The 60948-nt window shown below is 42.7% G+C and overlaps 2 protein-coding genes across 2 annotated transcripts; one reads left to right on the forward strand and one right to left on the reverse strand.

The window, feature by feature from the left end:
• Positions 1-6981: 6981 nt before the first annotated feature.
• LOC116516840 (ATPase family AAA domain-containing protein 1-A-like) lies at positions 6982-23221 on the forward strand. The gene is made up of 10 exons (XM_032229469.1): positions 6982-6985; positions 9913-10118; positions 12288-12386; positions 14008-14128; positions 16703-16903; positions 17289-17395; positions 18796-18885; positions 19381-19431; positions 22600-22775; positions 23101-23221. The coding sequence occupies exons 1-10, from the start codon at positions 6982-6984 to the stop codon at positions 23219-23221; spliced, it is 1176 nt and encodes a 391-aa protein (XP_032085360.1).
• Positions 23222-37565: 14344 nt separating this feature from the next.
• POLR3D (RNA polymerase III subunit D) lies at positions 37566-54064 on the reverse strand. Its single transcript, XM_032230092.1, has 9 exons — positions 53911-54064; positions 53150-53315; positions 49427-49470; positions 48009-48160; positions 45991-46115; positions 44356-44527; positions 43186-43448; positions 41041-41193; positions 37566-38396 (listed from the first exon to the last, which is right to left on the reverse strand). The coding sequence occupies exons 2-9, from the start codon at positions 53303-53305 to the stop codon at positions 38274-38276; spliced, it is 1188 nt and encodes a 395-aa protein (XP_032085983.1). The 5' UTR covers positions 53306-53315; positions 53911-54064; the 3' UTR covers positions 37566-38273.
• Positions 54065-60948: the final 6884 nt, after the last annotated feature.

The following is a 60948-nucleotide window of genomic DNA, read 5'->3' on the forward strand; positions in this document are numbered from 1 at the left end:
ATTGTTCTGTCAGGAAATTTCTCCTTAGTTCTAAGTTGCTTCTCTCATTGATTAGTTTCCAATACAATATAGACCAGGGATGTCAAACTCACGCCGTCACAATGTGATGCATCACAACTTTCCCCCCCTTTGTTAACCGGGCATAGGCATCTGTCCTGCAGTTTGACACACCTGACATAGACTAATAAGATTGGAAGGGATCTTGAGGGTCATCTAGACCAGCACCATGCTCAACCTTATACCAGGGATATCCAACCTTGACAACTTTTAGGACCTGTAAACTTCAACTCCCAGAATTCCCCAGCCAAGAGTTGGAAGTCCACGAGTGTTAAAAGTTGCCAAGGTTGGACACACCTGCCCTTTATCATTCCGGTTAAATAGCTGTCCAATCTCTTTAACCTTTAACTTTTGTCCTTTTTTTTTTTTTACTGTGAGCACATCAGCCCATGTTAAAAATGAAATACTGTTGCCTGCTCTCAAGAGAAAATGTATTATCTATCCAATCACATACTGTATATACATATGCTATACACACAAACATATACATACATATATACACATACATATACACATACACAAATACATACACATACGGTATATAAACATACATACACACATTGCTAGGACTCGCTGCCTTAGAAAAGTGAGGAAAATCCTCAGGGACTACTCACACCCTGGTCAGCACTTCTTTACCCTCCTACCATCAGGAGGAGAAACAGAAGCATAGTGAGCGGTACAAACAGGTTCAAGAACAACATTTATATGTGGGCTGTCAGACTCCTGAATGCAACATAACATCGTAAGTATGTAATATAATAATACATGCCCGCGCAACATGTTCATATTGGTGCAATATATTTTAATGTAATGTTACGCACATATATGTATAGAGGATTGTGTGTTGTTTCTCCTCAGTTCTAAGTTGCTTCTCTCCTTGATTAGTTTCCACCCATTGCTTCTTGTTCTACCCTCACACACATAGACATATACACACACATAATCAATCCATCCGTCCATCCATCCCTGGCCATTTTGAATAACTCGGCGGAAAGAGGAAACTTGAGGGTTCACAAGGTTGATGCCTTATGGAGCAAAACTGTGATTGAATCTGGATGTCGCGAGATCCCGAATGAAGCCTCCAGCCAGGCGCCCACCGCTTACCCGGGCGTTGCCTCCTTCAGAGGGGCTTCCTTCCGAGTAGAGCCAAGGCCTTCTCTTCTCCCTCGGACGAAGCCAGCCAAGCTCCCCACCGGCGCCCCTGCCTGGAGCCCTCAGAGGCCGCTGCTTCGGCCCGGCACGAGACCCAACTCACCCTCAGGCAGGGAAGAAGAAGAAGAAGAAGCCCCTTCCCGACCAGCTCACGCCACGCTGCCTCGAGCGCGAGCCGCACCTTCACGCCTCTCCTCCGGCAGCTCATTAGGTGCGGCACATGCCACTCCACTGTCCTTGCCCTGCTATTGGGGGAGACCTCGCGTTCGGTGCCTGCCTCCCTTTTTGGAGCCGTCCAAGTCTAATCACAGCGTGGGGGGCAGCCGAAATAATCCTACTCAAAGCGGCTGAGCCGGCCCCCCATGGGAGAAAGACGTATTTCTTTTTTTTTATTTCCTTGAATTTATTTTAGTAAGGATGCTCGACTAATCCTAACCCACTAAGTCTGTCTTCTCCCGAACCTCTCTTTAATGGTACGGTCCATTCCTGAGAGGAAGGGAAAGCGCAGAAGCGTGCCCGGGGAGTGCGGCCGTTTTTTTTCAAACAGGCGCTTTTTTTCGTGGTGGCTGTTCTGAGCAAGCGCAGAGTTTCGGTTTGAAGGGGCGTGGGGAATTGAAGTCTATTGCTTGACTTCGTCTTGTTGAGGGGTAGTTGGGTTGTTTGATGTGACCAAGACTGTGACACTGTTATTCTTCTAAAGAAGCAATAACTTAAACCACTTTTTTATTCTGCAAACAAAGACTTTGTTGCAAATACAAAATAATATTTGTAGCTCGAGATTGAACTATGGCAGGGGTCCCTAAACTTGGCAACTTTAAGACTTGTGGACTTCAACTCCCAGAATTCTCCAGCCAGCTGGCTGGAGTATTCTGGGAGTTGAAGTCCACAAGTCTTAAAGTTGCCAAGTTTGAAGACCTCTGAACTATGGAGTCCTTGGTGCTCTCTGGGCCTGGTTGTTTGCTTGCAGACGGTGCATTACTGACTAGATAGTACCTGTTGCTCATCAAGCTATGATGGGTTTTATTAGATGATCATTTGCAGCCTTGTTGCTGTTTCTGTGATCTGCTTTGCTATGCATGTCTTTGGCTTCTGCAAATAATTAGATTGTAACATTGTAAGAGGTACACTGATGAGGTTACATAGTTGGGTAATGAAACGTCTGCAAGAAACAGCCATGCTCAAGAGAGCACCAAGACCCCACAGATTTGTTCATATTCATTTTGCTCTTTTAATTATCCACTTTCAGCATTTAGGGTAAGCATCACTCAAATTCTGCTTCAATCAGGAGCAGAAACTGAAGCAACCTCACCACATGGTACAACGTGAACAGAACATTTTATCTTTTATATGCAAATATTTAGGGATTTTTTTTAAAAAAAAGTAAGTATGGCAGGTGGACATTCAGATTTGCAAATTTACTATGCCATACCTAGAATTTGTATCTGCTTCTGTTCATTTAGGGTTTCAATGCCAATTTATACAGGGATCCCTAACTCTTGCATGCAATCATGGCTTGTTTGCTTTTGGCTCAGCGCGGAACGCTCAGGAATAAAATGTGGATAAATAAGCCATGACTTACTGCTATCAATGAACCCAGGTTTAATATTTCTAGATAATCTTACAAGTATCTCTGTGGGTGAGTGCATTATGGGCTAAATGAACAATTGTGTGGAATTTGTTAAAATATTTAATGATTTCTCAAAGTTACAGGAAACCAAGGCAGACCTCTCTCTTTTTCTGTCAAAAAAGTGAATATGGTGGCCATGACCATGCAATGGAGGCCTCATCCTTCTTTAACCTTCTTTGTGTATACTTAAAGGGACAGTGCTTCCATTTCATTTCACATTCCTATAAATGTGTGTTAAACCTAATTGTCAATTATTTATTATCTTTCCTGACATCTACATTTCATTTTTTTTTTAAATTATTTACAATCCAATAGAATGTTTGAAATCTATTGTATGTATGTATGTATGTATGTATGTGTGCCAAATACCACTCACTCATCACGAAATCTCCAGAACTGTAAAGCCTACAAACGTGAAATTTCACACATATGTTGCTCTTGGTTTCCAGGTGCTCATTAAGAAAAGGATATTTTGAAACAACTCAGATCATTAGTATTTCTAAAACAGTATTAACATGCTCTGATGCTAAGGAGTTACACATTCTACATTAATTTTCAAGTTTTAAGTGTCAATTTATCAAGCCTGATCACATAGTTTCATAGCGAAGCATGGGTATCCACATAGTAAATTATATATATAGTGAGACAATTCTCTAAAAATAGAGCAGATGCAGAAAAGGGCTGGTTTCTTTTGTCCCTGCCAGCCAACACTCTTTGCTGATGGGGTCTGCAGCATGCGGGATCTGCTATATCGAATTGGATAGGTAGAGACTCTTGAAAAAAATCACAGTTCCTCAGGTAATCCAATCCTAAGCCATATAAGGCTTTAAAGGTAATAACCAGCACCATTTGCTTTTGAAAATTAAGAGCCTTGGTAGAATTAAGGATATAGTAGTAGTAGTAACTAGTAGTAACTGTGAGAGGGATCTTGGAGTCCTAATGGACAACCATTTAAATAGGAGCCAGCCGTGTGTAGCAGCTGCCAAAAAAGCCAACACAGTTCTAGGCTACATAAACAGAGGGATAGAATCAAGATCACGTGAAGTGTTAATACCACTTTATAAGGCCTTGGTAAGGCCACACTTGGAATACTGCATTCAGTTTTCGTTGCCACAATGTAGAAAAGATGTGGAGACTCTAGAAAGAGTGCAGAGAAGAGCAACAAGGATGATTATGGGACTGGAGGCTAAAACATATGAAGAATGGTTGCGGGAATTGGGTATGTCTAGTTTAATGAAAAGAAGGACTAGGGGAGACATGATAGCAGTGTTCCAATATCTCAGGGGCTGCCACAAAGAAGAGGGAGTCAAACTATTCTCCAAGGGACCTGAGGGTAGAACAAGAAGCAATGGGTGGAAACTAATCAAGGAGAGAAGCAACTTAGAACTGAGGAGAAATTTCCTGACAGTTAGAACAATTAATCAGTGGAACAACTTGCCTCCAGAAGTTGTGAATGCCCCAACACTGGAAGTCTTTAAGAAGATGTTGGGTAGCCATTTGTCTGAAACGGTATAGGGTTTCCTGCCTAGGCAGGGGGTTGGAGTAGAAGTCCTCCAAGGTCCCTTCCAACTCTGCTATTGTAGTATTATATTATGTGGCTCAATTATCACAGGCAGTTGTAATACCAGCATGGTGGCTTATATGTATATGAATGAATGCCTGAATGCATGTGGGGTGGGGAGTTTGTTTGCAAGACTGTGTTTTACTTTTTAAAAATGCAGACAGCAACTCCGACTTCACTCCAACACATTTTAAAACCAGTGACAAAGCAGTCACATCCAGAAACTGAAGACCGGCCTCCAGTAGAGGAGTGGTGGTGGCAACAGATATCTGATGCAAAGTAAAAATGTAGGGGCAAATATATGATGCCATTCCATATGTGACACCAGGAAGGCATCATTTTCACTTGCTATGGATGCCATTGCAAGGAAATAACTTATCTCACTGAAAGTCCTTTGAAGCCCTTTTTGTATGAAAGTTCATACAAAACCTTTGCCAGACCAATTCTCAAATACAGCTCATCTTCCTGGAATCCACACTGTATATCGGACATTAATACAATTCAGTGGGTCCAGAGGTATTTCATGAGAAGAGTCACCCACTCCTCTGCTCAACAATAGAATCCCTTATGCCACCAAGCTTGAAATTTTGAGTTGGGACAACCTGGAACTAGACTGCTGATGGTCTGACCTAAGCATAGTACACATAATTGTCTGCTACAATGTCCTACCTGTCAATAACTACTTCAGCTTCAACGTCAATAATACATGGGCAATCGATACAAACTCAAGATAAACCGCTCCAAACTCAATTGTAGAAAATACAACTTCAGCAACAGAGTGATCAATGTCCAGAATGCTCTACCTGACTCCATTGTTACATTCTCAAACCCCTGTAACTTTAACCCTAAACTGTCTAGCATGGACCTCACCCCTTTCCTAAGAGGTCTGTAAGGGGGCATGCATAAACGCACCATTGTGCCTTCCATCCCTGTCCTACTGTTCCCATTTATTTGTATTCATTTCCTTTGTTCATTTCCATGTACTTATATTTATATAAGTACATATAAGAATACTTATATAATTATATAACCAATTTTGTTGTATTTAAGTACAATGACAATAAATATTAAACTTATATCCTGCTATCCTGTACATGTTTGACAAACAAAATAAATAAAATAAAAATAAAAAGTCACCCAAGTTCAAGAATCAATTTTCCTAGAGTAATTCAATTTGAATTACTCGACTGCCATGTATATGACTCCGTAAGCAGAAATTCTGACAGCAAACTAAAAAACAAGACAAAAACTGGCAACCAATGTGCAAAGCCAGATTGCAAAAACCCAGGCAATCATTAAGTGGCAACAAAGACATTAAAAAAAAATACTCTCACATATTTGCCATTTAGTCATCTGGATTCTTGCAACTCATGTATGGTAGCCCTAAAAAAGGAAGGTAAGGAACGGTTGTGTCTGAAGAAATATAGGTAAAGGTTCCCCTCGCACATATGTGCTAGTCCTTCCCAACTGTAGGGGACAGTGCTTATCTCCGTTTCAAAGCCAAAGAGCCAGTGCTGTCCGAGGAAGTCTCCGTGGTCATGTGGCTGGCAGGACTAAATGCTGCAGGTGCAAAGAATGCTATTACCTTCCCACCAAAGGTGGCTCCTATTTTTCTACTTGCATTTTTTACGTCCTTTCAAACAGCTAGGTTGGCAGAAACTGGGACAAGTAACAGGAGCTCACTCTGTTAAGCGGCACTGGGGATTTGAACCACCTAACTGCCAACCTTTCTGATCGACAAGCTCAGCGTCTTAGCCACTGAGCTACTGTGTCCCTTTCTGATGAAATATAATTTATTTCAAAGCATTCTCCATGCATATAAGTTTCTTCCCTACGGGATCACAAATTAATCTGCAAAATACTGAAATAATGTGTTCACTTAAATTCTATTTGGTTCAGTGATACATATTCTCAGGTAAATAAGATCTCAACCTTCACAGCTTATCCCTACAACACAGATAGGATATCTCTTGTGATACTTGACTACAAAAGTCCCACTGAACTTGATAAAGTTACTTCAGAGTGTGAAATGTTCCTCAATTAAGATATCTTTAGCCAAAAACTTGTGAGTAAATCCTGCTGAATTCTGTTGTTCTTCTTTCAGAATTAACATGAAATAAGCAGCCATGGGCAAACAGGGGGCAATATAAATTTAATCATCAATAAAATAAATAAATAAATAAATAAATAAATAAATAAATAAATAAATAACAGAGATGCCTTATTAAGGGCTTCCCATACACCCATACAAACCAGCACCTGCTTTTTCTAAACAAGGGCAGTCAAATAAGCAGTTCAGAGAGGGAGGCTTAAATCTCTGGGCTGAATTTCGATTTTAAGAGATGACGTTTTGTTTTTTAAAATCGGGGTTGCTTCTTATAAAAAAAACAACACTAAAGCAAAACTCAGCTCTAGCCTCAACTATGTTGTTCCGTTCATAGGCAGCAGCCAGCGGCCGTTTGATTTCAAGCACCATCATCATACGCAGAAGTCGGGAACAGTGAAGTAGGAAGCATCCCGCCCCCCTCCCCCCACCCGGCTCTTGTTTCCGCGCGAGGAGTGTAGCCGACTGGAAAGGCGACGGATGGGTGAGTCTCGTTCTTCCTTTTTGGGCCGCTGCGCGCTGCGGCCTCGTCCCGGCGTTTTTCAGCACCATGGTCACCAACGCTACTGTTGCGAACGGGGAGACGTGGGGGGCACAAATTAAAGCCAATAATCCTGGGGACCAAAACACCAAGTCCCCGTGGATATCGGCCTTAAAGCTGCCCCTCCCGATACGCCGCAAGATTGCGCACACACACACACACACACACACACACACACGAGATCTCACTTAAAACAGGGCGCCTCGTCTTCCAATCCTACCCTCCTCCTGGGATGTCCTGAAGGGAAGCATCAAGTAATATGGCTTACGTGATTTCTCCCTCTATGCTAGACCTCCCCCCCCTCTCTCTCCCTCCCTCCCTCTCTTTCTCTCCTCTGTGTGTGTGTGTCTGTGTCTGTGTCTGTGTCTGTGTTTTAAATTATTTTTTAACATAAACCCACAAGCAACTTCTCTATTTATTGAAAAATAAAAGAGTAAGCCCTGATTTTGCAAGCTTCTGTATTTCATTCCAGCAAAAACATATAAACCAACGCCGAACAAGCCAAAACATGGCTTACTTAGGGAATAGCCCAATTTGTGGTGCAGACATGGGAACTTATTTATTTATTGACTTATTTATTCTTATTTATTTATTGACTTTATTTATTGATTTATTTATTGACTTACTGTATTCTATTTATTGACTTACTGTATTTTATTGACATTTATTGACTTGTTTATTTATTTATTGACTTTATTGACTGACTTACTTACTGTATTTTATTTATTTATTAACTTATTGACATTGACTTATTTATTGACTTATTTTATTTATTTATTTATTTACTATATATATTTTTATTTATTTATATTCCGCCTTTATTATTTTTTACAAATAACTTAAGCTGGCGAACATATCCAACACACCTACTTCCTCTGCCTCCCCCCCCTCTTAAAACTACAACCCTGTGAAGCGGGTTGGGCTGAGAGAGTCACCCAGCTGGTCTTTTGATAAAATAAATTCCAAGATGAAAAGCACAGTTGGGAGCATTCAGTTATTATTCTGAATGTTACAAAATCAGTAACATCCTTATCCCAACCTAAGACAGGGCTTTGTCAAGTGTCCAGCCTTGGCTGACTCAGGTTTGAAGTGCAATTATAAAAATTATATATAATTATATAATGTATTATATCTACATCTACATCCATCCATCCATCCATCCATCCATCCATCCATCCTTACAATTTTATACAGTATTTATATTAATTTATAATTTATACAATATTTATATTATTGTAGTGTAATATAAACCAACATCTCCACATAGCATCGTGCTGGGAAAGCAGGGTGTATGGGGACCCATAGACTGGATATGCCACAACTAACAATTATAATTTGGTTTGGATATGCTAACATTGTGTTTCCATTGTTGGGGGCAATATATTGATTCTGTAAACTACTTACATACGGCTATAAAGCACTGTCAAGCAGTATACAAGTGCTATTGCTATGCTATGCTATTCTTGCCATGGGGGTGCAAGGGTTAAAGTGCAGTATTGCAGGCTGACTCTGCCCACAGCCCAGAGTTTGATCCTGGCCAGCTCCAGATTGACTCAGCCGTCAATCTTTCTAAGGTGGGTAAAATGAAGACCCAGATTGTTGGGGAAAATATGCTGACTCTTAGAGTGGGCTGTAAAACACTGTGAAGCAGTATATAAGTCTAAGTACTATTGCTATTTGTATTTGTTCACTCATATTATTTCATCTGTAGACTGCAGAGAGTCTTTAAGGATTCAGGAGTCTGGATGATGATGATATGGCATAATTTTTACATAACCACAATTAGAGATGTAAGGTGATTCAATATATTAGGCTGAAATATGGTTGGCTATTTTGTGGCTTAGTGTATCTTACATATCAAAGCAACATTGTTACTTTGGAGTATTGTGAGAACCCAAGCAGTCGGGACTGCCTTACATGGAGCAATCTATATCTAGATCAATTTTAGTGACTGAGTACAACCCTAAAAGCTTTTAGACAGGAAATTCAAATTGTATTTGGAAGTTCTAAGAGGTGTAATCTGGGATAACACACAAACACTCTACGGGTGAGCGATTATTCATTTCCATGATGTTATAGCATGGGACTAAATGAATAATTGGCAAAAATATAATTGAAAAATTGATATTGCATGATCCAAAATATTCTAGATCAGGCAGGGGTGGGATTGAAAAATGTTAGCAACTGGTTCTCTGCCTGGTTGCTGGGTGGGAGTGGCTATGGTGTATGTGGTCGACTTGGTCTCCTACACCATGGCGGTGGCGGTGGGGGCATTTTCACCCTCCCTAGGCTCCAGAGGCTTTCTTCAAGCCTCTGGGAGGGCAAAAGCAGCCTCCCCCAGAGGCCAGAAACAGGCCCCTATCCAGACTTCTGGAACTTCTGGAAGGCCCGTTTTTTGCTCTCCCAGAGCATCTGCGTGGGCCTTGCACTTACCTTGCATGATGAATGGGCTGCGTGGAGACTCCTGGGAGGGAAGGACATGGTGGGCGGGGCCAGCCAGTCCTTCCAACTACTGGTCTGGCAAATCAGATGCAAAATTAGCATCCGGATCAACCAAACTGATCCGAACCAGCTGAATCCCACCCCTGAGATCAGGGCTGTCAAACTCCCGGCCTGCAGGCCAGATGCGCCTCATGCTGACCACACCTGGTTTAGTGGAGGGAAAAAAACCTCCCAATATGTCACATGATTCTGCCATGACGATGCAGGTTTGACACCCCTTCTCTTGATAGAGACCTGTGCTCATTTTACAATGGGCAGATTTTTATTGTCTAATTTTAATCATTTAACAGCAGTACTAAATGCTGATGAAGTTTATCTTTCTATGCTAACCTCTCCTATCTCCGTACCATTTTAAAATAATAATTTAGGTTCCAGTTTGGGAGCTAGAAACACTTTGGAGATATTGCTGGGGGATGTGTCGAAGGACTTCCTGACTCGTCCCCTAACCCGGAATGAAGCCTGTCTTGTTCTTCTCCGTGTGGCCGTCTTTGGAGCCACCACCTACTTCAGTATAAAGTGGGTCTCAGATGCCCTAGACCCAGCCCAGAAGCAAAGAATCCAGTTGAAGAAAAGAGTATGTATGACAAGTATGTTTTGTAGCTGGGTTCCCATGGTTAAATTAGAGCCACTACTGAATCTTGATTTGTCTAATATTTTTGACAAGTTCTAACAAAATCACTACATAGGGATGCAGTGGCTCAGTGGCTAAGACACTGAGCTTGTCGATCAGAGAGGGCGGCAGTTCGACGATTCAAATCCCTAGTGCTGCGTAACAGAGTGAGCTGCCATTACTTGTCCCAGCTTCTGCCAACCTACCAGTTCGAAAGCACATAGAAAGTAGAAAAATAGGAAGCACCTTTGGTGGGAAGGTAACAGTGTTCTGGGCACCTTTGGCATTTAGTCATGATGGCCACGTGACCACAGAGATGTCTTCAGACAGTGCTGGCTCCTCGGCTTTGAAACGAAGATGAGCACCACTGCCTAGATTCAGGAATGAGTAGCACACATGTATGGGGAAACCTTTACCTTTACCTTTTTAACAGAATCACTGGTCCTTCTTAAACTCTTTTTTGTTTGCTGTGTACTAAGTGGCGTTTAAAAAAAGCAGAAACAAAAACACTGTGATGGGTATTAGAATCATAAAACAATCTACTTATGAGCCACAATGGCGCAGTGGTTAGAGTGCAGTACTTCAGGCACTTTCTGCTGCCTGCCGGCTGCCTGCAATTTGGCAGTTCAAATCTCACCAGGCTCAAGTTTGACTCAGCCTTTCATCCTTCTGTGGTGGGTAAAATGAGGACCCAAACTGTTGGGGACAAGAAGCTGACTCTGCAAACCGTTTAGAGAGGGCTGTAAAACCATTCTCGCTAGATTGAGGGCAAAGGAAGTAGGGGACGACAGAGAATGAGGTGGCTGAATAGAATCACCAAAGCAAGAGGCATGAGCTTAAATGGACTACCGAGAATGGTAGAGGGCAGGAAGGCCTGGAGGAACTTTGTCCATGGGGTCACGATGGGTCGGACATGACTTTGCAACTAACAGCAACTAAATATATATATTTGAAATCCTAAAAAGTTGGCTTCTATGTATCCGAATGTACAGCCTAAATGTTGGAGGTGTGGTTCTCTCGATGCTACATATTATCATATATGGTGGACCTGCCAAAAGGTTAAGGCATTCTGGATAAAAATATGGTGGGTCATGCAAAATATTTTTAAAAGAAGGATAAAGTTTATTCCTCAGTTATTTTTACTAGGTATATGTACTGACTTTACAGTGGTAGAGACTAATTTGATTCTGCACCTAATAACGGCAGCAAGACTGTTGGTGGTGCAATACTGGAAGAAGGAAGACTTGCCTACAACCCAAGAATGGACATTGAAAGTCACAAACTTAGCCGAGATGGCTAAAATATCGGCATATCTTAAAGATCACTCAAATGAGAGATATAAACGAGACTGGAAAAAATGGATTGACTATATACAAAATAAATACGGGACCAAGAAATTCCAGTTAGCCTATGCTTAAGATCAGAAATGATTTAAACTGTTAAAAGTTAGCTCAGCAAGAAGAAGCTAAGATCAATGTAGAGATGTCATTAATTTCTTTATTTCTTTTTTCTCAATAGATTTTAGACTGTGTTAGTTAAAAATCCATACCGTGTACGGGTTCTGGGAAGTCGGGGGGGGGGGAAGGAGGAGGGGGGTTGGGGGGGTGGAGGGAGGGAGGGGCACACAAAAAAAATTGTACTTCAATGTCTTAATGATTGACGAATGATGAAATATTTGTGTTTTTTAAAAGAAATAAAATAAATATTTGTGATAAATATATATATTTGAAGACATGGCAGGTTAAATTCCAGATTCTGTAACAGTGAATAAATAAGAAATAAAATAGGAAAAGGAAAAATTATAAAGAGGCTTCTGATCTTTTTAACAGCTGTTACAAGCATTATAAGTGGGGGCTTTCTCAAAATAATTATGCTCCATTCTCATTGCCTGTTTGATGCTGCTGAAAAAAAGCCGCTTGCTTCTCAGTGACCGTGTAGAATTATTATTATTATTATGAAAGACCGACAATCATTTTCCGAGGCCATGCTGGGCACATGTGCTGAATATAATAAGGACCAGTCAGCAATTAAAGCTCATTAAAACGAAAGTGCCTCATTAAGCCAAACAGCAGGTTTCAACCTTGCAATTATGCCTGCATTTAGTTCCCCCTTTTTTTTTATCTCCTCGGACAGGCGGAAGACCTGATGAAGCAGATTGGAATAGAAAAGCTGAAGCTGACGGAGCACGAGATGAACATCGTTGCTCATTTGGTGGTTCCCAGGGACATCAAGGTAAGAAGAGGGAGAACTGCTGCTTCCCTGGTCCCAGCATCAACTGTGATGTGCGATTCTATCTGCGGTTGGCTGGACAACTAGAAAGAGCAGTTGGGCCCTTGATTGGCTGCTGAGCAAACTCAAAAGAGACGGTGGTGGCAACAGCATGGAAAGTCTGCTTAAACGAGATTAAAAGATTAACAGAGTTGGAAGTGACCTTGTAGGTTCATGATGGCAAACCTATGGCATGACTGCCAGAGGTGGCATGCAGAGCCCACTCTGTGGTCACGCGTGCCATTGCCAGCTGGTCTTATGATTTTCGGCCGCATGGTCTTCATGGTTGCTGGAGCACCAGAAAACAGCTTGAAAATATCCAAAAACCAGGTTGTTGGGGGTGGGTGGGTTCTGGGCCTTTTTTGGGTCGTTTTCAAGTTGAAAACGCCCCCCAAATCAGCTTGAAAACAGCCCAGAAAACAGTTTGAAAACGGCCCGGAAAACGGCCTGAAAATGGCCCTGAAAATGGCCCTAAAAATGGGCCGCAAACTGGGGGGAAAAGCAGACATATGCACGCCGGCCAACTGGTCTTCAGGTTTCTGGTGCTCCAGCGCATTCATATGCACACACATTCCGGTTTGAGCACTTGATCCCGAAAAGGTTTGCCATCACTGTTGTAGGTCATCTAGTCCAGGGGTATCTAACTCAAAGCCTGCAGGTTGCTTATATCTGGCCCACAGGGCTGACCTGGAAATAGCAAAGGACTGGTCTACAGTGCCTCAGGTAGCTAATACGGGGTGTGGGAGGGGGACTCACACAGCCTCTCTGCACGTTGTTTTCAGTCTTCAACTGTAGCACTCTGCTGGACAAAAACAGAGTCACACACAGTCCCCCACACTGTGTTTTGGCTGGTAGGGTGCAGCAGGAGGCATCCATCCTGTCTCTCCCCTCTCTGGCCAGCCTGCGGAAGAGAATGCTGATCCAGCCTTGGAAGAAATCCAGTTTGATACCCTTGATCTAGTCCACCACACCCCGCCTATGCAGGAGATCCTACACCCGTGATAGCAAACTTATGGCACGTGTGCCACAGGTGGCAGGCAAAACCATTTCTGAGGGCACACAAGGCATTGCCCTGTCAGCTGTAGCGTGCAGGCATGCACTGGCCAGCTGATTTTGGCCTTGATTTTCGACCATTTTTCTCCCTCTGGAGGCTTCAGGGAAGCCTCCTGAAGTCTCCGAAGAGCGAAAAATGGCCCCAAAATGGCAACCCGGAAGTCAAAAAACGGGCCGTTTCCTGCCTCCGGAGGGCTTCTGGGGGGCGTTTTTGCCCTCCCCAGGCTCCTAGAAAGCCTCTGGAGCCTGGGGAAGGTGAAAAACAGGTTCACCGTGCCATCACATGCCAAGGGCGTAGGGAGACAGGTGGGGTCGCACGTGCATGAATGGGGGGAGGATGCATAGAATTATGGATGTGTGCACACGATCCCCCCACGCTCCCCCAGCGATCCCCCCACTTTTGGCATGCAATGGCAAAAAGGCTAGCCATCACTGCCCTGCACTGCACCATTTCAGGGATGAAGCTGTTCTTACTAAATGGATCAGAACCTCTTTCTCGTTTCAGTCCTCCATAAACTTGTCCTATTTTCAGGTCAGTTGGAATGATGTTGCAGGCTTAGATGAACTGGTCAGTGAACTTCGGGACACCGTAATCTTACCTTTGCAACAGACACGCTTGTTCGAGCACTCCAAACTCTGCCAGCCCCCAAAAGGTACCCTTGGCATGTCTTCATTATAGAGTCCCTTAGGGATCCAAATAAGTCATTTCAGGCCTTGCCCTCCAGCTTGTCTCAGTTTATCCCATGTCAATGTAATTTTTATTTTGTTGTGTACTCTATTGATGTCGACAGCCAAATATACAGAAGCTTTTAGGAAGGCCCCAAAAATTCAAAAATAGTTGGAGGAAGTAACGGAACGAAAAATTGACATGAAGCCTGAGCTGTTTCTTTGGGGAATAATAAAAGGAAGCAAAGAAATTCAATATGTTATGCTTCATATAGTTACTGCAGCCAGAATCTCATTTGCCCAAAACTGGAAACAAAACAAAAAAAATCCTCTCAAATGCAGAGATCATAACAAAAAAGGTTGCTAGAATGCACGGAAATGGATAAATTAACAATGAAACTAAGGGACAGACAGGAAAGAGTATTACAAGATATGGAATATGGAATAGGTGGTATAATTGGCTCAAAAAGAGATGTAAAATTAATGCATAATGAGTGTATAGAAAATGTAACAAAAGGAGATGATATATATTCAGAAATCAATAAAGATGTAAATGGCTATAGGTTGTATATATTTTAAAAATAATAATCACAAAACAAGGAGGTATATGTATGAAACAATAGGCCGTAGAATGGAAAAGTAGGAATTAGAAAAAAGAATACCGATAGTGGGAAGCTGTAAAAGTGTAATTGTGATTGCACAATTGTGATTCTAATGTTTAAAATGCTGAATAAAAATGATATTAAAAAAGGAAGGTCCCACATACACATAGTCCTTGATGTAGAACCAAATTCAGCCCAACATTTCAGTTGCTAAGCAAGGAAGTTCTTAATTTAGCCCCATTTTATGACCTTTTGCCATAGTTGTGAATCGTGTGGTCGTTGAGCAAATCTGGCTTCCCCCATTGGTTTTGTTCATCAGAAGCTCCTAGAAAGGTTGCAAATCACAATCTGATCCAACCTCAGGAGGCTGTAACCATCATAAATACACGCTGATTGACAGCACCTGATGTTTGATCATGGGACTATGGTGCATGTGGTCATAAGTAGGAGAATTGGTCATAAGTCACTGTTTCCGGTGCTGTTGTAATTTTGAACTTTGATTAAATGAATGGCTGTAAATTGACAACTAGCAGTAGGGAAGTACTTCCATATTTCATTTTGTATATGGACCGATTGGTCCTGAGACATTAAATGTAAAGTGTTAATCCATCTGATTATTTCAAATACTGAGTGACAGAACAGAATAATAGTTGGAAGGGACCTTGGAGATCTTCTAGTGCAGTGATGGCTAACCTTTTTCTTCTCGCATGACGAAATTGCGCATGTATGCACAATAGTGCGCATGCATGGCCACTCCCATAATGCTATGCACTCCACTCCCCTGCACATGTGTGCATGACCCCCCCCATGCTCCCTCCATCTACCCATGCATACATGCGACCCAGCGGTGGGTTCTGGGAGGCACTACTGCTGGTTTGCTTGTGTGTATGCGTGCTACGCATGCATGTGCATCGCAATTAAAATTATTCTGCACATGCGCAGAACTTAAAAACAAGATGGCATTGCCTACGGTCAAACCACGACTGCTTCAGCTGGAAGTGTAGCAGACAATTTTGTGTACTACACTTAGGTCATACCTTAATCAGCGTAGTGCTAGGTTGTCCAAGGCCAACATTTCGAAACCTGGAGCCATAAGGGATTCTGTTGTGAGCAGAGGAGTGGAGGATTCTTCTCGTGAAATATCTCTGGACTTGCTCAATTGTATTAATGTCCGATGTACAGTGTGGATTTCATGCAGACGAGCTGTATTCGAGAATTGGTCTAGCAAAGGTTTTGTATGCCCTAATTTGCAGTACAATGTTACCGGAGATGAACCTTTGCTAAATTAGTTACCGTATTTTTGGAGTATAAGACACACCCGAGTATAAGGGGCAGCAAGGTTTTGAAGAGGAAAATTTAAAAAAAGTTTTTGCACTCTGCAAACCTCCTAAAAATGGCCCTTTTTTGCAAAAACGGGTCTGCTTCTCCCCCCAAAAGGAATGAATAGCCCTTAGGGAGCTTGCACAGTGCTCCTGGGGGTGGGGGTGGGGTAGGGGTGTGAAAAAAAAAAACTGGCCCATTTTTAGTTTAACAAAAAAGGGCATGGATAGCCTTTACGAAGCTTATAGAGTGCTCCTGGGGGCTGGGGAGGGGGTAAAATTGAGCAAAAACCGGGCCATTTTTTTGCTCATTTCTGCCCTCCCCAGCCCCCAGGAGCTCTCTAAAAGCTTCCTAAAGGCTATGCACAACCATTTTGGTGAAGGGGGCAGAGTTTTTGGAAGCAAAAAATACTGTATTCAGTGTATATGACGCACCCAGATTTTCAGCCTCTTTTTTGTGGGAAAAAGGTGCGTCTTATACTCCAAAAAATATGGTAACAATTGTTCATCTGACCAGGAAAATCTAAAGGCAGAGTCACATTCTTTTCCTGAATCAATATAAAGGCTCTTACCTTGAATTCATTAGGAGGTGGATGGTACGAAAACTATGGGCTCATCTATGACTTTCCCTTTTATGTAGGTGTCTTACTGTATGGACCTCCAGGATGTGGCAAGACTCTCCTTGCCAAAGCAATGGCCCAGGCCTCCAACTGCAGGTTCATCAATCTTCAAGCGCCCACCTTGATGGATAAATGGTACGGAGAGTCACAGAAACTCACAGCTGCCGTTTTTTCTCTGGCAATCAAAATCCAACCCTGCATAATTTTCATTGATGAGATCGGTAAGATCCCACTCTATGGTTCTTATGTATCACATGGTTGTTGTTAGTTGCGAAGTCATGTCTGATCCATTGTGACCTCATGGACAACATTCCTCCAGGCCTTCCTGTCCTCTACCATCCTCTGGGGTCCATTGAAGCTCATGCCAATTGCTTCAGTGACTCCATCCAGCCACCTCATTCTCTGTCGTCCCCTTCTTCTTTTGCCCTCAATCGTTCCCAGCATTAGGTTCTTCTCTCCTCTAGGACTGACCGGTTGGATCGCCTTGCAGTCCACAGGACTCGCAGGATGAGACACACTGCTAAACAAAACAGAGCAATATCTGGAGAAAAGCAGTAATTTAATTTTGTCAATCCATTATTTTAATGTTCTACCCATTTCCGGCAGATGCTTTCCTGAGGAACCGGTCCAGAACTGATCACGAAGCCACAGCTATGATGAAAGCAGAATTCATGAGTCTCTGGGATGGGCTGCAGACAGCATCTGACTGCCAGGTGAGGCTTGGCCCTTAAATCCATTAATGCAAATTGAATCCAACCCAGCTTTAAAAATATGGATCATTCGTTCTTCCACCAGAGCCATAGTTCTGTGCATTTCCCTGGTTTGCACATTTTGCTCAACCAACATACTGAAAAAAAAGAAAACATTCAAAAATCACAAATAAATTAAAACTATGTGGTCCCTTAAAGGTTAACACATGGTGATGTGGTGACCAGTTTCAGCCATCATACTATAAAAAAGGTGTTGTGACTCTAGAAAGAGTGCAGAGAAGAGCAACCAAGATGATTAGGGGAATGGAGGCTAAAACATGATGAACGGTTGCAGGAACTGTGCATGACTAGTCTAGAGAAGAGAAGGATCACGGGAGACATGATAGCAGTCTTCTAATATTTGAGGGGCTGCCACAGAGAGGCAAAGCACCTGAAGGCTATTATAAATTTAATAAATAGAATAGAATAGAAATAGACAAGGAATAATGGATGGAAACTGAACAAGGAGAGATTCAACCAGGCAATAAGGAGAAATTTTCTAACAGTGGGAACAATCAACCCATGGAACAGAAGTTGCCTTCGGATGTTGTGGGAGCTTCATCCCTGGAAGCTTTCAAGAAGAGATTGGACTGTCATCTGTCAGAAATGGTGTTGGGTCTTCTGCTTGGATGGGGGATTGGACTGGATGACCTAGATTGTAGTGCAATATATATATATATATATATATATATATATATATATATATATATATATATATATATATATATTCATATATATATATATATATATATATATATATATATATATTCATATATATATATATATATATATATATATATATATATATATATAATATATATTATATATATATATATATATATATATAATATATATATGTACATATATATATATATATATATATATATATATATATATATATATATATATATATCTATATATATATATATTCATTCCACACCCCATCTGCCGCAAAATGAATGGCAGGTCCAGTGACTCGCAACACAACAGCAGCCATGAGGTGACCATGATCACCACTTTCTGCACCTCAAAAATCATAAGATCTCCCCAAAAATAAGGCCAAGCACTTATTTTGGGGGTCAAAAGAAAATAAGACCCTGTCTTTTGGGGGAAACATGGTATCTATCTATCTCTCTCTCTATCTCTCTCTCTCTCTCTCTCTCTCTCTCATCCTATATCTATCTGTCTGTCTGTCTATCTATCTATTATCTATCTATCTATCTATCTATCTATCTATCATCTATCTATCTATCTCTATATATGTCTGTCTGTCTGTCTGTCTGTCTGTCTGTCTGTCTGTCTGTCTATCTATCTATCTATCTATCTATCTATCTATCTATCTATCTATCATCTATCTATTTCAGGTAATGGTGCTGGGAGCCACCAATAGGCCACAAGATGTGGACCCAGCCATCCTGAGGAGAATGCCAATGACTTTTCACATTGCACTACCTGTGAGTAGATATGACTTCTCTTCCCACAAACCCTCTTCCCCAACCACCCACATTGCTGGATAGTAAGACTTCACCTCCAATATGGACTTTGCAAGATCCAGTCAGGTTCTTCGGAGAGAATGTACCTGAAATCAGAAGGTTTGTGGCAGGGAGGCCAAGATGGCCTCAGAAATTATTTCAGAAACACAGAAAGCAACATATATAGAATATTTCATATTTAAATGCCTCCAACACAGATAGGAAGATTGCAGGAGGTCAGCCAGGTTAGTATAGTGGAGGTTAAGCAACAAAGCCTCACCTTGAGCCAGTCACTCTGTCTCAGCTCTAGGAAGGAGGTAATGGCAAACCACTTCTGAAATATTGCTAAGACACCTGCGGGGACCTATCCAGACAGTTAGCAAGAGTCAAGACTGATTCAAAGGCACCAAATTTCTCTCTCTATCTCTCCTCTCACTTTTGGTGTCGTGTTTACAATCCCATTCTCTGCTCCGACAGACCCAAAGGCAAAGACAAGATATCCTGAATCTGATTCTTGCTGGAGAAAATGTAAGTTTCCTGCTTCCTTCCCATTTTTTTCAACTTAGATCTTATTAAAGGAAAGAGCTGTGATTGTATCTGTTGGTGATACATATCTTGCTAAAAACCTTTTATGCCGTGGAATATGAGCTTCTGTTATAGACATATTGTTATCTTTCCTGGGGAAAGTTACTTAAAATTCCACCCTATTTAAATATATATACCATTTGTTCTATTAATGAGAGAGAAGAAAGAAAGAAGGAAAGAAAGAATTACTATTAGAAAGTGGGAGGGGGGAGTAAGGAAGTTTAAACACAGCAAGTACCGTATTTTTTGCAATATAAGACACACCAAAGTATAAGATGCACCAAGATTTTGAAGAGGCAAATTTAAAAAAAGGGTTTTGCACTCTGCAGACCTCCCAAAAATGGCCCATTTTTTTGTGAAAATGGGCCCTTCCCCCCCATAGCCCTTAGGAGGCTTATAGAGTGCTCCTGGGGGGGGGGCACAATTGAGCAAAAAACGGCCTGTTTTTCGCTCATTTGTGCCCTCCCCAACCCCCAGGAGCACTCTGAAAGCCTCCTAAAGGCTATGCATGGCCATTTTGGTGAAGGGGGTGGGGTTTTTGGAGGCAAAAAAATTGCTGTACTCAGCATATAAGACGCACCCAGATTTTCAGCCTCCTTTTTGAGGGAAAAAGGTGCATCTTATACTCCGAAAAATATGGTACATTCCACAAAAGGTTGGTCAGCATTCCACTTGACAACTTTACTGTGGGAAGATTAAAGATATTACCTTGAAAAATTGTAACAAAAAAGGAAAGAGCTGTGAAAAAACTCCTTCTACAAGTCCCTGATGTTACTGATAGGTTTCAATCTAGAGCAGCATGTTAAGTTTATTCATATTTTCGGCACTAAAACCCGAAACCTTCGAAACACAATGGATGCTTGCAAGTAGTCCCCAGGCTGTATGTGGCTGCCCTGGGTTTAATTCTAAAAACTCATTCAAAGTTCTCGATTAGGATCTATGGCGAGACCCATTCAATCAGTGGTTCCCAACCATTTTTGGACCATTCCCCACCTAAGCACCTCTAAAACCCTGGTGCTCCCCCGCCCCCAGTGAGATATCATTCTTACTATTCAAAAAGTGAACTCCTACTCCCATGGAGGAAGCTTAAAAGGCCAGTAACTTGGTTTAAACAAGGTTCCAAAGAACATCAATGAAAGAGAAAAATAAAAGAACAAAAGAGAGTAGATTCTATGACACTCCCCCCACCCCCCTCACTACTCGTCAACTCGGTTCGAACCTTAGTGGGGAAATGCTTTGGTAGTTCAGTAGGTGGAGGTGAATCACACAGGCCTGGCAAGGCCTATGCATGTGTGGTCCAGCCCCAGATTGCTCTGAGAGGAAAAGTCTGGCAAAACACAGCCTGGGAAAACACAGACTAAAAATAACTGTAAATCTAACTATTTCTTAGTTAAACTTGGGCCCTGGTTCTGTATCCTCACTGCTGGGCTTCCCCCAGGAGCCATCCACTCTGTCTCCCCACAGAGCAGCTCTCCCTACAACCACCCAGCAGCAAAGCCCACAGGAAAAAAAGAGAGGGGGAAGAGAGAGGGAGAGGGAGGGAGAGAGGGGGGAGAGAGAGAGAGAGAGAGAGAAAGAGAGAGAGAGAGAGACTCTGCCAGTCCCACAATCCTTAGTGGCAGCACATCTGGTTGACTGGCAGTTGCTCTTTCACACACACCCCCAGGAAATGCACTTTAACAAAGACAACAATAGGTAAATGAAACACAGCTGTTTCATCACAAATATATAAGAGCAATTAGTGGGCTTTCAAAAATTCAGTTAATAGCTCATTTTTGAATTGCCCCCCTGTGGGGCCTGGTCCCCAAGTTGGGAACTACTGCATTAGATGTTCTTTTATATGTCCTACTGTTTGGACGATAAGGTGGTAATGGGAAGAAGTAGGTTCCCTATATAATTCTGGCTCTGGACCTAGCCACAGCTTGCTTCAGTCCTGACATAATACAGCTTCTACAGAACATATTAACATCATCATCATAATCTTTTAATGACCCCATAATCCCTTGTGGAGTGGAGTCTTGGCAACTGAATGAAGCGGAATGATTACTGGCCAGATCTCCTTCCTGTCGCCAATGCAGAGTTATATTCAGCATATACATTCTCATCGTATCCAGAGAGAGAAATATCTGCCTCTACCTGGGATCGAATTCACAGCATCCTGATTGTGAGGCGACAGCTCCATCTCTAGGCCACTGCAACCTATATTAACATTAGGTGCTGTTAATTCCCTAATGTTGTCATTTTAAAGACCCAATGCGGAGAGATGGCCTAGTTCTGTAGTCATTTCCTTCTCCTATGTTTATTATTGCCAATACATTACAAAGAGAAGACTAGACTGCCTGATGGGGTGGGGGCACAGGATAGATCAGTCCTTGCCCTGGACAGGCAGAACATCCCACCAGAAGTGGCTTCTCTTCAAGAAGAGCCATCTCTCTGGAGTTGCCTGAGGTGACAATAGGGGCAAAATAGTTGAACATACCTGTTGTGCCCTGCCAGTAGCCAGCAGAGTTGGTGGCAGACTCGGACAGTGAGGAGGAACATGGGCCCTTCCTGGAGTCTGGGGAAGGCTCTGATGAGTGCTCTGCATCAGAGGCAGAGAGGGGGCCAGGGCCGTCCGACAGTTATCAGCTACCTTCAGAGTTGGACATCAGTGGGGCAGAAGAACAGTTGGAGCCTTTTCCCGATGTGTGTATGCACAGAGCTGTCAGGAGAAGGGAACAATTAAGGAACAGGGGTTGACTCTGGAGTAAAGGCACAGGTGGACGCTGAATGGTCCCTCCCATAGGGAATAAAGAGGAGCAAAAGGAGAGTGGAATTTGCAGGAGACAATTAGTTCACTTAGTGTGAAGATTTGTTTGTGACTCTCAGAGAGTCCTTGCCAAGTATTTTCTTGTTCAGCATTTGGAAGATATCGGTCTGGTAGGTCTCCAAGCCTGATGAGATCGGTGGTTGTAAATTTCGCCCTTGAAAGACTGTTTGCTGGGACTTCGCTGGATGTGAATGCTTGGAATTCACATTAGCCAAATAAAAAGGGTTTTTTTCGGGACGAGTCTGGTGAAGATTTGATCAGAACAAAACCCAGGTTTTCATTAACTGGGGATTTTTCCTCAGATGAGCAATGCCGTGAGCCTGAAGGAGCTGGCAGAGAAGACATGTGGTTACTCGGGCAGCGACCTCTGGGAATTGTGTCGGGACGCAGCCACGTATCGCGTGCGTGATTATGTCCGAAAACAACAAATGAGGCAGATCGCCCACCTGCTGCACTGCAGAGGGAGTGTGGAGGAGACGTAAGCCATCTCTCTTTTCTTGTCTAAGTGCTAATGTTAGTGCTATTGGGTGAATGGGGTAGTATTGCTGGATGGAAGAAGTCTTTGCATCTATCCACCTAACAACTTACTCTTGTCATTCTTGGGGGGAAGAATAAATAAACTTAATTTCATGCAACTGCCTGGTGTTTTTATCATCCCAACTCAGGACAAACTTGGTAAGCAGTAAAAACATTTCAGCAGTTATGAGTTAAAGTTCAGGCATTGCAGTGGATGCTAAGAGCAAGGCGTTCTAGAGGGGAAGAACTAACAAGAAAACCTTTCCTTTCCTTTTTTTCATGCCCAGGGACTTGGAAGAAAATCCCTTGAGGCCACTTACTCAGCTTGACTTGCTGCTCGCCCTGGAAAAGATGAAGGAGTCCAGAGGAGCCTCTTCGGCAAGGCTGACGGAGCCACCTTTGGACTGAGTGGACGGGATTCCTCACTTGGAGAACAAAGATTAACCTCATTGAAATTGCTCTACTGCAGGGATGTCCAGCTTTGGCCACTTTTAAGACTTGTGGACTTCAACTCCCAGAATTCCCAAGCCAGCCAGCCATGAATTCTGGGAGTTGAAGTCCACAGGCCTTAAGAGTTGCCAAAGTTAGACACTCCTGCTCTACTGTAACTAAAGCTAAACAGAATGGGTAGCAATGAAGACATTCTTAAGAAAGCAAGTAGTGGGATGGTTCAACAAGGAAAAAAATGAACACTATGCATGCAGGGTAGATTTTCACCATCTGAAGGGCGCTCCAAAAGTGCATGGGAGAGAAACTTCTAACATCTGGTGATGCTGCCTGAGAATTATGGGAATTATTGGGGTGCTGCAAAATTGACCAACATCCCTGTCAAGAAAGTCATACAAATCAGGAGAGCCAAGAGTATCACTCGTTGTTCGTTGCGAAGTCGTGTCCGACCCATCGCGACCCCATGGACAACGTTCCTCCAGGCCTTCCTGTACTCTAACATCCCCTGGAGTCCATTTCAGCTCACGCCCACTGCTTCAGACTCCATCCAGCCACCTCATTCTCTATCGCCCCCTTCTTCTTTTGCCCTCAATCGTTCCCAGCATGAGGCTCTTCTCCAGGGAGTCCTTCTTCCTTCTCATTAGGTAGCCAAAATATTTGAGTTTCCTCTTCAGGATCTGGCTTTCTAAAGAGCAGTCAGGGTTGATCTCCTCTAGGACTGACCGGTTGGATCGCCTTGCAGTCCAAGGGACTCGCAGGTGTCTTCTCCAGCACCAGCACCTAACCCTAACCCTAACGGTCCAACCTTCACAGCCATCCATTGCAACTGGGAAAATCATAGCATGTATCACTCATACAAAGTATCAACCCATCATAGTGAGATATTGTCTTAAGTAGCAAAGCATTCTTTATGAAGCAGTGCAGCTACTAACTAAAGGTAGTGTTAAAGTGGGAATAAACTAGCTGTGTTTTTTAATCTAATCTAATCCCTTCCTCATTTTCTCTGCCTTTCCTCCATCAAAAGACCATGCAACAAAGCGATAGCAAATAATGTTTCACAGCTGTCCCACCCATCCATTCAAGGTTTTGCACCAACATATAAGTAAAACATTTAAGAATTGAAAATATATCCCATTTTTTTAATTTGTTATTTTATGTTTTCTTAATCTGTTATGTGAAGGGCTTTTAAATCATTCCTGAAAAAAATATTCTTGTCCTAGATCCCACAACTGAGAACCCATATACCCGTGATGGCAAACCTATGGAACGTGTGCCATCACACCAGCTCAGCTCCAACGTGCATGCGTATGCACCTCCCACCAGCCAGCTGGTCTTGCAGTCTCTGCCACGCATGTGTGGGGGGCAAGGTGCATGTGGGTTACACATACGTGTGTGGGGCAAATGTGCAGAGAGCACTTGCATTCTATTTGGGGGGCTCACGCAGCACTCCCGCCCCCAGTCTTGGCTTCCAGGTTGGTGCAGGAAGCCTTCCAGGCCCAAAAAAGGGATCCGGGAGCACCATGCAACCCCCCCACGCCCCATTTGGGTCTAGAAAGCCTCCTGCATCAACCTGGAAGCAAATAATGGGCGAGGGGGAGTTATGGTTAGGGGTTGCACATGCATGTATGGGGGGGTCGCATGCACATGCGCAGGGGGTGAGGCACACGGGGAGGTAGTGTGTGCATGCACGGGGCAGAGTGTGCATGGTGTCACGCACACATTGCATTATGGGTGAAGGCACAGGTGCGCGCTGTTGCACATTGAACATTATGTCTTGGTACTCATTGTTTATTTAGTACTAGACGCACAAGCTAGAACTTGTTGGTGTCGGTTGCCTTGTGATTCACTGCATTATTTCTTAAGGGAAAAAATTGTTTGGTATTCATTGTTTATAGTAATCAGCATGTTTCCCACAACCAATTAACAATGGGTATTAAGGTACTACTTATCCAAATTTTATTTGGCAGCTTCTATACTCAGTTCTGTATTTCCTGAAGCTGCACTTTAAAAATAAATAAATATACTTCAAGTGGGTGGCCCCAACCTCAGGCAGTTCTGGGCCATGCATTCAAAGCACATTTATTTATCGTTTTCAGACATAAAATAGATTTTATTTATTAAATTACTATATCGTCTGTCCCCTACAAGGTGACTCTGAATTAACTGGGCAATGGACTGGCAAACAGCCACACTGAAAGGCTAAGATATAACAGACACATAAGGGCAGATAAATCCTACTTCCCTGAGGTGATTTCCGATTTAGCCTCCTTCATATATAAGCACTCGGAAAGTTCATAATTTTTTCTCCTCTTTTATGCTGGTATAAATCTTAGCACATTGTATTGTTTCCATACACTGATATTTGAATAACATGTGTAAAATTATTAAATAGATTAGAATGTTGAGGGCAAAAAGACATATATATTCCCTCAATGTTCATTACAATTTAGGATAGAAATATTACTAACCTATTTTTTTAAACTTAATCGGTAGTTGGGTGCAACATTGAAAAAGGACTGCTACAACTCACATCAAAATAGAGGTTTTACATTTAAACTGATTACTTATTAAAGTTTCGTTTGTCCTGTGACTTTGTGTGTACTCGTGTATGTGTACAAGGTTAATAATTTCAATTGGTCTTAGTTTTTATTTCTTCTTTTCTATTTTCTTTAAAGAATAATTTCATTTCTTTTTCCATCATTTGTCTTTTGTAACTTTTTGGCTCATTGTCCATCTCCATTTCTTCTTTTGTCCCCTCTATATAACTTTTATGGGGTTGGGATCTTCCCCAGTGTTTGTTGTTATGTCTACTTCTTGGATGTCTACTCTCATTCCAGATGTCATCCACACCATGTCTATTCTTGACCACAATTGATGTGTATTTGAATAGAATGTATATTGCTATTGCTATTTTAATTCTCTCCATACATCCTGTAGGTCTAATTCCTGTGCCATCTCAAAGAATGTGTTTGGTAGTGTTCTTCATTTTTTTAAATTTCTTTTACTGCTTCGGTAATCTTTTTTAACATCCATAATTGCGTTGTAAGTCTCCTAATAAGCATATATTTTCATAGTCCATGTCTATTATTTTTCCATGTAATCTTTTGTAAAATTCTTTCTGCTTATTATTTGTAGCATATATTGCGGTCAAAAGTATTTGTTTCTGGTTCATTGATATCTCCACCATTAATATTCTTCTTCATCCACATATATTTGTTTCGGTTTTAACGATTATCTGATGAAGAGTTTTTATTTCTTATAGAATACCTCTTAAGTTTTACAGTCCACTAATCCTCAGTTAAAAGTTCCAATCACTGTTTCTGCTTTTTTTGCAACCAGAATTTAACACAGCCAATGTTGTTGTTTTTTTAAAGAATTTGGAGAGTACATCTTACAATAAGGAATTTAAAGGTTTTTCCACTTCAAAATGCAAGAAATCACATGAAGCACTTTCTTAAAGAATGGTCAGAGATGGCTTTGGAGAGCCCAGAAAATAGGTTAAGTTGAGGAAAACATACTACTTGTTTTCAAGTAGGAGAAAATGAGAAGTTGTGGATACAAGGATAATGATACTTGACTTCTTCATAAGCCTGTTTTTTTCTCTTCCCAAGTACTGGGTTTCGGCTTCGTTGGTTGTTGTTGTTTGCTGCCATCTCATGGTCAGAGGGCTTCTGATATTGCAAGTGGAGTCTGGCCTCAGTGTGGGAGGTGGGAGCTCAGTGGCTAAGATGCTAAGCTTGTCAATCAGATAGGTTGGCAGTTCGGCGGTTCAAATCTCTAGCGCCGTGTAACGGAGTGAGCTCCCGTTACTTGTCCCAGCTTCTATCAACCTAGCAGTTTGAAAGCATGTAAAAATGCAAGTAGAAAAATAGGAACCACCTTTGGTAGGAAGGTAACAGTGTTCCTTCCGTGCGCCTTTGGCGTTTAGTTATGCCGGCACATGACCACGGAGACGTCTTTGCAGAGAACTTTTTATTTTTTTTTTCTTTAAAAAAAAACAAACACAAATATGTCATCATTTGTCAATCATTAAGACATTGAAATACATTTTTTTTTTTGTTGTGTGTACCCCTCCCTCCCTCCACCCCCCCATCCCCCCTCCTCCTTCCCCCCCCCCCGACTTCCCAGAACCCGTACACGGTATGGATTTTTAACTAACACAGTCTAAAATCTATTGAGAAAAAAAGAAATAAAGAAATTAATGACATTCTAGATTGAACTTAGCTTCTTCTTACTGAACTAACTTTTAACAGTTTAAATCATTTCTGATCTTAAGCATAGGCTAACTGGAATTTCTTAGTCCCGTATTTATTTTGTATATAGTCAATCCATTTTTTCCAGTCTCGTTTATATCTCTCATTTGAATGATCTTTGAGATATGCCGATATTTTAGCCATTTCAGCTAAGTTTGTTACTTTCAATGTCCATTCTTGGATTGTAGGCAAGTCTTCCTTCTTCCAATATTGCGCCACCAACAGTCTTGCTGCAGTTATCAGGTGCAGAATCAAATTGGTCTCTACCACTGTAAAATCAGTACATATACCTAGTAAAAATAACTGAGGAATAAACTTTATCCTTTTTTTAAAAACATTTTGCATGACCCACCATATTTTTATCCAAAATGCCTTAACCTTTTGGCAGGTCCACCATATATGATAATATGTAGCATCGAGAGAACCACACCTCCAACATTTAGGCTGTACATTCGGATACATAGAAGCCAACTTTTTAGGATCTAAATGCCATCTATAAAACATCTTGTAAAAATTTTCTCTCAGATTTTGAGCTTGTGTAAATTTCACATTTCTTACCCAAATTCTTTCCCATGTATCCAACATTATTGGTTCCTCAATATTTTGAGCCCATTTTATCATACAATCTTTAACTAATTCTGTTTCCGAATCCATCTGTATTAATACATTATATATCCTCTTTATATGCATTAAGCTTTGATCTCTTATTTGTTTAAACAGATTATCCTCAACTTGAATAAAGCCAATTTTTTGATCTATTTTCCACCTAGCCTGTAATTGCCCATACTGGAACCATGTTTGAACTACCTTCTCCTCTTTTAATACCTCTAAAGATTTTAATTGTAATACCCCCCTTTCCGAGGTAAGAAGCTGTCTGTAAGTAAATCTGTCCTGTTTTTGTGCTGTATTCATATTTTCAATTGCATGTCTAGGAATTGCCCACATGGGTATCTTGTCATTTAATTTATATTGGTATTTCTTCCAAACCCGCAATAAAGCATTTCTCAAAATATAACTTTTAAAGTTCTTATCCAATTTTTTGTTGAATAACAGGTAAGCATGCCAACCAAATACCAGATCGTGTCCCTCAATGTTCAATATTCTATCATTGGTTAAATGAATCCAATCACTAATTACAGATAATGCCACTGCATCATAATATAGTTTTAAATTAGGTAGTTTCAATCCTCCTCTCTCGCGTACATCTTGCATTATTTTCATCTTTACCCTCGGCTTCTTTCCTGCCCACACAAATTTATTGATACCCTTCTGCCATTCTAAAAGGTTCGCATCTTTTTTAAGTATAGGTAACATTTGGAAAAGAAATAAAAATTTTGGTAAAATGTTCATTTTCACTGCCGCTATCCTGCCCAGCAAAGATAAGTGCAATTTCTCCCATTTTTTCATCTCTGTCTGTATGCTATGCCAAAGTGGTTCATAATTATGCTTATATAATTTCCCATTTGAAGTTAAAATGTTAACTCCAAGATATTTGACTTTTTTAACTACCTCACATCCTAGCATCACTCCTAATTCTTCCTTTTGTTTAATATTCATATTTATAGCTAATATTTTGGTTTTTCCTAAGTTTATTTTAAAGCCAGACACTTGACCATATTGATTAATCGTATTCATTAAAACCATACTGGATTCCTGCGGTTGTTCCAATATTATGACCAAATCATCCGCAAAAGCGCGGACTCTATATTCTTGCTGCCTAATCTTGATCCCTTTTAAACCATCCAAGCCCCGTATTTTATTCAACAATACTTCCAAAGTTATAATAAACAATAATGGGGACAAAGGACAACCCTGTCTTGTACCTTTTCCAATTTGAAAAGAGTCTGTTAAACTTCCATTGACTATGATTTGTGCTGTTTGCTGTTGGTATATTGCTTTAATTGACTGTAAAAAATTATCTCCTATCTGCATTTTTTGCAATATCTTCAGCAGAAATTGCCAGTTAACTCGATCAAAGGCCTTCTCAGCATCCAAAAATATAAACGCAGCAGGGATCTGGTTGTTCTTTCCCAAATATTCTAATGCATTAATAATTAATCTGACATTACTTTTCATCTGTCTCCCTTGTATAAAACCTGTTTGGTCCGTATGTATCAATTGTTGAATGACCAACATTAACCTATTTGCTAATATTTTAGTAAAAATTTTATAATCTACATTCAGTAATGAAATGGGTCTATAATTTTTGGGTTGAGTAGTATCTTGATCTTCTTTGGGTATCAAAGATATAAACGCTGTCTTCCAAGATGGAGGGACTTTACCTTCCGTTTGAATCATATTAAATAATTCTCTAAGAGGTTCTACCATTTCTAACTGTAAGTTTTTGTAGTAAACCGCTGTCAAGCCATCTGTACCTGGTGCTTTCCCTGGCTTTAATTGCTTAATTACCTGCAGGATTTCCCCCGAGGTTATTGGTTGATTCAATTTTTGCCTGTGTTCTTCTCTAACTGAAGGTATTTTCTCCTTGTCTAAATATTTGTCTATGTCTAAACCATTAATTTTATCCCCTTTATACAGTTCTGTAAAAAATTCCCAGAAAGCCTTTTGAATCTCTTCCTGTTGGAACACCTCCTTCCCTCTGTAAATCAGTTTAGATATATTTCGAGTTTTCCTTTTTTTCCTAATCTGATAAGCTAACCATCTGCCAGGTTTGTTTGCATTACAAAAAGTATTGTGTTTTGCATATAATAAATTAGTAGCTACCTGGTCAGAGATCAACATGTCAAATTGAGATTTTAATATGTTAATAGCTTCCTTAACCTTTGTATCGTCTGGTTTCCTTGTTAACTCCAGCTCTTTTCTCTTAATTTCCTCTTCCAGTTCTGTTCATTTTAGCCCTTGCTTATTTCTATGTGTTTTATTTATATTCATCAAAACTCCTCTCATATACGCTTTGCTTGCATCCCATACAAATTCCATAGATGTACCCTTATTCATATTCAAAACAAAATATTCAGATAGTAATTTTTTACAGTCATTAATATAGTTTTCATATCTAAATAAATTTTCATTCAGTCTCCAAAACCTTCTTGCCTGCACTACCCTTCCCAACTCCATCCAAACTGGGTTATGGTCCGAAAGGACTCTAGCTGCAATCTTTGTTTTCTTGACCCTAGAAAGCAAATCATTAGTGGTTAGAATAAAATCAATCCTTGAAAGGGATTGATGCCTGTCCGAGAAGAAAGTGAAGTCATATTCCTCTGCATTTCTTTCTCGCCAGATATCTCTCAATTCAAAATCATCCATAATGTCAAAGAAAGATTTGGGTAACTTTGCTCGCATCTTGGTATTTAGGCGGGAAATCTTCTTATCTCTCTTAGTGTCTATCACTCCATTCCAGTCACCCAATAGTATACAGGAACTATAGTCCCACTGTACTAATTTAGCATGAAGATTTCTATAGAATCTATCTTGCTGTTGATTGGGAGCATAAATTCCCAAAAGTAATGTCTTTTTCCCTTCTAAGATTAAGTCTAAAGCAATATATCTTCCGAAGGGATCTGCTTCTATTAATTCAGCTTTCATATCTTTTCTTAAGTATACAACTATACCATTCTTCTTTTCCATAGCAGAAGCTGCAAAATGTTGACCAAGTTTTGAGTTGATCAAATATTTTTGATCAGTTGACTTGATATGAGTTTCTTGCAAACAAATTACATCGTTCTTAAACTGTTTAAGATAATGAAATATTTTCTTCCTCTTCTGTGGAGAGTTCAGTCCGTTGACATTCCATGTTAAAATCTTAGTTGTCATCTTTGATTGGTTGAAGCATTTTTAGAGCTTCCTGCATGGCCTGTTTAACCTTAGGTCTAGCTCCTCCCACTGCTTCCAGATTTGTTGTTGTAGTTCCTTGATCGATGGCCGATGATTGTTGATGCTGTTGCCTCTTAGCTTGTTTCTCCATACGTCTAGTAGTCATGCGGCTAGGTCTTGGTTCCATAGCACCTTGCACTTCTAGAGAAGAGAGATGCTCCATCTTGTCTGGTGGTTGTGTAGTTTGCTGTCTATCCTGTCCTTCTTGTGGTCTTTCTCTAGGTCCAGATGGTGCAGGGTGTCCGGCCTTCAATATATTATAATAAAAATCTCGGGCTTTCCATACAGAGTTGAGGCGGTACCTTTGCTTATCAAATGTAAATATGATGCCAAATGGTGCATCCCATCTATACTGTATCTGACGATTTCTGAGTTCTTCAACCAAAAAAGCGTAGTCTCTTCTGGCTCTTAACATTTGAGGTGGTATCTCTTTCAAAACAGCCAGGTCTTGACCGCCAATTTGAAGCTTAGTGTTATAAGAGAGACGTCTTTGGACAGCACTGGCTCTTCAACTTTGAAACGGAGATGAGCACCGCCCCCTAGAGTCAGGAACGACTAGCACATATGTGCAAGGGGAACCTTTACCTTATGGTGAGAGGCCTTCTGATGTTGTAAGTGGAGTGTGGCCTCAACGATTGGGGAAAGAATTCCTTACAGCACCTGTTGCCTATATTTGCCTGCAATTCAGTCTGCCAAATACCAGATTTCTGCAGAATATAGTGTTGTGCCAATGTGCTTGCAACTCTTACATTAGGGCTTCCAAGATGAGAAGACTCAGTCCCTCTGGGGGCTTAAGCCCAAATCCTGTTAAACCTACAAGAGTCTTACTTGAGTCACTGAAACAGGAAGCAGGAGCTAAATGCACCATCATGGAAGTCTGTAGAGATTCTCAGTCCTCCAGGTCATGGTTATCTCAAACATGCTTTTTCAGGAGGCAACTGGATTTTCTTGGTTTTTTTCTGTGAAGAAGCTTCTTGGATGAGAAGTGAAACATCTTCAAAGAAAAAACAAGTAAGTCCAGTAGCTTCCTGAAAAAGCACCTTTGGGACAACCATGATCTGGAGAACTAAAAATCCCTAGACTTTTAGCTGTACAATTTGGGATGAATACCATTTGAATGTTGTAGTAGGAGGGATGGAGTTCCAGGGGAAAAATTACTACAGGAACCAGAAGTACCACTCAGGTGACCCTGAGGACACAGATAAACCTCCAGGTGGCCTCAACAACTCTAAAAAGGCTGCAAATGCCTCATAGCCTTGATGGGGGAACTGCAGTAATCACGATTCCATGTATTGTACTTTGAGGGACCCAGTCTTGATCCTAAGACTATTAGATGCAGATGCAAACAAAGACCATAATTGTTAGTTAAAAGTATGATGAGATATGCACCCATCCACACAAAACAAATTGAGCTGTTTTGATTCCCCCAGGAAAAGATGCATTATGATATCACAGGAAACGTACGTAGTGCTGTCGAAGAGTTCTAGAATGAACAGCTTGGAGCCTGTGAAAGAATGCTAAAGAGTTGTATCCAAGGCAACACTGGGAAAAGATCAAGTAATTTCTGAAGGGTTTTGTGTCCTAAAACTTGACTAAAAGTTATTTTTGAGATAGGTCCATCAACAGTGAATGGAAGTAGACTCAGCAAGCAGCCATCATCTTGTTTTAGCTTCAAATATATCATCATCTTAAGGCCAGGTATACTGAGTGACAAAGAGAAGATTTTCAACCAACCAACAAATCAACCAACCAACAAACCAATCAACCAACCAACCTTAAGGTTTCAGAAGAGCCAAATTGGCCTATTCTAATAGGGAGACCTGGGTTTTTTCAAAGGTGCCTTTAAATGCAACACTCCCCAAACCACCAAATGACTTCTTGGCAAGGATGTATCAACAGTTTTATGAGAGATGGGCTATGCTGTGATGCCGCAGTTATCTCTGTATCACAACACCAGGTCTTACGTGCCCACCAAGGTGGCATCTTGGCCAGAATAACCAAACCGGAAATCCAAGCTCTCCTTGGTAGGAACAGAAACGTACTCCTCACGCAGGGTTTGACTCTGGGCGGCCACAAATGCCTGGTCATACGAGACAATCTGTATACCGATGCCCAGCAGCATACAATGGACCTCCGAACCAAGGTCTACAACAAGGACAAGAAGGACAACTGCACCCATGCCATTGCTGTGGTCCTGGTCAATCCAATTTGCCTAATCCTCATCGGTATGCATGGGATTCAGGGTGGGACACTCAATCTGAAAGCCTTCCAGACAGCCAAGCACATCGAAGAGCATTTACGCCAATAAACACACAACAAGCTTCTACCATTATGGTCAGCTACAGGCTCCTCTTTTGCCAGTCCAGCTTGCGAAGGATGACATTTTTCTTTCCATCCCATTGACGAGCGGGCAGGAGAGGTCGATTCTGGTAACTTCTAGGAACCTCCAAGTCCAGTGGGACTGATGTTTCAGACCCGATGACCTTAAACTTCACCTTCGAATGAGCAGAAGAAACGTCCACCTACAGCTCCTGGAGGCAGTAGCAAATCCCTGGTAGGTCCTACTAATGACTGGTTCACGGTTGAGTCTTTCCAAGAATGTCTTGAATCTACTCACCTGTCATCCTCAGCAATCCTGTTTCCTAGATGCCACCCTGGATTTACTCAACAGATCTTCTAGTTCTACCCATATACAGTACACTAACACGTTTCACATCCATTCCTGACTGCTTCCATTTCTATTTCAGATGTAGGCTTTCTGAAAACATTTATAAAGAGATTCCCCCCAAATACAGTTATTTTCCAGCCTATAATCTCACTTTGCAATTTGTTTATTTCTATCTTGCTTTGTTTGAATCCCTAACAGAGTGAGCCCCCATTATTTGTCTCAGCTCCTGCCAACCTAGCAGTTTGAAAGCACGTAAAAATACAAGTAGAAAAATAGGAGCCACCTTTGGTGGGAAAGGAACAGTGTTCCGTGTGCATTCAGCATTTAGTCATGCTGGCCACATGACCACGGAGACGTCTTCAGACAGCGCTGGCTCTTAGGCTTTGAAAAGGAGATGAGCACCGCCCCCTAGAGCCAGGAACGACTAGCACATATGTGCAAGGGAAACCTTTACCTTGCTTTGTAATTTGTTTACTTCTACTCTGGATATCGGCTAAGGCTTATTGCTGATGGGCAATTTAAAATGCAATAAATAAATGGGACTTTGTTAAGGGGAAACGGCAATTCTACAACTCTGCTGGCAAGAAGGCTCTTTATTGGACCGTTTCTCCTTGGCTTATAATAAAGAGCAATTGCTGGACACTGACCCTTAAGGGCTCTTCACTCAAGGAAACTTGGACAAAGTTCTCACTGCCAAATATGAATGAAAATATCAGCAGAAGTGTAGAGGAACCAGGGGTAGGATTGAAAATTTTTAGCAACCGCTTCTCTGCCTAATTCCTGGCAGGGGAGGGTGGGCATGGTCGGGGATGTGTGTGACGTACTCGGCCTCCTCACGACAGGGGGGGTGCGTTGTTTTCATCTTCCCCAGACTCCGGAGGTGCTTTGTGAGCCTCCGGGAGGGCAAAAACAGGTTTCCATTGAAGCAGCCTTCCTCAGTCTCGTTTGCTCCAGCTTTGTTAGATTCCAATGCCTTTTCTGTTCCAGGAACCATGGTGACCTATTGTGTTAATATTGCCTTCTGTAATCAAAGGCGCCTTCCCTGGGCGCCAGAGGCCTGAAATGGGCCCATTTCCAGACTTCCAGTAGGCCCGTTTTTGCCCTCCCCAGGGTTTTGTTGACCATTCAGGATGGTGAAAACAGCCTCACTCGGACTCCAAAGACCCTCCAGAAACCGGAAACGGGCCCACTTCCAGACTTCCGGTAGGCCCGTTTTTCGCCCTCCCACATGGGCCCTGTACTTACCTGGCATGATTAACGGGCCGCATGGAGACTCCTGGGAGAGGCAGGGCCAGCTGGTCCTTGCAGATACAAAATTAGCATCCGGTTTACCTGAACTGGTGCGAACTGGTTGAAACCCACCCCTGATGAGGAGCCCTATAAAGGACATTGGTTTCTCTCTTAGCGATAATTGCTGAATTAATTGTGAAGTGTGGTTTCCATTGAAGCAGTCTTCCTCAGTCTCATTTGCTCCAGCTTTGTTAGATTTCAATGCCTTTTCTGTTCCAGGAACCATGGTGACCTATTGTGTTAATATTGCCTTCTGTAATCAAACTAAATGAAGCATCTGCTGATAAAAGAAAATTCTCATTTTGAAAGGCAGAGAAGAAAAACATCCATGTAAGAAGATTATTACTTTTAAATAAGCAGCTAGAAGGGACAGGCACCTTTTGAGTCTCAGAGTTCCTACTCCTTATCTGCAGTTTTTTCTTCTGGCTCCACTAGTTCTCTCTCCCCTCCTCCCCCAATTAGCACAAAGTATCTGCGGCTCCATTGTCCAAAAGCTGCTTTTGCTATGAGCGTCACATTCTCTGTCATTTTCAATCAATATTTGCACATGATTAACTTACTGTTTTATGTTATTCTCTTTACAAGGAATACTAGCTGATAACCCGGCATTGCCCGGGTATTTATCCTAATCCATACATTTGTCCTCAAAAATAATCCCGGACCAATGTAATTTCTAATGTTGGATTTTCCCCCTTACCAGAGCGAGTCCCCTTGTGGAATATGGTGAAGCCGTTACCATGGCAACTGCACTGCGCTGTACAGTAGAAGCCATTTTATGACAGTACAGTATAAGCCATTTTAAGACACAACAGGCTGTATCTTAACAGAATACACACACACCGAGGGATGTTAGGGGTGTCTTACACCCACAGTATTTGTTTCCAGAGAATAAGTCATCTGTGTACCAAGTTTGGTTGAAATTGCTTGAGGTGTTCCAGAGTTATGCTGCAACAAATACACACACACACACACACACACACACAGCCATCTTTATATATATATATATATATAGATAATCTGGCTGAGCCTGAGGGAGGGGTCAAATGTATCCTAAGTCTTGAGTCCCTGAGTGCTCACAAGAGATCCAAATCCAGACCAGCTTGAATTCTTTCTATTGTTATCTCTCACTCATTTCCAATGACCATTAGTTGGTCGGTATCTTGTAGAGCGCTAAAGCTTGCAATAAACCTTTGTACTCCTTTGAACCGCTTGAATCTCCTGATTTCCCATGCGCTTGTATCAAATAATACTGTCCTGCCTGGGTGTCCATTGACAGGTGAGATGAAAATATATTTCCTGTTTCCTAACCTCGTAGCTTCAAAGTACAAACCTATTCAAATTCCTTGGACTGTACACACGGAATCACTCCAGTCCGCTTTTATTTACAGATATATACAGATGATAAATAAATGCTAACAACTTGACCACAGAGTTGTGGCTCTCTCCAATTTGGTTAACCAAGATGATCAAATAAACTACCTAGTTGGGGAAAAAAAGCCCCAACAGAGAAGTAATTCTTTGTGGTCAATGCTACCGTCCGCTTTCTCGGATTTATGATTTTCCAATTGCTGTGAAGAACAAAAACCCAAGCAGCATAAACACTTTAGTTCCTGCACTTTAGTTCTCTGAAAACCTTTAAACAGTTCAATTCTCCTCTTCAGCAAAGCATGATAGAGAACAAAGGTAAGCAAATCACAACTTTCTTGCCATCACATCTGAAGTCCAAGGCAGAGTGCGAAAATAGAATAATTTTAAACCAGAGCATTGAATTCCTCAATAGGTGTTTTTGTGTTTGTGTATGTATGTGTGTGTGTGAGAGAGAGAGACAGACAGACATAGACATAGACATAGAGAGAGAGAGAGAGAGAGAGAGAGAGAGAGAGAGAGAGAGAGAGAACACAGATGGAAGTGTTGGGAAAGAGATTTGGCTATAATGGTCAAAATATGTTTTCTGATGACAAATCAATCTCTTGTTCAGAGACAGAGGAACTACCATCCAGCACTTCCCATCCCTACTACCCCTGCAGGAATCTTTCACTGAGGCCCACAGGTACAGGGATGCTTGGCTGCTTCAAGCAGAGGGAATGGAATCCATAGATAGATAGATAGATAGATAGATAGATAGATAGATAGATAGATAGATAGATAGATAGATAGATAGATAGATGATAGATAGATGATAGATAGGTAGGTAGAGATAGAGGTAGGTAGAGATAGAGGGAGATAGAGGGAGGGAGGGAGGGAGGGAGGGAGGGAGAGAGAGAGAGAGAGAGAGAGAGAGAGAGAGAGAGAGAGAGAGAGAAAGGAGAAAAAAAACCTCACCAGGTGCCTGATGAGCTGGTCTGAACCACAAGAGATGTACAGGATATCTCACTACAGAAGACACAGTCTAATGTGTCTTCCCAAACCTCTCCCGCTGCACCCTTTTCTCCTACTGCCCTGTGTGGTGGTAAAGCTCCAGAAGGCGAAAGAGAAAAGGCGTCCTTGTATGATCTCCTACGGATGTTTGGAATGGCGACATCTTTTCTAGCATCTGCAGGAAAACAGCTGCTAAACAGGTAAGCTTGACTCCAAGACTCACGTCTTTCCTATTCTCCCCTTTGGGATCGTATCACCGGGTAGTGTGTGCAATTAAGTTATTAAAAAGTCATTACAAGGGTAAGGCAAGCCATATCATGTATGGAACTGGGAGGAAGGATGCAGCAAGTCCTTGGCATCAGATCCTTTCCCCTTCCTCCAGAGGAAGATTCCAGAGCTCCAGATCATCTCTGACAACCAGATGTTCGTCAATAGTCTCGTTCCCATGACTGTTGCCAATCTCTTCAGGCAGAGTTCTTCCTGGAAGACGCTCCTATCTTCCTCAAATTCAGGGACAGGCACTCAAACTCGGGGACAGGGAGAGAGACCAAATCATTGCTGTTTTAGGCAGGACACGCAGCTAACCCTAGCCAGGAGTTTTGCAGCAGCCCTATCGATGCTTGTAGGCCAGCAAGGATTCAAAATCTGGAGAGCAAACCAGCTTGTGCTTGACGTGGCCCAGGACGATTATTTCGCCACTCCGATTGTCTCCGATGCTGACCGACACCAGCTCCTTTGCCAGACCAAAAAAAAAGAACAATTACTCCAAAGCTTCTTCAAAGTAAAAAAATAAAGTAAGTGTTAAGACCTAGTGTATTATACAGAGTATAAGACGCACCAAGATTTTGAAGAAGTAAAATTTTTAAAGTTTTTGCATTCTACAGCCCTCCCAAACCCTCTGCACGCCTCATTTTTTTTTGCAAAAAACAGGGCATGCAAAGTCTTTAGGAGGCTTGTAGAGTGCTCCTGAGGGCTGGGGTGGGGTCAAAAATGAGCAAAAAAATGGCCTATTTTATGCTCGTTTTTGACCTCCCCAGCCCCCGGGAATACTTTCCAGGCTCCTCTGCATGTCCATTTTGGTGAAGGGTGGGTGGGTTGGGAGGCCAAAAATGCTGTATTCAGTGTATAAGACGCACCCAGATTTTCTCCCTTTTTTGGGGGTGGGGGTGCGTCTTATACTCCAAAAAATATGGTAATCCACGAACCTTTGCAGTTCTGAGGAAGCAGCAGATTTTGAGCATCAACATAAGCTACTCAGTAGGAGGACTCAGCCAGGTGCTCTATCAGCTGATTTCCCCCCTGCAAAAACCCTTTAGAAATCTAAACAATTCCCAGTCGTTTAAATTAGACCAGAGCAAAATGGAAAAAAAAATTAAAACCTGTTCTATCTTGAAAGTGCGGGACTGATAATATCAGAGTATTTTTTTAAAATAATAACAATAAACAAGGATACTTGTTTAACTCCTCACTCCTTTCTCGTGCCAGTAAGACTTGATTATTTGTCAACCTAAACCCATGATGGAAAAGCTATGACACGTGTGCCAGAGGTGGCATGCAAAGCCCTCTCTGTGGGCATGCATGCCATTGCCAGATACTCTTAGTGGGCGCCGAAGCACCAGAGAACGGCCCAAAAAACTGGCATGTGCGCACCGGCCAGCTGGTCTTTGGGTTCTGGCACATGCATGCACTTTTCAGTTTGGGCACTTGGTGCTGGAGGTTCGCCATCACTGTTCTAGACCATCATTTCTCTATCTTAATTCTATTCTATTTTGATTCCTGGATGTTCCAGGAATTTTTCCTGCTGATCCAAACCCAGTTTTGGCATTGTTCTGACTTTGAGCAAGGAGCTGTCATCACTATTCACCCTCTAATTCATAGCTTTTTTTTTTTAAAGGATATTTGCATGTATACGGTTCCTCTATAATTTTTAGCTTTCTACTTACACCAGGGATGTCCAACCTTGGCAACTTTAAGACCTGTGGACTTCAACTCCCAGAATTCCCCAGCCAGTTATGCTCTGTCCATAGGTCTTAAAGGTTGCCAAGATTGGACACCCCTGACTTAAAGAGATGCTTTTTGGAAAACTTGAAGGCAACTCGGGGCTATCTGGTGCCATTTGGAAGTGAGAGCATGGGACCAAATTGGGTGTATCCATTAAGATCCTCTCAATCAAAAGTCTATAGAGATTCCCAGTCATCCAGCTCATAGTACTCCCAAAGGTGTTAGATTATCCTTTGGGATAACCATGACCTGGGAAGCTCTATAGATCTTTAGCTATGCCCTTTGAGATGAACACCCTTTGACTGGTGTGGGAATATAAACGGATTTCCAAAAAACTGCAGACTACAGGAACCATTTGCACAACTCAGGTGACCCTGAGGACACCGATAAACCTCCAAGTGCTTCAATGACACTCTGAAAGGATGCAAATGACCAGCTGTCTGCAAGGAATATAAATCCTTCCATTCTCCACCACCCAGTCAGAGATGAAGAAGCTTCTTGGATAAGAAGCGAAACGTCTTCAAAGAAAAACCAGAAAGTCCAGTTGCCTCCTGAAAAAGCACCTTTGGATCTCCCATCAGTCTTAATGGCTATTAAGTCCCTAAGTCTAGACCACACCCTAGGAAATGAATACTTCCAAATCATATCAACAGCACTTGGGATGAGGATGTCACCCCAGTCTTTTTCTAGCTGCCTGTTTCTTGCAATTGCTGTTCCCAGATACACAGCCACTGAACACTTTATATTTGGATTTCACATTGCAGCCCTGGTCAAAAGGGCCCAGCAGAGATTATATTACCTGAGACTTCTCAGGAAACAACAACTGAATGAAAAAACTGCTGGTGACCTTCTACTGTAGCACCATAGAGAATATTTTAACTTTCTGCACCTGTGTCTGCTTTGTCAATTGCACAGTGGCAGATAGGACAGTGCTCCAGAGGGTCAACGTCATTGCCCAGAGGATCATGGGTTGCTCTCTCCCCTCTTTGGAAGAGCTTTACAGTTCCCGCTGCCTTAAGAAAATTCAAAACATTCTTAAAGATCCATCTCATCCTGGGCACCCTTTTTTTGAACTATTACCACCTGGCAGACGGTACAGGACAGTAAAAACAAAAAGGCTGAAAAACAGCTTCTGTTCCAAGACAGTAAATACATTGAATTCTACTGTGTAGTGCAATATTAATGCAATATCAGGTTTTCAATTTCAATTATACAGCATGCAAAGGATGTGTGTGTTTTTATTTTTATAGTTATAATGTACACTGAAGATGGCATTTAATTTCATTGTACAATGCAATGACAATAAACTAAACTAAACTAAATTAATTTGAAATGGCGTTTGAAGGGAGGCCACTTCCCACCAGAGCAAGGCATACCTGAAGAAAGGAGCAGGGTGTTCCAGTAGTTACATCAAGAGTCACCTGGCCGAGGACAAGTTGCACCTTTCCTGATTTGCGGATCAGCAACTTCCCCACCTGCCCTTCGGAGAGATCCCCCAGGGTGCAGGTATTCTCTGCTTCCTTGGTCTCCTGAAAAAGCAGAAGTGGACAAGTTGAGGAGCTGGGAAGAGACCAAGGTTAGAGGATTTGGAAACTCCTTCTGCGCTCTCCCTTAAAAACATAATTACAATCCTATTTTCTTTTCTTTTTTAAAAAAAAATTCTTTACAAAATACACACACACAGAACTTAGACGTACACTACATTTACACAATACAGTACAAACAGGAACTTCCTGTTCCTTCTAATAGCAATTTCAAATCGATACAATTCCTTGTTATTTCCCCTTCTAATATATTTCATTTGCATTTCACCATTTTTAACCCTCTTATTTTACTCATCTATCTGCTATATTGATTACCTCTAATAAATTTAAACTCTGTTAATTCTCCTTAACTTCTATTTTTGGCCTTTATTGGCTTCTTTCATTGCTTCTTGTTTCTTTCCTCCATCAAATCTGTATCATTTTTCCCATATCTGATGATATTCTGTTTCTTCTTTTCCCTGGATTTCTTTTGTTAATTTCTCCATTTCGGTATAGTCTATAATCTCTCTTAATATTTCATCTTCGCTTGGTATCAATTTATTTTTCCATTTCTGAGCGAAGGCAATCCTCACCACTGTAATTATGTGTAAAATTACCGTATTTTCCGGCATATAAGACAACTTTTTAACCCCCAAAAATTATTTCAAAAATCGGGGGTCGTTTTGTATGCCGGGTATAAGAAAGGCCATACCAAAAAACCAAAAGAAAAGAAAAAGTAATGCCACCTTTCAATTGATAACCTCGGTGCTCCTCGCCTGGGCACATGAATGGATGGGTGCTGGGATGGCTTAGTAAGGTCTGGCTGGAGGTCTGGAGGAGGAAGGCGCTGAGCTCAAACTACAAAAGCCCGGCAGCGCAGAGGCCTTCAGCTGGCTCACGGGCGCCTGAAATTAGGGGGTTGTCTTATATGCCCAGTCGCCTTATACGGCGGAATATACGGTAAATACGGGATTACAATCCTATTTTCTGTTCCTGGACAAGTTGAATGCCAAGATGCCTATAGAACAGGGGTGTCAAACTCAAGACCTGAGAGCCGGATCCGGCCTGCGGGGTGCTTAAATCTGGCCTGCAGGGCTGGCCTGGAAATAGCAAAGGACTGCCTGCGGTGCCTCTGGCAAACAAAATGGGGGCAGCCAAAAATCCTTGCGTGCCCCTTTTTGGCTAGCAAAGTGCTGCAGGAGGCCATCCTGGCTGAAAACCTGACATGCAGGGGCCTTACACGGACACCCTGTGCCCCGCTTTGGCCATCAGGGTGCTGCAGGAGGCATCTGTCCTGTCTCCCCCACCCCTTCCAACCTGGCCGGTCCACGGAGGAGAACTATAATGTTGATCTGGCCCTCAAATAAATCCAGCTTGACCCCCCCTGCTGTAGAAGCAAAAAAGGAAAATTCATTGGGGGGGGGAGCTTCCTTAGCTTCCATTAATTATAAGATAATTAAGCTGATAAAAACCTAACGGGGGAAAACATCTAGGTTCAAGTATTGCCATCTCAAAATATGCCTTTGTAACCCAAACCTGGTGAGCAAGGGCCATGCACAGCCCCCCCCTTCCCCTGTGCCCCCTTTTGGCGGTCAGGGTGCTGCAGGAGGCATCCGTCCCGTCTCCCCCACCCCCACCTGGCCAGCTCAAGGAGGAGAACTACAATGCTGATCCAGTTTGACACCCCTGCTATAGAAGCAAAACAGGGAAATTCTTTTTGTATAGGGGGAAGCTTCCTTAATTTCCACTAATTGTAAGATAATTCAGCTGATAAAAAAACCCAACTCTGGGAAAACTGCCTACGTTCAAACATTGCCATCCCCTTTCAAAATACGCCTTTGTAACCAACGGTTAGACCACCGTGGTTTCTCTACCAAAATGCCAACCTCCTGGCTTCCATCCAACAGGCTTCCAGGCCTCCGTTTGCAGCCACAAAACGCCACATGGGTTGCAGTAGCACCTGCAGATTCCTGCTACTTGTTTCAGCAGGACGAGTACCTGGGTTTTCTCCTGCTTTATCACCATCATCTGCCCATCCTCGTTCTGCACCTCTGTCTTCAGCGGCTTCGTGTCCTGTGTGGGCGGCTGTCCCGGGAGCGTGTCTGGCAGTTGCAGGAAGAGCAGCTCTTCCTCCTTGGAGAGACTCAATCGCGGCAGCAGCTCCGCCAGGGAGACATCGTGCGGGAAGGGAGGAGGGGTTTTGGTGGGTGCCGGAGCCTGGGCACATGGCGTCTCCTCTTCGTCGTGGGGTTCTTCTTTCACTGAGAGCGAGTGAGCGAGCGAGAAAGAATCAGGATGAGAGGGGGAGACAAAATCATACGATGAATGTTGCAGGAATTGGGTATGGCCAGTCTAGGGAAAAGAAGGACTAGTGGGGACATGATAGCAGCCTTCCAGTATTTGAGAGGTTGTCACAAAGAGGAGGAGGTCAACTTATTCTGCAAAGCACCACAGGGTAAGTTACGGTGAGTTGGCCACGGCGAATTGTCATAGATCCGTGATGGCGAATCTATGGTATGGCTGCCAGATGTGGCACGTTTGTCCCTCTCTATGGGCACGCGTGGCATCAGCAGTTGCTCTTCTGATTTGCAGCATGCACATGTGTGCCGGCTGCTGGAAAACCGACTGAAAACAGCCAAAAACGCCCCCCAAACGACGTTTTTGGGGCCATTTCCTGGGCATTTTTTGGCACTCTGGTGGAAAAAACAAAAATGGCCTGAAAATGGCCCCAAAACCACCCAGCTAGCTACTCTTCAGGTTTCTGGCACTCCGGTGCACGCACACACATTCTGGTTTGGGCATTCAGTGCCGAAAAAGTTCACCATCACTGTCATCGACCCTGACTGTGCTTTGGCATAGCAGCAGCAAGACGCCTGCTTTTTGCCTTGAGCAATTAAGAGCATGAGTCCAACTGGTTCAGTATCCTGTTTTTTGTAGCAGCCTCAGGGCTGCTTCTGAAGACGAGAACACCAAATGACGACAGCCGTATCTCATGGTCTGTTCCCTTAGTATCCCCTTGCCATCATAACCCCCTCCCCCCACCCCCAACTCTTCTCTTCTTGCAGGAAATTAAGAGGGAACAGGTTCTTCTTATACAATTTCAAGGCTGTAAAATGCCCCCTTTCATCTGCTTGACTCATCTGTTCCAAGTCAACCTGAGCCACCTACCTTTCACCGAAGAGACACCCGTTTCCGGCTCCTCCTCTTTATGGCTGACGTTCGAGAGCTTGCTGTCCTCCTGGTCATCCCCTTCTTCTTTGAAGAGCCAACCAGAATGTGCCAGCGGCAGCTGAACTGGCTTGTTTCGAATGTCATTTTTCAAGCCTGGGTCATCCAGGAACTGGAACCAAAGAAAGAGAGAGAGAGAGAGAAAACGGCAGGTTAAAAGAAGAGAACCATTCCTGGAGACTATTTTGCATGCTGTCCCTTGAGTCTGTTTTCTGGACAATGATGATATAGGTGATTTTTCTTAATCATTCCTACTTTTTTTTAATGAAAGCTGGCCAGTTTCAGCTTCTGAATTGAATGAACAAGCCTCTTCTGACCTAGGCTTCCCCAAAAAGCAGGAGGCAGAGTCCTGTCCTGACAAAAATCCCTTTTACTAAATGAATGTGAATTCCTCTCATTCACTTTCAGCAAAGGCCTGGCAGTCTTTCAAAGGAATATTTATGACCACAGACCTTATCTATCTTGGAAAGGTGCCATGTAAATGTTTTCCAAATGAGGTGCTGTGCAAGGAAAGACTGGGCACATAATTTCTAATGTTGGATTTTCCCCTTTACCAGAGGGAGTCCCCTTGTGGAGTACTGTGAGCCATTACCATGGCAACTCTACTGCGCTGTACAGTAAAGCCATTTTACGTAAGTACTGTAGAAGCCATTTTAAGGCACAACAGGCTGTATCTTAACAGAACACACACCCCAAGGGATGTTAGGGGTGTCTTACCCCCACAGTATTTGTTTCCAGAGAGTAAGTCATCTGTGTATCAAGTTTGGTTGAAATTGCTGGAGGCATTCCAGAATTATGCTAGAACGTACACACAAACAGCCATTTTTATATATCTATATAGATTAAGAGTGAAGCACTTCATGAAATGTTTTGCTCAAACTGTTTTGAGATTAAACATTTTGCACGTTTCTACTTCAAGTCCAAACAGATCATTTGTTTGGGGAATATCATGTTATGTAAACAAAGGAAGTGCATATAGTTATCTTGTATGCAGAGTTTAGCCTGTATTTCATCAACAACTGGCAATCTATCAATGTGTGGAGAAATGTTTCCGTAAGTACATACTTCCTAAACATGCCCATCATTCTTACAGCTGAGATCAGAAAGGAATAGAGAAACAACTATAGATGGGAAAAAATTAACAGAAAAATGGCATCCTGTGTTAAAATCATATCAGATTACAATGAACTGAAACGTTCTCTATTTCAAGGAACATATTCAATATATACACCCTCAACTTCAGCTAGCAAAAGTGCCCACCAATGACTTAGAACAAGGATCCCCAACCTCTGGTCCATGGACTGGCACCAGTCCACAGCCTGCCAGGAATCGGTCTGTGCAAGCAAGTAAAACCCCATCCCTGCACATGTGGATGCAGGCAGCATATGGAATCACACACACATACACACACACAGACACACACACACCAGTCCAAGCAAAAACCACTCTCCACAGAACTGGTCCACAGCATCCAAAAGTTTGGAGGCCACTGCCTTAGAGGCAGTGAGGATAAAGTCCATATTATTTCGGGGGTTTATGGATGGTTCTTCCAAATGTGGCCATCCCCAAACTCACATCATCTTTCTCCAACATGCGCAGGATCTTCTTAGTCTCTTCATCCGTCTCCCTCTTCTCTTTCTTTATGTTGATGATGTGGGATGGGCCAAAGTCAGACATATCCACAGACTTATCCCAGGTACCTGCACAGAAAACACAAATAGCATCACTGCAAGTGGCACATCTCACAGTGCAGCTTTGTGGTGCCTGGCTGAGAAGATCCTGGATGGCCAAGACGTTTCATTAAAAGTAAGTAAAAAAAAAGAGGCTTTATTAGAATCACAAGTGGATACATCTGTGTTTATGCAAACAAAGAAAAAGAAGAAAAGTCAAGGAGAAGGAATAAGGAAAAAGAGGATTCTGGAGAACACTACGATTAATTTATAATCAATGGGACAGCTCTGTTAATGCAACAAGCTGGAGACACATTGACCATTTTCCATGATATTTGGTTTGACCAAGAGTTTTTGGGTAGGGAAGCATCACCCATTCACCCAAGGACAAACTAAGTACCGAGCTTAACCCAGCATCCTGTTACATTCTGGCAGCTTTTACCAACCAGAAAAATAGGAATCCAATCTATAAGTGTAAAAATTAATGTCACAGAGAATCTTGTCCACTTCACCCCAAATACCCACCACTGAACACTGCGATCTCTGATGGACTTGCCCAACCAGCTCTGATGCTGAGGATTTTTCTAAACCGACCCTCAAGATGCACTACCGTATTTTTCGGAGTATAAGACACATCTTTTTCCCTCAAGAGGCTGAAAATCTGGGTGCATCTTATACACTGAATACAGCATATTTTTGCCTCCTGAAACCAGGCCCCATCACCAAAATGGCCGTGCATAGCTCGTAGGCGGCTTTCAGAGAACTCCTGGGGGCTGGGGAGGGCAGAAATGAGCAAAAAACGGGCCGTTCTTTGCTCAAATTTCTCCTCCCCAGCCCCCAGGAGCACTCTATAAGCTTCCTAATGCCCATTTTTTAGCAAAAACTGGGCCCGTTTTTTGCTCCTTTTTGTCCCCCCCCCCCCCCCCGAACACTCTACAAGCCTCCTAAGGGCTATTCATGCCCATTTTTTGGGGGAAAAATGGGACTGTTTTTGGGAAGTTTGCAGAATGGAAATTTAAAAAAAAATCCTCTTAAAACTTGGTGCGTCTTACACTCTGAAAAATATGGTAAATATTTTATCATAGCTTACTTAACAGCTGTCTATCAGATACAACAGACTCCAATTTCACAATTTATCCCATCCTATTGCACAAGTCTACTGGGCTCCACACTGCATACTGTAATGGCTGAAGCTGGTAGGGGGCAACCAGCAGGCTAAGAGTCTTGAGGAAAGTCTGATGAGTTCACAGTGAAAATTAAAAAGCCCAAACCAGGGGTCGGCAACCTGTGGCTCTGGAGCTTCATGTGGCTCTTTCATCCCTCTGCTGCGGCTCCGTCGCTCAAAATACCTCCCAACGACCTATAAGATCACACAGATTGGGCCTCCTCCGGGTACCGTCGACCGGGCAATGACGGTTGGCGACTACTCGGGGGAGGTCTTTCTCTGTAGCTGCTCCAGCCCTGTGGAATGATCTCCCCGCAGAGATCTGGACCCTTCCCACTCTCTCGGCCTTCCGTAAGGCCACTAAAACCTGGCTCTTCCGGCAGGCCTGGGGCTGTTGACCCCAAAATATGGTCCAGCCCCACTTGGAATGGCGTGCATGGTGTGTTTTTAAATCTATCTTTTCTTTCCTTCTATTCTTTTTGATTTGTATTGTTAGCCGCCCGGAGTCCCATGGGATTGGGCAGCATACAAATGCTATTAAACTTTGAAACTTTGAAAATATGTTTCAGAACCGCCAATGTGCGACACCTACTGGCACTCAATTTATTGAGCTTTTTGACCCCAGTAGATTTTGTGGCTCCCGGTGCTTTTTTTTTCTGTGAAAAACGGATCCAAATGGCTCTTTGAGTGTTTAAGGTTGCTGACCCCTAGCCCAAATGGTCAACCTCCATACTGCCCCAACTTAATCATTCCCAAACCTTTCTTCCTCATCATTTCCGCTGGGCCTTGCTCAAAGATGGAGTGCGACTGAATAACTTCTGGCCTCCCTCTGCCTCGTCCATGACTTTCCCTCTGCCGATCTCGATCCCGGTCCTTCTTCTCTTTTGTGGCAGAAAGGTCCTCCTTGGGCCTAACGAGAGGAAAAAAAACAACCCCAGAACAAATGTATTCAACTGCTCAGTGAGTCGCAATGGGTCGGACACGACTTCGCAATTAACAACAACAAAGTGCTTTATCGATCATTAAGCAGTTCATTTATGTTAATACACTAGCTGTACCCGGCCACGTGCTGCTGTGGCCCAGTCTGGGCATAGTGGGGCGGTGGGTGGGTGCTGCCGTTGGTCAGGACTCGGGGCTGCTGGGCCAGGCGAGGCTGGTTGGGGGAGATGGTGCCGGGGCTGTCAGCCTCGTGGAAGTTGTTGAGCATCTCCTTGGAGGAGCTGTGCTCGGGCTCCCCTAAGTCGGTGGCCTGGGAGAGTGAGACGTCCAGGATCTCGGAGGAGGAGAAATCCTCGGTGTGCCGCCTCATGGGGCACCCAGGAGTTGCCCCAGCCCCGCTGCACCTCAGGCTGACACCGCCGCCGCTGCCCCATCGGAGCCACCTTGTCAAGGCCGTAGCTGGCTCGCTGTGGGAGGGGGGGGGTGGAGAGCACGCGTGGCTGGCCGGGCTGAGGAGACGCTCCGTCTCCGCCTCTTCTGGACCTCCGCTGGGCTGGCCGGGGGTAGGCCAGCTTAAGGGCAGGGGGAGGTGGCCGAGGGATGGCACAGGTGGCGCCCTGCCACAGACAGCAAAGGCCTGGCAGGAGGGGAGGGGAGAGAAGGGAGACCGAAGGGCTGCGGCTCCCCTTGGCGGAAATGGCCGCTTGTCAGAGGAGGGACGGAAAGGGGAAAGGGTGCGGATGCAGCCCAGCCACACATATAAAAGGACCGTCGGGACGAAGCTGGAGAGAGGCCGAACTGTTCCAAATATACTTTACTCACTAAGTGAACACTATGGTAAATGACACAGCTCAATTCTAACGTAATGTCACACGAAATAATTAAATCAAAATGAAAATAAATTGAAATCTATGAAAATTCAATATAACAATGCAATCGGAAACATTGAAATGGAATCATGAAATATTTAGTATAGCTTGTGTTGCTTTTACGTCCACCAGATGGCGCTGGTTTTCAAAAAAGCATGTTTTTACAAAAAATCATGTTTTTACCTGTCACAGATGTGACATCTATGTAATATACGTATATAAAAACATTTGCGTATTCGAATGCAACGTTGTGTCAAAATTTCAAAGCAATCAGTGAGGAACTTTCGGAGAGTAGCGATTTTGAACAAACAACCATTACATTTTTATTTATATAGATTCCATGAAAACAGCATTGAAAGGGAACTTACTCTTCTTTGATTTTCCTGCTAATGATGTTAGGGGCAAAGGTTTTCTAAAAAAAAAAACAGGAGACAAGAGAACAAGCATTGATTAGGCACAATATTTTGTTTATGACATTCTTCAGAATACAGTGTGTGCTAAAATTGAAACTCCAATATTTATTTGATTTGATTTCTATAGCTACCCATTTCATTTTGACGTGACATTAGGTAGCTTAGAATAAAATATATAAATATACTTGAGATCCTCACATTTCTGAGGGAAGAGAATATTTTTAGCATTCTTCAGAGTTGCAATATTTGGAGAAGCTACTTCTTTTAAAACATTTCAAATATTTTGAATTCCTTAACATTACAGTACTAAGCTCTGGGCTTCAAGGTATGCTTTCAGCTTAATCTTTATTATTAGGATTAGCTTTATTGATTAGCCTATAAACCATATCAAAGAACAAGGTTCAAATGCATATCACCAATAAAATCCTAAACAAACAGTTTAAAATAAGAGTAGGGTAAAATACAATAGTTATAGGATAAGATACAATATAATTTAATACATAAATATGTAAAATAGAATAAAATGACATAAAATTATATTTCAGTGTCACCCTTACAATCTACCCCAATCAGTCCCACATATGCAGATCTAAACTGAACCATTTTGCTGAAGTCCTGTGCTGTGTTAAATGTTATTTTCAGATTCTGGCCGCACATAAGGTAAGTTGTTTTGATAGGGGGATCCCAATGGGTCATTTGTTTGGTATATAGACTGAGGCACCTGTCTCTCACTCCTTATACAAGCAACAATCAAATAGGATGTGAGCCAGGTCTTCTACCTCTGCCGCTCCGCAAATGCAGAGATGCTCATTGTAGGGTATAGAATGGAACCTCCCATATCTGACCATTGTGTCAAGCTGTTCGAATCTCGCTCGTGTAAATGTCTCCCTAAAATGTTTTGGCAGTTGTAACTTCAAATAGCTGTCTACTTGAAAAGTATGTTTGTATTTGCTCAGCTATTTCAAGTACTAAGGTGGCTTTCAGCTTAATCAAAATTGACGTGTTCTCTTTGTTCTCTTTCCAAAACAAATGCCGACATCTCGAAATAGTTGAATATCAGCATCAGAAGACATCAAGTAAAATTGACCACTCGATATTGTAAAAATGCAGTGTTTATGTAGAGAATCAAATATCCTTGACATAAACAGCCACTTCACAATCCTCCAGATAGCTTGGTTATTGCATAACCAATTCGAAGAAACAAAAGGAACATTTGGAATCCAGAGAAAAGCCTCTTTCTATTTTTAAAATGTTAAAAGTATCACTGCTACCAAACTGAATGAGATCAACACTTAATGAAATAAAATTCCAAAGTCTGCATTTCCCCATCTCTCACAATTGTTAGAATTACTCACATCTAACAATAATGACCAAAAGTGGGACAGGTTTTGCCAACTAGAGCAATCTATGTTTCATGCAGATAAGCATCTATGCCAAATACTTAGAAATAAAGAGATCCTGCTTTTCTTGAAAAGAAGTGTCTGTATCTTGTAATTAAAAGTCAGCATGCTTAGCTTTAATATTCTAGGTTTTGTTTTTACTAAATGGAGATTTAGTGAGGAATTGTCTCTCTGAGCTCAATAACTCATCAACTCTCATGTCACACAAGGCCTGGAACAAGGAATGGCACAGAAAATAGACTCAACTGATGATTTCACAGAAGAACCAAAACATTAGAAGAGTTCCACATAGTCAATATTTCATCTCTACTGGGGACAAAACATGCAGTACAAAGTAAGAGCAAAACAGGAGGGAAGAGAACTGTTTTCAATAGAACTAAGCTTGGAAAATAAAGAAAACATAAGAGGCTCCTATCTCAAGTAAAATTCAATGCCTAAACCTGGGATGGCGAACCTATGGCACACGTGCCAGAGGTGACATGCAAAGCCCTCTCTGTGGGCACGTGCAACATCGCCAGCTCATCTTCCAGGTTGTTGCGTGCATGCACACCAACCGGCTGCTCTCTTCTGAGTTCTGGCATGCACATGCGCGAAGACCAGCTGTCTGGCACTCATGCATGCAACGGAACCCGGAAGAGCAGTTGGCTGCTGCGTGCATGCAACATTGCCAGCCAACTACTCTCTTCTGGGTTCTGATGTGCATGCGCATACACACGCGTTCCAGTTTCGGGACTTAAGTTCCGAAAAGGTTATCCATCACTGGCCTTATACAATCTATGCACTTTTTCTTGAACTTCTGGAAACCCCCCTGAAATTAACACATTGTTTACCACTTCCAAAGAAAAAACATGAACATTATAGTGCAGCCTCAAGTTTGCAATCATTAGATGAAAGAAGAGTCCTAAACTTCTACCTCCAACCTGGGAGGGAAGAGGGGGGAGAAAACTTTAGTTTGCTAGCCTATGTGATGTAGCCCTACTTACTTTTCAACACTATTCCACCCATTGCCCCCTTAATCCCCCAATGTTCCATGTAGTTCCCACAATTGTCACCCGTACCCCGAGTCTATACACCACCAATGAGCTACTACTATGTTCATGTGGGAAGTGCCTAGCAAGGCTCTTTCGGGTTGAAAGGAGTAGCTGGTGACATCACCATTGTTCAGGGGATGCTCAAGAAAGCTTCTTCCATGTCCTCAGTATTTTCCCACCAAAGTGGTACCTATGTATCTACCTGCATTTGCATGCTTTCAAACTGCTAGGTGGGCCCAAGCAGGGACAAATTGACGGGAGCTCATTCCGTCACATGGCTAGCTCCCGGGTTTTGAACTGCTGAGTCTCCACTCTCAATGGTCTTCTGACTCTGTTCTAACAACATGGATCACTTCTGCACCTCTTTTTGTTGCTAGTGAGTTTTCTCTCATTTTATGACTTCTCTTGCCACAGTTGTTAAATTAACCTCTGCAGGTATTAAGTTAATAATATTGTGAAACTGATTTCCCAATGGATTTTGCTTGTCAGAAAGTTGGAAAAGCTGGTCACGTGTCCCCAGGACAGGTCATCAGTCATAAATGCAGGCCAGCACCCAAATTTTAATCATATGACCATGCTGCAACAGCCGTGTGAAAAAAAATGGTCACGGGTCATTTTTTTTCAGTGCTGTTGTAATTCTGAATGGTCACTAAACAAATGATTGTCACTTCTACAGTTTCTAAGGAGGCACAGTAACGCCAGTCCATGAATGACGCAGCCTTAAGTTGTCCTATTGTGTGAATGTGTGTTTTGGGGTCAGTGTTAACTCCTTGCAATTGCTGGTCCATTTCATTTCCTTGGCAAGGAAATCCCTTTTCAGAAGGGATTTGCCAGTGCCCCTTTCCTAAGACTGAGAGAGAAGGTCTGGCTCAAGATTATCCAGCTGGCTTTGTGCCCAAGCAGGACTAGAACTCACGGTCTCTGTTTTTTTGGCTTGGTGCATTCACCACCACACCAAACAGACTAACTCAGTGGTTTCCAACGTGGGGCAATTTGATTTTTAATGGGGGCAATTTGAATCTTATTTAAACCAAGTTAATGGCCTTTTAGGCTTCCTCCATATGAGTAAAGTTCACTTTTTGACTAAAGTAAGAATTATACGTCATTGGGGGGGGGGGGGGCATCAGGATTTTAAAGATGCTTAGGTGGGGCATGGCCAAAAAAAGGTTGGGAACCACTGGACTAACTGCATCATAGGAATTAAAAATGCTGCTGCAAGATACTTCCTTAGCAAGAGAGAGCCTTACCTTTTTGACCCCACCAAGGGTAAGATCTCGGGAGCGGATGGAGGGTAGGCGGCCTGCCGAGATTGGCGCGGGAGTCCTTCTCCCTATTAGCCCTCGAGCAGCAGGAAGTGAGGGCCGGGCACTCTCGGGATCGCCACTTGAAGTTCCTTCGGACATCTTGCAGGATCTGCCAAAGAGAAGAAGAGTTAGCTGGGGGGAAAAAAACCCTTCAAACAGGACGAAACTTCTCTGTTGCCCCCCACAGATGAGTAGGATGATGGGTCTCCATTCTCTGCAGCACCTTTCCGAGATGTGGGACCATTGCAGCCATCACTGGTACCCTGTGTGGACTGAGGATGATGGGGTTTGTAGTGGGGATGGTGGGGCTTGTAGTCTTGGAACAGGTGGCCCCCCAACTGGACTGGCACCATTCTCAGGTGTGCAGCCAAGGCCCCACACATTTCCTTCAGACGCCCTGCCCTGCGCTCTTTCCCCGGGACTAAAGATCCCATCGTCCCAAACCTTCCCATGGTAGCAATGGTCCCACTCCCAGCCGCGTTAAGGGCGCTGCGGAGAATGGGACACATCGTTCCACGCATCCGGCTTGCGCCGAGGAAGTCCAGGTTCCTTTCCTGAGCTAAAGGAAGGACTGGAGGCCACCTGGAGAAGCACCAGGGATGCCACATACCCCCCCCCCCATCATTCCGGGCTATCCGCAAGAGCTTCGGCAGTGTCTCCCCACCACCACAAAAAACCCCTCTTCCTGTTCACGCCGTTCTTACGGAAAGCGCCCCCTCGCCTCGTCTCCTCTCCCGGTCGACCCAAGACGGCTTCAGCCTCCCTTCAGGTTTCTCCGGCGGCCCTAAAAACTCTCTTCGTCTCTTTTCAGGGCGCATGCGCGCGCCGTTCAGCCGCCATCTTAGCCTACGCTCCACGTCTTACGCCTTACATGATCGTCCGCCATGTTTGTCGCGGGCATGGCTTCTTCTCCGCCCCGCCCCTCCCTTCTGGCAGCAGCAGGGCAATCAACCATCTTGGTCGCGGGCGGATGGTGCGCTACGTTGCATTGAATGATCGAGAGTGTGTTAGGAGGAAGGATGCGAAAGTACGAGCAAAGTCACATCATTAAAAAAAATCATTGACTTTACGATTCACAGCACGCGTTTAGTACAGTCCTCTGTTACACCCAACCTGCTATGCGGATCTAATATTTGTGTTTTTATTTACTTATTTATTTAGAGAATTTAAATAAACTCAGTGACCCTAGGCAGCTTACATTTTTTAAAAAAAAAACCAATATACAAAGAGTTAACGCAATAACTCCACACCCTCCTAATATTATTTTTGCATTTGATGTCCTATTAAATATAATAGGATGTACCTCCAAAGAAGCAATACGTTTTGCGTGATTAGGGATTTGAATAAAGTCAGGTAAAGATAAAGGTAAAGGTTCCCCTTGCACATATGTGCTAGTCGTTCCCAACTCTAGGGGGCAGTGCTCATCTCCGTTCCAAAGCCAAAGAGCCAGTGCTGTCCGAAGATGTCTGCGTGGTCATGTGGCCAGCATGACTAAACACCAAAGGTGCAAGGAATGCTGTTGCCTTCCCACCAAAGGTGATTCCTACTTTCCTACATTTTTTACATGCTTTCGAACAACTAGGTTGGCAGAAGATGGGACAAGTAACCGGAACTCACTCCATTATGACACTAGGGATTCGAACCGCCGAACTGCTGACCTTTTTTTTTCTTTTCTCTCTTTTTTAATGTAGCCAAGGAAACTGCCTTTATTCTGCAAGATTTAAACAAGAAGTGACTTGAAATTTTGGCAACACGTCCAGGAGTGCAGCTTGGCCTCTTCGGCCTCTTGTTTGTAAATGCAATTATATTCAACATATGACAAATATTTTTGATTTTTGATGGTTCCTGAGGGTCTGGGCAGGGGAGGGGGATGGAAGTGAATATGGCACTTCTACACCTTCTCTAAACAATAACAAAGTCACAGACATGCATAGACTATGGAGGGCATGTTTCCATAATAATAATAATAATAATAATAATAATAATAATAATAATAATAATAATAATAAAATAAATAAATAAAATAAAAATCGAAATTCAACGACTATGGCACAAACCAGCAGTGGTAATTCCAGTGGTAATTGGCACACTGGGTGCTATTCCAAAAGCACTGGAATTACATTTAAAACAGTTAAAAATTGACAAAATCACCATCAGTCAAATGCAAAAAGCCGCACTGCTTGGATCTGCACGCATATTACGAAAATACGTTACGACGTCCTAGGCCCCTGGGTGGGGCCCGACTAGTAACCAATGCCAAATCTGGCGAAACAACTGGCCGCTGTGATACAATTGTATAATAATAATAATAATAATAATAATAATAATAATATCTAATCCAGGCATTCTCTGATAAACAGACTCAATGCATGTGGGAAGGTTGAAATCAGGATGTGACGTGATGTGCTATAAAAAATATTTGGGCGTTTTTTACTTGGAAATCAGCCTTTAATTCTCGGTAGGTGACTTGAGGATGTTTGCTTTGAAAAGAATGTAATAATTGAAGAATGTGAAGAATGCCATACAAGTTCACTCACAATGCACGTGTTCATTTAGTCACCTGCAGTATTATACAACCTTTTATTAATGAATGGTTGCATGAAGCTGCCAATTCCAGACCGTGTTCTCCACTTCACAATCAGAGGTTGAAGGAAGGCTAAAACCTCAGGCAAAAATCATCTCTTTCCTGTCAAAACATGGCTTTCCAGCTGTTAGGAAATACTAGGGCTTCCTTGGCATTTGCCCTGGGCTGTCTGACAGCTAGATTAATGCTTGAGGACAATTCTATATATATATAAAAGGCAAATACCACTCACTCATCACGAAATCTCCAGAACCATAAAGCTTACAAACTTCAAATTTGCCACATATGTTCCTCTCGGCTTCTAGGTGCTTGCTAAGAAAGGATTTTTTGAAATGACCATCAAATCATTAGTAATTCTTATACAATAATTAACACACTCTGATGCTAAGGAGTTAGACATTCTACTTCCCCTTCCCACCTGAAAAGAACTCTGTTTCAACTGCCAGTTGCCTCACATTCTGTTACCTCAGTTCAAACTGGCAGATGTTCCACTCCTTCACTCAGGAGCGGCCTGGGGCTCCTTACAGCACTAAACATTGGAATCTCACCAAAATGTCTACACCTTCCACCTATAAAACTGCTTCCGGACTCAAGGCGACGAGAGCAACATTCCCTTATGTGTTTCAATCACTGATCATCACTGAGCCAACAGATTCTGAACTGATTTCCTCCTGCATACCCCGATCACATGGTTTCATCGTGAAGCACTGACATCCAGCTATTAGTATACTATGAAGCAACTATTCTGTGGGACTAGGAAAAATGGTGGAAGATAAAGTTGCTTGTGACATAAAACCTTCCCTGGGCCACATCAAAAGTGGTATTCAGCCAGTTCTGACAGGTTCTGGAGAACCAGTAGCGAAAATTTTGAGGTGGGGGGGAATGAAGATTTTGCAGTATCCTTCCCCTGCCGTGTCCACAAAGCCATGGCCACAGAACTGGTAGTAAAAAAAATTGAATCCCACCACTGGGCCACATACCTTGTCCTATAAGTCCTGTGAAGAATTTATCCCATCACCAGGATTGCTGTCAGCCACCATTCTAGATGTTGTATTTGGTGGCAACACCATTTTACCATGCAGCTTTTATAGCTGAAAATTTCAAGATATCTGTTCAAAAAGTGAATTAAAGTTTTAAAGTTGTTTTAAAGTAGTTTTAAAATAGCTTTAAAGTCATTTTAAAGTCATTTTAAAGTCGCTTTAAAGTTTTAAAAGGTTAAGTAAAAAAGAAATAAAATAAAAATATACATTCATGTTAGTCTAGAATTAAGAAATTGTTAAGGGCTGCCTGTTCAGGTAGTCCTTGATTTATGAGCCACAACAGAGCACAACATTTCTGTTTATGAACAAGACAGTTGTTAAGTCAGTTTTGCCACATTTTACAACCTTTCTTGCCACAGTTGTTATGTGATTGCGCCTTCATAAGTACATGTCAGTTGCCAAATGTCCGAATTTTGAACATGCGACCATGGAGATGTTACAATGGTCGTTAAATGTGAAAAATGGTCATGTCACTCTTTTCTGAGCTCTTATAACTTTGAACAGTCACTAAAGGAATTGTTGTAATTCAAGAGCTACCTGTTTTCCAAATACTACAACATAACTTGAAGATATAATTAAATGGATACCATATCATTTTAGGCGGAAAGTCTTGTGTGGAAGGCAAAAATATTGTCTGCAATCACACACTCTAAATTAAGGTTAAAGTTCACTTTGGCTAGTTTTTTTCATGGCTAACATCTTGTGTATACATAGCCAATATGAGTAATCTAGAAGAGTCATGTTAGTCTATTAACAGTTCCAAATTGGGAGTCTGGTGCACCTTTCTTACTAATCCGTTTGATTAAAAGGCATAAACTTTTGTGAGTTGCAATTGGCTAGCCAATAAACAGTAGTTATCTTATAGTTCACAATGTTATCCAAATAGTGATGATTGGGTTAAAGCCACATTAAGATGAATTATTCATAGAATATTTAACGAATGCGTCCAGTGGTTGGTTGGTTTTTCATTTATTTTTAATTCTTCCAGGTAATTGACAAATTGCTCAAGCATTTTAAAAAATTGGTTTGTGCTACCACTTAGGTAAAGGTTCCCCTCGCACATATGTGCTAGTCGTTCCCGACTCCAGGGGGGCGGTGCTCATCTCCGTTTCAAAGTGAAGAGCCAGCGCTGTCTGAAGACGTGGTCATGTGGCCGGCATGACTAAACGCCAAAGGCGCACGGAACACTGTTCCCTTCCCACCAAAGGTGGGTCCTATTTTTCTACTTGCATTTTTTACATGCTTTTGAACTGCTAGGTTGGCCAAAGCTGGGACAAGAAACAGGGGCTCACTCCGTTATGCAGCACTAGGGATTCGAACTGCTGAACTGCCAACTTTCTGATTGACAAGCTTAACATCTTAGCCACTGAGCCACTGCATCCCTGTGCCACCACTAGGTGATGCTAAATAGGTCCACAAATTTTTTACTAGCTGCTTATGGCAGAGAGAGGGGGTGGAGGGAGAGAGGGAGGGAGGGAGGGAGAGAGAGAGAGAGAGAGAAGGAAATTGACTCTTTTCAGCTAATGGAAGCCCCCCCCCCCCAATCAGGGCAAACAATTTAAACTTTCAAAAACTTTCAATCGGGCAAGATGTTGAGATAATAAAGCCAGTAAATGTGGGAATTTGGAACCGCCAGAGTGTCTCCAGGCATGTAAATTAAGCCTTATCAAGGCAGAGCCAAGATTTGTTCTGGGCTCTCCCACAATTGCAAAGAAGAAACAAATAAAAAAGCTTTTTTTCGGTTCCTCATTTTTGGAAACACGTTCTACCTTTTTCTTGTCATCGCTATTTTCAGGCATTTCCTGACGATTAGCATTTTCCTGCTGCACAAGGAAATGTCAAGCAATTCTCTCCAGATTGCTCTTTGGAGGAATTCCAGGGATTGACTTGGGGACTCATGGGTTCTGGAGTATGTTGCTCTAGATCCTGATTTTTAACCTCGGGACTCAGATACGAATCATGCACGGGCTGAGGAATTTGAGAAAAATGTGGGTGAAATGTTTCCCGATATTTGTTCTTTTTCATCCAAGAAACTCTAGCCAATTCCTGCTTGTTTCAGTGAAGGGGGGCTGCATGCAACATCCATATTCAGAACAATACCTGTGAAAAGATTATTCCTGGAAGAAAGCCGGGGGGGGGTATTCAGCCGGTTCACACTGGTTCCAGCAAAGCGGTAGTGGAGATCATCTGACCACCCGCCCCGACTCTAAGCCGTCCTATTTAGCCATGTGTTGAGGCCGGGTGCATGCGCCGAAGGTGCCCGTGAGAGCAAAGTGCATGCACGGAAGGTTGGGTGCATGTGCGGACGGTGCAAGCAGGGTGAACCGGTGGTAGAAATAAGTGAACCTCACCGCTGAAATAGCCATGGCTTTCCCCTCTTACTTGTGGGCTTTCTCAAGGATTTTACTTGGGGATAAGAGTTACAGAAGAATGGGATAAACTATGGGAAAGAAATTATAAATTTACGACGGCAATAGCTTGCAAAGAAAATCTCTATAAAATGTTTTATAGATGGCATTTGCCTCCAGCGGGATTGGCTAAAATGTACCCAAATTTATCCCCCAAATGTAGGAGATGCAGCCACAAGCCTAGAACATTCTTTAAAAAAAAAAAAACAACAACAACAATCCAATTTTTATTTGTTTTTGAACAAGGACAAACAAACATAAAAATAAAAAACCATCTTCCATTACAAATAGTAGAAAGTGCGTCAGTTGGTTACAGTATTTCCATGCATCTCTTCCATAGTCACCACCTGATTTTCATATTATACCTAGATTTTTATGTCACCGTTATTACTTTATATGTAACTGTGAGGTGAGTTGGGAAGGGAGATGGAGGGAGGGAGGGAGAGGGGGAGGGAGGGGTAGAGAGAGGGGGAGAGAAAGAAAAAGCGGGAGGAGGGAGAGAGGGAAGGAGAGAGGGAGTGTTAGGAGAGAGGGAGGGAGTGGGAAGGAGGGAGAGAGGGAGAGAGAGAGGGAGAGCGGGAGAGAGGGGGGAGAGAAAGAAAAAGCGGGAGGAGGGAGAGAGGGAAGGAGAGAGAGAGGGTTAGGAGAGAGGGAGGGAGTGGGAAGGAGGGAGAGGGAAGGAGAGGGAGGAGGGGGCGGGAAGGAGGGAGGGATTGAGGGAGAGAAACTCAAAGTCACCTAATCAGCTTTCATGTCTAAGACAGAATTAGAACTCGGAATCTCCTGGTTTCTAGCCTGATGCCTTAACCGCTAGACCAAACTGGCTATTTTTATTCTTAATATTTTAACTATTTTATTTAACAATGTTAGATATTTGTGTTGTTCTTAGTTGCGAAGTTGTGTCTGGCCCATCTTGACCCCATGGACAACGTTTCTCCAGGCCTTCCTGTCCTCTACCATCCTCTGGAGTCCATTTAAGCTCACAGCAACTGCTTCAGTGCCTCCATCCAGCCACCTCATTCTCTGCTGTTCCCTTCTTCTTTTGCCCTCCATCGTTCCCAGCAATAGGCTCTTCTCCAGGGAATCCTTCCTTCTAATTAGTTGGCCAAAGTCTGAGTTCCATCTTCAAGATCTGGTCTTCTAAAGAGCAGTCAAGGTTGATCTCCTCTAGAACTGACTGGTTGGATCGCCTTGCAGTCCAAGGGACTCGCAGGAGTCTTCTCCAGCACCAGAATTTTTTTTTAAAAAAATAAATTTATTTATAGGCCGCCCTTTTCCCTGAGGGGACTCAGGGCGGCTAACAACTTATAGGGAGGGGATACAAACAGTAACATATAACATAACACATAATTAAAAATAAACAACATTCATTCAGCATTCGGGTGGGGGCGAATCAAATCTTTACCCCCAGGCCTGACGGGATAGCCAGTTCTTGAGGGCTGCGCAGAAGGTCTGAAGGGTGGTGAGGGTACGAATCTCCACGGGGAGATCATTCCAGAGGGTCGGAGCTGCTACTGAAAAGGCTCTCCTCCGCGTAGTGGCCAGCCGGCACTGGCTGGCAGATGGCACTCGGAGGAGGCCTAATCTATGAGATCTAATCGGTCTCGAGGAGGTAATTGGCAGAAGGCGGTCTCTCAAGTACCCAGATCCACTACCATGAAGGGCTTTATAGGTGGTAAGAAGCACCTTGAAGCGCACACGGAGATCAAC

Source organism: Thamnophis elegans, chromosome 13, assembly GCF_009769535.1.
Source record: "Thamnophis elegans isolate rThaEle1 chromosome 13, rThaEle1.pri, whole genome shotgun sequence".
Classification (NCBI taxonomy): domain Eukaryota; kingdom Metazoa; phylum Chordata; class Lepidosauria; order Squamata; family Colubridae; genus Thamnophis; species Thamnophis elegans.

Coding starts and splice junctions, on each gene's coding strand:
- LOC116516840 (XM_032229469.1), top strand. Junction 10,119..12,287: donor GAATCCAGTTGAAGAAAAGA/GTATGTATGACA, acceptor CTCCTCGGACAG/GCGGAAGACCTGATGAAGCA. Junction 19,432..22,599: donor TGATTCTTGCTGGAGAAAAT/GTAAGTTTCCTG, acceptor ATTTTTCCTCAG/ATGAGCAATGCCGTGAGCCT.
- POLR3D (XM_032230092.1), bottom strand. CDS start 53,305: ATGTCCGAAGGAACTTCAAGTGGCGATCCCGAGAGTGCCCGGCCCTCA. Junction 49,471..53,149: donor CCCTTGGTGGGGTCAAAAAG/GTAAGGCTCTCT, acceptor TTTTTTTTTTAG/AAAACCTTTGCCCCTAACAT. Junction 48,161..49,426: donor AGCAGGAAAATCAAAGAAGA/GTAAGTTCCCTT, acceptor TCCTCTCGTTAG/GCCCAAGGAGGACCTTTCTG.